Source organism: Protopterus annectens, chromosome 1.part1, assembly GCF_019279795.1.
Source record: "Protopterus annectens isolate FY-2018-M chromosome 1.part1, PAN1.0, whole genome shotgun sequence".
Taxonomy (NCBI): Eukaryota; Metazoa; Chordata; order Ceratodontiformes; family Protopteridae; genus Protopterus; species Protopterus annectens.
This window is the reverse complement of record NC_056726.1, coordinates 1,734,679,762-1,734,751,850: the sequence shown is the minus strand read 5'-3', so window position 1 is coordinate 1,734,751,850 and position 72,089 is coordinate 1,734,679,762. Positions and strand designations below refer to the sequence as shown.

The 72,089-nt window shown below is 42.7% G+C and overlaps 1 protein-coding gene across 2 annotated transcripts; it reads right to left on the bottom strand.

The window, feature by feature from the left end:
- Positions 1-43,503: 43,503 nt before the first annotated feature.
- Positions 43,504-48,305, bottom strand: HMGN2 (high mobility group nucleosomal binding domain 2). 2 transcript variants are annotated; one of them, XM_044084230.1, is made up of 6 exons: positions 48,113-48,305; positions 45,994-46,038; positions 45,624-45,653; positions 45,411-45,461; positions 44,861-44,944; positions 43,504-44,109 (listed from the first exon to the last, which is right to left on the bottom strand). In XM_044084230.1, the coding sequence occupies exons 1-6, from the start codon at positions 48,125-48,127 to the stop codon at positions 44,074-44,076; spliced, it is 261 nt and encodes an 86-aa protein (XP_043940165.1). In that variant the 5' UTR covers positions 48,128-48,305; the 3' UTR covers positions 43,504-44,073. The 2 variants fall into 2 exon arrangements, with proteins under 2 accessions (XP_043940165.1, XP_043940157.1); XM_044084222.1 differs by lacking the exon at positions 48,113-48,305 and adding an exon at positions 47,784-47,821.
- Between the last annotated feature and the right edge of the window lie 23,784 nt (positions 48,306-72,089).

The following is a 72,089-nucleotide window of genomic DNA, read 5'->3' as shown; positions in this document are numbered from 1 at the left end:
TAGTTTGAGTTTTTTTGATTATGTCCATATAGGACAAGTGTTTAAGCCTAGGATCCTCTTTGTGAGGTACTTTTGCGGCCTCTTCAGTTGTTGCAGGTGTCTAGTGAGCTACATGCCAAATGGGGCATTGTACTTGACGAGTGGCCTAATGAGGGAAGAGTAGAGGGAGACAATGACCTCTTCCTGGATGCAAAACCCTTAGTAATGAGATGTGCCACACAGGACTTTCTGACTACAGTGGCAATGTGGTGGTCAAAAGAGAGGTTGCTGCCAACCTGTGTTCCCAGATCTCTTATAAGGACTTCTGTGTTCAGTGGGCTACCATCAATGTGGTAAATCATAGAAAACGGATTTTTCCCAAGGAGGGATGACAACACATTTTTTGGCATTGAGCTTAAGACCATGGTTCTGACACCAGTCGTTGGTCTCAGTGAGGCCTTTCTGTAGAATGTCAACATTACTTGGGGAGTTAATAATAGCCACAACTTTCAAGTGTCTGAACTTTGTCAGCCAGAGTCCCTCTGTGTTGGCCTGGAATTCAGAGATGTAGATACCAAACAGGAGAGGACCCAGGACCGAACCTTGTGGGACTCCACTTGTGACTGGTCGGCAGTCTAACTTGGAGTCATTCTTCAACATATGGGTTACGGATCTGACCTCAGATTTGTCGCATTCTACAGACGTCAGATCCAACTCTAGCTCATCCCTCTACCCACAATGCCCTTGTCCCTCCTTAATACCTCAAAATGAGTTTGCTGACTTGAAACCCTTTATATATAATAGTAAAAGAGAAGAGAAATTAAACCAGAGGTCAAACATGGAACTACAGCTTCCAAAAGCCCATCAGGTCACTCCAGAATATGACAGAAAGAGGGAAGGAGGGAGGGGAGTTGAGGAAGAATGAAAATGGATAACACAGATGCATAGTTATGGTGAGTACATAACTTTAGTATCTGAAGTCCTGTCATTTCCATTCTTCCTCAATGTGTGGGAGCAAAGGGCAGGGCTCTAAACTGATGGTGACTGGCCATCAGCCAAAAGCACAGAAATCTTCAGGATCATCTGTTTATCTTGATTTGATTGTTACATGTCCTGAAGATTGACTGAGCACATCCAATAGTCCTTGCTTAAAAAGAGCACAATGGACTGAACAGTGACCATTCAGAACTTTGACTTCTTCACATATTGGTTCAGGATGCTTGGACCCAAAATTGATCTCGGGTACCCTTGTCTTTTTTGGCACTAAAAAGAATCTTGAATAAGTCCCAAATCCTCTCTGGTCCAGTGGGACTTCCTGGATGCCTCATTTGTCTAGCAGCTTTTGAATCTCCGGAGCTAACTAGGTGAGTTGTCAGGAAGCTTTCTTCTTTTGTTTGGGGGAATTTGGAAAAATTGAATGAAATAACTTCTCAATATTATTTTTAGCACCCAAGAATCTTGTTATAGAAGCCCAGGTGTCTGGGTGCAAAGACAAGTGCCCCCAGCTAACTCCAGAGGTGGGCAGCCGGGCAACCATTCAGGAGCATTGAAAAGATCTGTCCAAAAAAAAAGAATCTTGGAAACCGTTTTTGTGGGCCTCCCTGCCAATAGAATGGCATCTTCCATTTGAACCACCCTCCATGCCTCTGGAGGATTCGTCCCTGTGTGAATCCTGGAAAGGCCCCCCTATATCCCATGATGCCTGGCGCTAGATACCCAGATCTCATTTGGTAAGTCTAACTGCAGACATAATAAAGGAATCCTATCCTAGAATGCATAAATCCTACTGGAGAGACTACTAGTCAGAAAGGAATAGCCAGGGAAGACTCAGCCAGTGAAAAATCAAGAGGAACTCTTCTCGGTCCACTAGGATAGGGGGATGGAGGGTGGGATGCAAGAAAGAAGGTGAGAAGAAGACAACTAACATGGAACATTATGGTAGGTACATAACTTCTTTATGTTAAGTTGTCTACCTCGCCTTCATTCTTGCTGGTTGGGACAGCGTCCCTAGCACTTAAAAGTCCTGGGTGGCTCATCGGAACAGACTCTTCAGAACACTGGAACCAAAATCAGCTCTGCTCCAGGAGACCAAATCCAACTTGTAATGCGAAATGAAAGTATGAGGGTTGGCCCACGTAGCCGCAGCACAAATAGATTCCTTGGGCAACCTAGCCTGAAAAGCCACCGAAGTAGCTAAAGCTCTGTTGGAGTGACCTTTTGGTTTGACTGGTAATTTTTTATTCCTGAGTGTGATGAGAGAAGTCAACCACCTGGATAAGGTTACCTTGGAGACCGGAAGACCTCGTTTACCTACTGCATAGGACAGGAAAAGTTGATCTGATTTTCTAATGTATTTTGTTCTATGCAAATAAAAGCGCAGCTGCCCGTGAACATCTAACATGCAACTTATATTCCGCCCTGCTGGAGTAGTTAGGGAAAAACACAGGAAGGTCTACGGACTGATTCAAGTTACTCTCTGAAGAGACCTTAGGAAGGAAAGAAGGATTAGTCCTAAGAGCAACCCTGTCATTGTGGAACACAAGGTATGGGGGACGGATAGAAAGAGCCTGTAGTTCCAAAACTCTTCTGGCTGAAGTAATAGCTACCAGGAAAAAGGATTTTCCAAGATAAGAACTTCAGTGAACAAGAAGCTGCGGGTTCAAAAGGGGGCAAAACTAGCAAAGCTAAAATCAAATTTAGATCCCACGGTGGTGGAGGATCTCTGACTGGGGGGCGGGGGGCTCAGCAGAGTGGTTCCTTTGAGGAAGGCTTTACAGAGCTTATGGAACATGATACTGTTTTCCAATAGGCCAATGTAAAAATTTGAAATTGCCGCTAACAGAACTCTAATTGTAGCGGAAGCGGACCCCCGCATGGAAGAGCTCCGCAAGAAATTCCAAAATGGAGTGTACAGGGGCTGAAAAGAGGTCAATACTTTTTGCCTCTACCCAGGAAGAAAAACGTTTCGACTTACTAGCGTAAGCGTATGTTTTCCTGGTCATAGTCTTGTGTGACGACAAAAGGATTTCACACACAGAGGGGGAGATATCGGGGAGCCTGGCTAAGATTAGAAGTGGAGCAGCCACGCTGTGAGCTGGAGAGTGTGCAGGGATTGGTGCAGCCCGCCCGACTGATGAATCAGGTCGTCTGGAACTAGGTCCAGAGTCCAAGGCTGTTCGAGAAGATAGCGATGCAGGAACGGAAACCATATTTGTCGAGGCCAGTAAGGGGCAATGAGGATCATTTTGCAACCCAAAGCTGCAGCCTTCTGAATTAGTTTCGGTATGAGGGGGAAGGGAGGGAATGCAAAAAGAAGTCCCTGGGGCCAATCATGGACTACAGCGTCTCTGGGGGAATGCCTGGGAAGTGGAAGGAGAGAGAAGAAATTGCTGCACTTGCTGTTGAAGGGAGGGACAAGGATCCGATGCCACTTGCCCCCTCAGAGCCGACGGGGGAGTCTTGGCGCCCAAATCTCCCCAGGGAAGGTATCATGGAAGGGATCAGAGCAGACGACGGAACCGAAAGAGAGGTTATCGGCGCCGACGGTTCCACGGCTTGAACCCCAACAAACTCCGACTCCGAGCTCATAGGAAGAGTCAGAGGAGGAAAATCTACAGCTATGGACAGAGCCGACTGCTGATGAGGAGGGCTGGACAACATTTTAGCTAGGGCCTGCAATTTTAAGACCACTCTTTCCAAGTCATGGTCTGAAAGTCTAGAGGACCGAGAAGAGTGGGATGATCAGTGACTATGCTCCAATTGGAGCAGGGGCGACTTCGGAGCCGAACATATCGACTCCAAAGAAGGAGACCTGGATCTCTTTCGACTCTCAGCTGGCTCCGAAGACATTGTCGGAGCAGACTGGGAGGGAGGGACATCGGTTCCAGCCGGAGCTGAAATGGCTTGTGTGGCTTCACCCAACGACGGCTCCAAACTGGGAGCCAACAGTTTAGGTGGCCTGGAAGATTTTGCCGGCTGAGCCTTCGCCAGTGAATCTTGGGGTTTAAGCATACCCCTTAGAATCGATTTATTTTTGCCCTCCTGCAGGACTCTTGGACTGAAGGCATGACAGACCGAGCAAGAGTCCTGCAGGTGCACAGCACCTAGACAATAAACACAAGAAGTGTACCATCTGTCAGAGACATCTTCTGACAGCATGAATCACACTTCTTGAATCCAGATGGTTTTGGATCCTTGGACATCCTAAGGAGAAAACCAAGGACAAGTTTTCACACAGATGGTTAAGGTAACCAACAGTAAAAAAGTTAACACTTTACAGTTACCACAAACCACTACAAATACCAATACAACCAAAAAAATATCTAAAACTATCACTAAACACTAACAGTGATTAATTAGAAGAAAAAACATTTTGTTTTTTTTTTTAAAGGGAGATCGAGGTTAGCCTTTTAAACGGAAAGAACCTTTCTGTGGAAAAGGGAGAGAAGGGGGTAGGGGAAACTAACTAAAATGAGTTTCTTAAGGAAGGTGCAACACTTATCCAGAAGAAAAACTAGCTACAATACTAAAGCTTATACGACCTGAGCCAGTAGAACAACCTCATAGCAGAAGCGGCAAACGAGATCTGGGTATCTAGCGCCAGGCCTCATGGGGTATAGGAGGGCCACGAGCCAGTAAGCAGCTTTCGAACTTTTGATGATGGCAGAGTCGTAGCAGAGGATCGGCTCCGAACCCAACCAGCAAGAATGAAGGCAAGATAGACAACTTAACATCAAATAACTGTGCACACTGACAAATAACAAGGGGGGATAGGGAAGCAACCTGACAGAGCAACTGCTCTCTATATATAGAAAAAAAATGTCCAAAGACAGGAAAAAAAGATTGCTGGCCCGAGCTTCTCCGAAGATTGTGCGATCTGTTGCAGCTGCAAACTAGATCTGGAGTTGTTAGGAGAGCATCATGGGACTGTGCCTCAAGCTACTCAAAGATCTTGAGCTTGGAAAGCGGCCAACTCAGATGGATCGGCTCCATACCACATGTAAGAACAAACGATGAGGATTGAACAACTTCACATTGTTCCATTACTTACTCTGCAGACAAATTATATTAAAAATGTACTAATATCGTGAAGATTATTGATGGTAATGTAGATTTGTGCACCACTTTGTGAAGCGGTGCTTTATTAAGAACTTTTAGTTATGTACTCACCATAACTTCAGATGTTTGGGATCCATCTCGCCTACATTCTGAATGATGGGTTCGGAGCCGATCCCTCGGCTCCGACTCGGCACGCTTATGCCAAAGAGCGAAGTCTCTTATTGGCTGAGCTTACTATATCCCAGGATGCACCACCAACAGTCCCCCAGATCTAGTTTGTCCGCATACATGCACACATGCATACCCTGCTTATATAACATCGTCAGATGAAACAAGATAAAAACAGTGGAACTCAAAACCGTTCTATCTCTTCTGATCTGCAAGGCAGGGGGAAGGAGGGTGGGTATCAGGAATGTAGGCGAGATGGATCCCAAACATCTGAAGTTATGGTGAGTACATAACTAAAAGATGTTATGTGATCCTATCTCGCCTACATTCTGAATGATGGGACAGCGTCCCTAGCACCTGAATCCTGGGTGGCTCACTGGAAAACACTCCTGAGTACCGTGGAACCAAATGAAGCTCGTCCTTTAGATGCCACATCCAATTTGTAGTGGGAAATGAAAGTGTGCGGGTTGGACCAGGTAGCCGCAGCACAAATTTCGAAATAGCGAGCTTAGAATGAAAAGCTATAGAAGTAGCCATAGCTCTGGTAGAATGAGCTTTGATAGATGATGCGAGTTGCTTATTTGAAGAAGAATAGGCCTGAGTTATGCAATCTCTGATCCATTTTGAGATTGTAGCTTTTGTGATGGTTTGGCCCAATTTATTATCTGAGAAGGACACAAACAACTGGTCTGACTTACGAAGTTGCTGGGTCCTGTCTAAATAGAAGCGTAATTGCCTGTGAACATCCAATTTATGGAGAGTGTATTCTGCCTCATTAGAGAATTTTGGAAAGAAAACTGGTAGTTCTAGAGATTGTTGAAGACAGAAACTAGAGCAGACCTTTGGGACAAAGGATGGATTAGGCCTAAGAGATACTCTATCTTTGTGAAAAATGAGATATGGTGGTTTAATAGATAGGGCTTGAAGCTCTGAGACTCTTCTTGCTGAAGTAATAGCCACTAAGAATGCCGTTTTCCATGACAGATATTTTAATTCAAGTAGCAGCCGGTTCAAAGGGGGGAGATGTTAATGCACGAAGCACTAAATCAAGATCCCACGGGGGTGCAGGATGAAGTACTGGTGGTCTTAACAGACTCGCACCTTTAATGAATGTTTTGCATAGCCTGCTACTCATCAAAGGAGGATCCGTGGATTCATGGAATTTAGAGATAGCAGCTAGTTGAACTTTAATAGTTGAGACAGAAGATCCCTGATTAAATAGGGATGTTAAGAATTTCAAAACCTCTGGGACAGGAGCAGTGATAGGGTCTAAGCCCTTGAGTTGAGCCCAGATAGCAAACCTCTTCCACTTACTGAGGTACAATTTGTTAGTGGTGGGTTTATGGGCCGAAGACAAAATGTGAACAACTTCCGGGTCTAGTGTGTGGCTCCTGACTAAGGTCGGAAGTGGAGGAGCCAAGCTGTCAATTTCAGAGATTGAAGGGACTGATGCCAATGTCCCGACTGATGGATTAGCAAATCCGGGATCAGGTCTAAGGTCCACGGATCGTCCACCGCATGCTTTTCAGGTAAGGAAACCATATCTGACGAGGCCAGTATGGGGCAATCAGAATCATTGAAGACCTTAGCTGAGAAGCTTTTGAATGACTTTGGGAAGGAGTGGGATTGGAGGAAAAGCATAAAGCAACCCTGTTGGCCAGGGTTGAGCTAGAGCATCCATGGCGGTACTTCCTGATGTGGAATCAAGGAGAAGAACCTTTGGCACTTGGTGTTTTGTGGAGTCGCAAATAGGTCGCAGCACGCGTCCCCATCTCTTGAAAACCTGGGCTGCTACTGTGCGGTTTAGAGACCATTCGTGAGGAGAGAATTGTCCTGCTTAATTTGTCCGCCAATACATTTGACTTTCCGGGATGTGGGTCGCTACCAAGAAGCGGTTGGTAGCTACAGTCCATTCCCACACTCTCATGGCCTCTCTGCAAAGGGGATACGATCTGGTCCCTCCTTGTTTGTTCAGATACCAAACCACCGACATGTTGTCTGTGTGGATGGCGATGATACCCTGAGGAAGGAACTTGTGTAAGGCCTGTAGGGATAGAAGTACAGCCCTCATCTCCAACACGTTGATGTGGAGAAGAGCTTCGTCCGGAAGCCAGGAGCCCTGAACTAGCCTGCCCAGACAATGCCCCCCCCACCCTATCTGGGAGGCATCTGTCGTCAGGGTAACCGCTGGAGGGGGGAGAACAAAAGGTTTGCCCTGATCTAAGTTGGATGTCTGAAGCCACCAGCGCAGGTCCCTTTTGCATATTTCCGTAATCATGATGTGATGATTTAGGGGGAGATCTTGAAAGGACCATTGAGTTGATAAGAGCCACTGAAGAATCCTCATGTGTAACCTTGCTAGAGGAACTAAAAGTACCGTGGCAGACATTGAGCCTAGAACCTGTAGGACCATCCTGGCTGGGGCTTTGGATCTCGAGATCAGAGCTTGAACTTGGCCCTGTAAGGTTCGGATCCTGTCGGCAGGAAGAAAGACACGCATCGATCTTGAGTCTATCTCTGCTCCTATAAACTTTATGCGCTGAGAGGGCAGCAAGACAGACTTTGACCAATTGAATGTAATCCCCAGGGAAACACCCAGGAGACGGTGGCTTTGAGGTTGTCCATAAGTAGATGCCTGGTGGTGGCAGTCAGGAGCCAGTCGTCGAGATAGGGAAACACTTGGAATCCAAGGCTCCTCAGGTGAGCCGTCACTACTGCCAAACACTTGGTGAACACCCTGGGGGCTGTGGTGAGACCAAAGGGCAGAGCACAAAATTGGTAATGACTGGCTCCCAGGCTGAAGCGCAGATACCTCCTGGACGCCTGATGTATCGGTATGTGATAATAGGCGTCCTTGAGGTCTATGGAGCACATCCAAACATCCTTCTCCAACAACGGGAGAATGGATTGCAACGTGACCATTCGAATTTGGATTTCGTACGGATAGGTTCAGTCTGCTGAGATCCAATATTGGTCTCAGGTCCCCTGTCTTTTGGCACTAAAAGAACCTGGAGTAATTTCCTGATCCGATTTGGTCTGTGGGGACCGGTTGGATGACTCCTTTTTGTAGCAGCTTTGAAGCTTCTGCGGCTGCTATTTCCCTTTGACTGGGTGGTGGGTCCGGGATTCTCTTGGATGGAGGGGTGAGTATTTGAATGGGATGGTGTAACCTCCGGCAATTATCCGAAGCACCCATCTGTCCTGAGTGATTGACTCCCAGGCTTTTAGGTGCTTGGCAAAACGACACCCGACTGGCTCGAGCAGCACAGCCGGGCAATCCCTCATGTCGTGTGGGAGGCTGAAGAGCCACGAAAGGACTCGCGGTCTCCAGAATTGCGGGGCCCTCTGCACGCCTCTGGGACGGCGTCTCCCTGAAAAATTTCCCCGCCCTCTGCCTCTGGACGGGAATCTTCCTGCTGTTGGGAGAAAAACTTGCGAGATTTCGAACCACATTTTCCCTCCTTTGGCCTTGGGGTAAGGCCGAAGGGAGTGGAATAACGGGCCCCTACGGCAGATAACGTTTTCCCTCTTGCTCACAGCGGTAAGGGTGTCTTTCACCTTGGGTCCAAACAATGAGGACCCATCAAAGGGAGCGTCGGCGAAGGAAGACTTGAAGGCCTCCGAAACTGACACAAGCGGAGCCAGGCCTGTCTCGTGAGCCACGCCTGTGCCTGCCGCTCTACCCGCGCCTTCGGCCGCATAGGATATGAGCCTCATGGACGAGTTAGCAATTGACGTCAGGATAGCCAACTGAGAGCTAACGGACTGGGCTAGCTGCTCAGGTAGGTTACCCGAGAGGGAGTCTGACAACTCCTTGACCAGATCCCTCTGAAGCCTAGTAAAATGTGCCAAATAATTCAGAGACCTTAAGGTAAAGGCCGCTGAAGTCAGGGTGCGCTTCCCGTACCTATCCATACTCCTAGACTCCTTATTAGGAGGATGGATGGACGTTGAAGCCTCTGCCACGTCCTGCTGTGTAGCAGATGCCACCACCATGGCATCTACAGCCACGCCTTTAGTAAGGAACTCCTTCTCGGGGGGAGCAGATAAGAATTTGTTCGGACGAGAGGACTGGTTCCACAGTATCCGGGTGTTCCCACGCCGACAAACTAAATCCAGAAGCTCGTCGAGGCGGAGACACCCAGGAGGCGGAGGGCTGAGCCCCAAAGGCCTTGAGGAGCACTGATTCGTCCGCAGAGGGGGGTTTGGACATCCAGCCGCCTCGTTGTTTGAGGATCTCTAAGATGTCTGCAAAGGAGACATCATCAGAGGACGACTTAGGGGACCCCTCTGCATCATCCATATCCGTGTCCGATGTGATAGACTCGGGAGTCCACGTGCTTCCTCTTGCACGATCTCTTCCTTGGGGGTTCCTCTGGAGATGACTCGAAAACCCTCAGGAAGAGGGAACCCCAATGGGGGTAACCTCAGGCCTCGGGCTCCGCTGGCCACAGACAGCGGAACTACCAAAGACCCAGTCTCCACGCCCAGGTCAGGTGCTGGTAAAACCGGTGAGATGGTCGAAGAGGATTTGGCCAAGGCACTCCTCATGGCTCTGAAAGCCGGACCTCCGAATCCTGGGAGCGTCCAGTGTCCGGGCCATGATAGTAGACGGAAGTCCCGCAGTCAAGCACCGAGAGGGAGGCTCGGAACCGAAAGCATCGGTCCCGAAACATCACCCTCGGGTCCAGCCGAAGAAGTCCGCGTGCCAAACTCGGACCCGAGGCCCGGGTTGGAGTAAGGGTCGGAGCCGACCCTGAGATCTCCACCGGCTCCAAGAGCACCTGCTCACGGAGCGAAGCAGTCGGAGGAGGAATAGCAATAGGATGGGTCATGGCCAACGGCTCCGAAGCCAACTGGGTCGGAGCGAAACAAATTTTTGGAAGACTGGGGACTGGAAAAGTCTTTGGAGCACCCTGTCTATATCAGAATCCGACATTCTCAAGACCGAGAGGAAACAGAACGGGTTCGAGAAGACCTCTCCCTCGGCCCCAAGGGACTAGGGGACCGGCTCGAGGCGACTCGATGAGAATCGGCGCCGAGGAAACACACACCAGATTCCATCGGTGCCGAGGTAGACTTCGGCGCCGAGGAGGAAGTGTCTGAGCGGGTGACCCTTGTCGGCTCCGAGAGCAGTGGAGCCGACGAAGGTGACCCGCCTCTCGATGCCCCAGCCATCGGCTCCGAAGTCGAGTCGATGCTGGGGCATCGAGGCAGACCGTTCCGGCCTCGGCTCCGAAGTCTTTGCAGCCGAAGGAGAGGCCTGCCTAGGTCTCTTGGGAGTCGCATCCGACGGACTGGTCGGAGCCGAAGCCTTTTTCTTTTTGGCAGGAGTCGGAGCGGAAGACAAGGCTTCTTCAAAAGAGGGTTTAATCAACCCTTTAAGAATTAATTTATTTTTCCTCTCCTGGAGGACCCTAGAGGAAAAAGCGTGACATACGCTACATGACTCCTGCAAGTGCTTAGCCCCTAAACAATAAACACAAAGTAGATGGTCATCAGTAACAGACATCTTAAAAGCACACTTAGTACATTTTTTAAAGCCCGAAGGCCTAGGGGCTTGAGACATAATGTTAGCAATTCCTGACAGGAAATTTAACCACTGTAGAATCGGTTAGACAAAAAAAACCGAAGGCTTACAGAAACTGTCTAAACACAACCTTAGGTGTACAAACCGGGAACTTTAACACAGTAAAAAGTTCAGTTATAGAGTTTAACCAAAAAGGCCCTGGATTGAAAGGGGCGCCAAAACAAACTCTACCCAATCACACACAATAAGTCCAGTACTCAATCGAACACAGCAATAGCAATAGCAAAAGCAATAGCCGTTAAAACGGCTTTTGTGAAATATAAGCACAAAAACTGACAGAAAAGTAGTAATAAAAGCTACTCAGCCCAGCCAGCTCGAGACCACGTCCTTGCAGTTAAGCGGCAAACGAGATCTGGGGGACTGTTGGTGGTGCATCCTGGGATATAGTAAGCTCAGCCAATAAGAGACTTCGCTCTTTGGCATAAGCGTGCCGAGTCGGAGCCGAGGGATCGGCTCCGAACCCATCATTCAGAATGTAGGCGAGATAGGATCACATAACATCATTTATTACTCTGTAGATTTCCTAGAAAAGACCAATTTCCAGATCTGTATAGTGGCAGCACTGGTATGTTTACTTACGCTATGTGCAAATACTTTTAAGTGTAATTAATAAAATACATTACTTCCTCATTGGGAACACGTCTCTGACCAAACAAAGAACATATTGCTAAATTTCATAAGGTTGTATACATTGCAACATGCATAGTCAGTTGTATATTTTATACTGAAAAGACGAAAAAAAAATTATAAGCATGTTACAAAGAACAGAAATGCCCTTTTTAAGCATACTGTAACTTTGAAACCGCTTTAAAACTTTAACCTTTGTGTGCTCGATGGTGCGATTAGGGATGAAAGGTAAAGACAGTCTGGATGATTTGTGGGAATTAAAAGCAACAAAGTGGCACATCAAATATAATGCAACTACTATACAGGGTCAAGCACACACAACATAAGACTATGCTTACATTAAGAGGATTTAAAAACCCAGTTGGTATAGGGTTATTTAACGAGCTGAATTGATGTGTAAGAATTGCATTGGCAGATGGGTAATCGTGTGATAGTTGCATAGTACTTTTAAAATAGATTTGTGCTTTTTCACCAAAATTTTTGAAGTTTTAATTAAAAAGACAAAAGCACTAAAAACTATGTTGGGTCTGGAGATTTTTTTTCTGATCTTTTCTCACTGATAGTATATTTTAGCTTCTATTCCTTTGGTCTCCGCATTTAATTTCAAGGTTAAAAGATTAAACAAACACCAACAATATATGCAATGGCAGCAATACTGTCAGTTCACCTTTTGCGAAAATATATCCACGAGCAGATGAGCCAAAAACTCTACTGAGCAATACCTTAAAATGCCTATACTGCATATTGGGCTTTACTACTCTAGAAAAAAATAAGGCAAACAAACAAAACAGTTTCAACCTTAGTGCAAAAAATGTCATTAAAAAGAATCTTCTGGGAAAAATGTATTGTTTAAACATTTAAGAAAGATATATTAAAATGTATATAGAAAATTTAAAATTAAAAAAAAAAAAAAATGTCCATTTCCAGTAGATGGCAGCATTACCCACATAGCTAAAGTAAATAGGCTGGGAACTAAAAAGTGTTAAAGTAACCCATGCTGAGTTTTATAGTCCTCTCAGTGCAAGCTGTCAAATTTTAAAGAAATGGCTTTGTATTTGGTAGAATGATTAACTATTAATGGAATGTCAATTTTCTTGTAAAGTTTATAAATGGAAAAGTCACCTTCCTCACATCCAAGAATAGACACAGAACCTAGATCGCACAGGTGCAGCATGCTGTCAGCTATTATTCAAAACAGTAAAAAAGAGGTGAATGCAAACATGCTTCAGTCTTCCGTACGAAGACAAGCAACTGTTGAAAATACATCAGAATAATACCTTCACTAACTTCATGCATGCAAAGCAGGTCACAAAAAGATTTAGCATGCATTATAATGTTCAATAATAACTAAAGAAAATAAAGGATACTTGTTTCATAGGAGGATGACCAATGGTGACAAAAGCAAATATTTAAACTGCTACAGTTTTCCCTTGCAATTTATCCATGTTCTGCAATAGATGCGTCCAGGGTACTGAAACTGAACCAGTCACTTTCTTCATTCTGTTATTCCTCTTCCAGCAGACCATACTGATTGCTCAGCAGCAACAGAAAATGAAACCGGCTTTGTTTTACTTGGCTTCTTGAAGGGGAAGGAAGAGTAAATTGATTAAGGGAACTATCTTGTGTTTCTTATTCATGGTGATTTAACAACAGATTATGGGACAGATCTCTCCACATTCTTACTTTCCTTTTGCAAACAATTTATCTTTCATGTTTTGTAACAAATCATATGCACAAGTTATGGGTTGGAGGTTATGCAGACTGAATATAAACTACTCTGTCTATTCAATTAAAATTAGTTATAAACTGGAAAATTATAGAGTTGTAATAGAAAACTGTCAATGTAAATACTTCCATGCAATCTTACTCTTGGCATTAAACTGCACCGCATTGTGCGGAAAGTGCTGCATTTGATATGGACGTGAAGCGTTCTGTTGTTGGTTCCCCTTTTCGTTTTCTGACTGGCTCTCAAATAATAATTATTGCCAGTCGGCAAAGAGAAAGAAAGTGAGCCAATTAGGAAGCAATTCTGACCTTAAGCAGCCAACTGGAATGCTAAGTAAAAGTCAATGGCTTCAGGGCTCCTTATAACAATATCCCCTGAAGCACAAACAAGAGAAATTGGTTGTGTTTATAAAGTGGGAGAAACAATAGAAGCAAAACAAAGTAAATAACTGCAATATCAGCAGTTTGGAATTCTTTTAACTGCTGGTGTTGCAGTTATTTATTTTGGTACTGTTTTGCCTCTATTTTATTTTTCTCCCTCTCTTTAAATGCATAACTCTCAACCTCCGGGAGTATGAAATCTGGACAAAGCCAATAGCCACACATAATGCTAGGATAAGGTTTAAAAAAAAAAAAATAGGGACAATTTTTAGATATTGCTCTTATAAACTTAGAAAGTTGCTAGATGATATATCTTGTGTTACCAGGCATGTTCTGAAGGATATGATGTCTGAAACTCAAATTTGTGTGTGATTTTCCAGAAAACTACATATTTTATGAGGATCAGACCAAAAATATGAGGCAAAAAATTGGATTCTGCAAAATTCTGAGCAGTTGAGACTAGGTATGACAAGGGTGTCTTAATCCTCCATGTTAAACTGCAAGAAACCTATTTAGGAACATAGAAACAATAATTCGCAACTGTGCATGGGTGTATCAGAAATTACCCATGGTTGGTGTGGCTTGATGATACAGGTAAAATAAATAAATGTGGTAACTCAGAAATGATGAACTGAAAAAAATAATGTAAAAAATATGGACAAGATTGGAATGAAACTAGAAAATAAGGGCCTCAAAAATTCAAGGATATAATTTATATGGCAATTAAGAAAAACTGAGGTTATGTACTCACCATAACTATGCATCTGTGCTGTTGTTTCATTCTTTAACATATGGGTTATGGATTTGATCTCAGATTTGCCGCATTCTACAGACATAAGATCCAACTCAAGCTCAACGACCTCTACCCACAATGTCCTAGTCCCTCCTTAATACCTTAAATTGGTATGAAAAAACATCTGGATATTCTTTTTAGCACTCGTGCAAAACAAATTATGTACTCACCATAATGTTACAACTGTGTGGTCCTTTTTCATTCTTCCTCAACAGTTGGGTTCAGATCCAATCCTTGGATCTGACTCGGTTGCTTCTTCCAGACTATAGAATACTTGACCTCTCGAGCTACTCCCTTTACCCACAATGCCCCACCAACTTAACATGCCTCATATCTAGGAGACTCCAAAGCATATGCCATATTTCATGTCATGAATGTTTGGAAGAAGATAAAGGAAAGGGCAAAAGGAAAAGAAAGAGTTAAGTAAAACTATTGTTTTATTTTTTTTTTATAAAACATGACACATACTGCCACGTTATATAGTAAAGCATGTTTAGTTATTTTTGTGTGTTGTAAGGATGCTAAACATGTGCCCCCTCATTTCTTCTTCATTGCTTGTTTGGTTTTAAAAATGCAGGCACTGCAATGCAAAAAAGACTAGAAAGCACGGTTAAGATAAAAGGCTGTAATTGTAATCTTGGACTGTTGAGATGAAGGATGGGTTGTAAAAACATACAGATTATGATATAGGTAAAATTTGAAATGTTTTCTCTTACATCTGCATACAGAAATGGCTAGATTAAGAACCTTAGCTTGATCTAACAGCAAGTTTAAGTGGAAGCAAATAAACAGACTACTGAATGAAAGGAAAGGTTTTCCTTTAGCGATAAATGCCCACAGTCCAACAGAAGTTTGAGGCTGAAGGGTAACTGTATCTGAATTTCATGTTTCTATGGAGACAAGCTGATAAAAGGACAATAAAACCAGAATATTTTCTTTCAATTGCTTAAAAATGTTTTTAGAAATCATTCAAGTTGTTTTCTACATCTGGGAAAGAAAGAAATACAAAACCAGACAGCACTTATGTAGAAGCACCAATTAAAGCCTGTGAGTGTAGGTGTCAATCTGGCACAACTGTTCCTATTATGAGGGTTAAACGTTATTTGAAAATCGTGCCCATTCCTTAGGAACAGTGATGAATCTGAAATATGGTGTCTGAGATAAATTGAATGGTGGATGCCTTTCTTTTAGAGGCTACAGCAATCATATGCTAGCTAAGACAATAAAATGCCTTTACCTGTGGCATTCCTACTGTGTGTGGATAATAAAGGGGAGATCCTATTAGTCCAGAATAAGATAAAGCTGATTGTTGTGTGGAGCTGGGACATTTACAAAGAGGTCTTATCAAATCCCTAGCTATTTGAATTGATTTAAATCATATTTCTCTTCCAGAGAAATCTAACCAAAATTTTACCGATATTTCTCTCTCCTGCTTCCAAAACCATTTTATAAATTTGCTCTTTCCTTCATCTATTTTCTTCCAATACATGCACCCTTATACCATCCTTGCCTATAATTCCTACTTTTGCCAAAATTTTTCCCCATTCTTCTCTGTAGGAAACTTTGTAACCCACCATGCAACCACACATGCACATCCTTATCCTTTCAACCATATCATTTTTTGTAAAATGTTCTCTATTGCTTCTGCAATCTATTTTTTTCACCTTTAATAATTTCCATTTCATCTTGTAGCCTTTCATTTATCTATTCTATACATTTCTACTCCTAGGTTGCAATGGGGATGCCTCCTTTATTCTTCTATTAGCTAAGTTAATTTGCCTTCTTAATCATTTTCTGTTTCTAATGTATATCTCTCTAATGCCAATGACCATATGGAGAGCTTTGCAATAATGCACCACTGGCCACTAGTGTATATGAAGAACAGCAGCTATGGCCCTTGGATCCACTCCAGTACCACCAAATATGTCTGATGACTATAAAAGGGATGGTCTCTCGAGTCCCACCACTGGAAATCAACAGGTTAAAGAAAAGTAGTACACAAATCCAGTCATCAAATGCCACCTGGCCTCAGGAACACACAGTGAATATGCAATCTTGCCCTACGTATGGGTTTCCAACATCCACTATACCCAGAAAAGATTACATATGAACTACTTACACCAAGCAGAGTCTTTAGCCTACCACAAGATTACCTTTTCTTAACACATTCTGTGAATGTCAGTGCCCCTTTTCCCTTAGTAACTGCCTTTCATGCAAATTATTACTTTCAGAGAGACTCAAAGCCACACACATATACAGACCACTCCCAAGGAATGCAGGTAGAACTCTCCAATTCCCCTTGCTTTTTCATCCTGGCAATGTAGATCTGTTACACATTTCATTATCAGGCTAGGAGTTCAACAGTTACAGTGCCAATATCGACCAATAACCAGATACAATTATAACACATACCACTGGTACTTTGCTAAGTGGTCTGGCTTGGAAGCAAATGCAGAAGCCTTTTCAACTAACAACGCTAAGTAATACCGTCTCCTTCATAATGTATGAATAAATACACAGCCACAAAAGTATTAAAAAACAAATACATAAAGACTTCACACTGAACAATAATTGTAATTAAGGCACTATTGATACCCATTAAATCTACAAATATTTTATGCACAAACTAACAGAAAAAAGTTACAGACAGAATGCTTACAGGGAAATCTCTAATACTGGAGAAATAACCTGACTGAATCTAGCTCAAGGTATACTGAGACCTTAACTGTTTACAGAAAACAGTACACATAGGCTGCAGAGCAGCAAACTTCTACAGATCATCATCCTGAGCAGGGCAGTAGTTCACTTAATATTTTTTTATACCACAAAATCATCTGGAATTAAACACATGGGTTTTACATATTGCTGACATCTGTTCAATTATTTGCAGAGGAAGAAACAGTAGATGCACTGCTTCTGAATTTTTTCAGCAAAACCACAATATTAGCTAAAAAATATATTTCTCTTACTATTAGACATATCTTGGAAATGCAATTCCACAGTACAGAACTTAGTTTCTCTCTCAACATTACTTTTTTTTCTCCTGTTTTCTTTCAAATGTTTATGGAATTCATTTAAATCGTATTTATCACATTCTCTACCTTTTAATTGTTCATATATCCTATACTCTACCTTAAATGCAACCCACTTTGTTCAAATGCTATAAAATTCTTTCATTCAGAAATGATGAGGCAGCATTTTTTCTAGTACATACATTTTTTTCCAGCAGTATAACTAGTCATCTACTTAATATTTTATTTTTCTATTCTTTACTACCCCAATTCACTCCAAAGTACAGTATACAATATATACAATAGAGCCGATTATCCAAAAATAGAAGTTATGTTCTTACCATAACGTTCCACGTTAGTTGTCTTCTTCTCGCCTTCTTTCTTGCTGGATGGGTTCGGAGCCGACCTCGGCTCTGACTCGGCCACTCTAAAAGCTCGAGAGTTGGCTCCACCGGCTCGAGGCTGCCCCTATATCCCACAATGGTAGGCGTGAATTACCTCAGATCTCGTTTGTGAGCTAGGCCCAGCTAAAAATACAACCAGGAAAAACTGGAAAATTTCCACCTCTATAAACAAGGGGAAGAGAAAGGGTGACCTAAGCCTGATCTAGGAAATATGCACAGCAGAGCATATACCTATCGCAAAGAGGTGGTAGAAAGAGAGGTCACAATCAAACTCCTCTAGATCTGTCCAGGCCAGGGGGAAGGAGGGTGGGACGCAAGAAAGAAGGCGAGAAGAAGACAACTAACATGGAACGTTATGGTAAGAAGATAACTTCTATATGTTAAGTTGTCTATCTCGCCTTCATTCTTGCTGGATGGGACCGCGTCCCTAGCACCTTGTCCCGGGTGGCCTAACGGAACAGACTCTTGAGAACAGTGGAACCAAAGTTAGCTCTATGTCTAGAAGCTAAATCCAACTTATAATGAGAAATGAATGCGTGAGGAGTAGCCCAAGTAGCCGCTGCACAAATGGTGTCAATAGGCAGTCTGTCTTGGAAGGCTATAGAAGTAGCCAAAGCTCTGGTGGAATGGGCTTTAGGTTTGCTAGGCAGCTTTTGGTGTCTAATTTCATAAACAAGGGAAATCAGAGATGTTAGCCATCTAGATAATGATACCTTTGAAACTGAAAGTCCCTTTTTGCCTTCTGCATAAGAGACAAAAAACTGGTCAGATTTTCTGAATTGTTTGGTTCTATCCAAATAGTACCTTAATTGACGGTGAACATCTAGCCAATGCAATTTTTGTTCAGACCTATTATAATATTCTGGAAAAAACACAGGGAGGTCAACGCTTTGATTTAGGTTAGACGCCGAGGCTATCTTAGGTAAAAAGGACGGGTTCGTTCGTAAAGATACCCTGTCCTTATGGAACAACAAATAAGGAGGTCGACAGCTGAGTGCATGAAGTTCTGAAACTCTTCTGGCTGAAGTAATGGCTACCAGAAAGAGAGTCTTCCATGATAGCAATTTTAAAGAACAGGAAGCTGCAGGTTCGAAAGGGGGGAGAATCAAAGAACTGAGAACTAAATTAAGGTCCCAAGGAGGAGGAGGATTTCTTATAGGAGGTCTGAGTAGAAAAACTCCTTTCAAAAAGGCTTTGCAAAGCTTGTGGGACATTATGACAGACACTGAAATGCCCACATGAAAGTTAGATATAGCTGCCAACTGAACTTTGAGAGTAGAAGGAGAAGAACCTGCATGAAAGAGTTCAGCTAGAAAATCAAGAACCATATGGATGGGAGCAGTGAAAGGATCTAAGTCCCTTCCTTGAGCCCAATAGGCAAAACGTTTCCATTTACTCAGATAAATTTTCCGAGTGGAAGATTTGTGGGAAGCAAAATATCTCGAACAGAGTGAGATATTTGAGGAAGCCTGGCTAAGGTTGGAACTGGAGGAACCAAGCAGTGAGGTTCAGAGAGGGGAGGGAGCGATGTAACTGACCCGATTGATGGATCAAAAGATCTGGAACTAGGTCCAGATGCCAAGGTTGCTCCAATAGAAATTGATGTAGAAAGGGGAACCAAACCTGCCGAGGCCAGTAAGGAGCAATGAGGATCAATAAGGCCTTCTGAGCGATAGCTTTCTGTATCACTTGAGAGATTAGAGGGAAGGGAGGAAATGCATACAGAAGTCCCCGGGGCCAAACTTGGACTAGAGCGTCTCTGCTGGGCTGGTAACGGGAATAGTGTGAAATAATCTCTGCACTTGCTGTTTTGGGGAGTAGCAAAAAGGTCGCAGCAAGGCTGACCCCACTTGAGAAAAATTTCTCTCACAACAGAGTCTTTCAGAGACCACTCGTGAGGCATGAGGATAGCTCTGCTCAACTTGTCCGCGATTTGATTGGACTTCCCGGGGATGTGCGTTGCTATCAGAAACCGCTGAGAAGAAATCGCCCATTGCCACAGTCTGAGTGCTTCTTGACATAGGGGATAGGACCTGGTTCCGCCTTGTTTGTTGATATACCACACTACAGACATATTGTCTGTCTGGATTGCTATCGTTCCCAAGGGAAGAGAGTCTTGAAGGGCTTGCAACGCTAAAAGCACTGCTCTCATCTCTAGAACATTTATGTGCAAGTGGCATTCGTCTGGTTGCCATGTGCCCTGGACAGTTCTGCCCTGATAATGCCCCCACCCGATCAGGAGGCGTCCATTGTCAGAGTAGCAACCGGAGGGAGGAACAAAGGGTCTTCCCAAGAAGAGCTGAGGGGCAGACATCCACCACAGAAGATGATTCCTGCATGTTTGCGTAATCATAATGGTGTGGGACATCGGAAGTTGCTGGTATGACCATTGTGTGAAGAGCATCCATTGAAGGATTCTCATGTGGAATCTGGCTAATGGAAGCAGAGGTATGGCAGCCGCCATAATCCCCAATACTTTCAGAACTAACCTGGCGTTGACTCTGTTGCTGCTGAAGAGGAGCGAGACCAGTTTGTGTATGTCTGTTATTCTCTGATCTGTTAGCCTCGCTTGACATGTTGACTGTGTCTAGATTTGCGCCTATGAAGGTAATAACACGACAAGGCGACAAAACAGACTTTTCGCAATTTATTGAAATGCCTAAGTTTTGACAAATGCGAAGGTGTAGTCCCTGGCCATTAGAAGAAGATGCTTGGTGGGAGCTGTGAGGAGCCAGTCGTCTAAATATGGAAACACCTGGAATCCTTGACGTCTCAGGTGAGAAGCTACCACTGCCATGCATTTGGTAAACACCCGGGGGGCTGTGGTGAGACCAAAGGGCAGGGCTCAGAATTGAAAATGACTGGTTCCCAGCCTGAAGCGGAGGAATCTTCTGGAGCGTCGGTTCACTTTTATATGATAGTACGCATCCTGAAGGTCTATAGAGCACATCCAGTTTTCCTTTCCCAATAGGGGAAGGATGGACTGTAGCGTGACCATCCGAAATCTTGTTTTCTTGACCGACTTGTTCAAGATACTGAGATCCAAAATTGGTCTCCAGTCCCCTGTTTTCTTTGGAACTAAAAAGAACCTGGAGTAGATTCCGGATCCTTGCTGGTCTGCTGGAACTGGCTGAATTGCTCTTTTTGCCAGCAGCTTTGAAATTTCCAAAGCTGCCAGATCCCTTTGAGCGGGTGGAACATCTGGAAGGGATTTTTTTGATCGGTTTGGAATGCGAACGAAGGGAATGGAATAGCCTTCGGAAATGATGGACTGTACCCACTTGTCTTGAGTTAGGGATAGCCAGGCTTCTGGGTACAGTGACAATCTTCCCCCGAATGCCTCCGAAGGTGGACAGTCGAGCAACACCTCAGGGATGCTGAAAGGGCTTATCGGAAAAGGTTTCTCGATTGCCCTGGTTCTGCGGGCCCCCTCTGCCTCTAGGGCGACGTCTACCATTATTGTTCCCTCCTCTGCCTCTGGAGGGGAACCGACTTTGTGCGTCAGGCAAATTCCCTTGAGATTGTTTGCGGAACCACATTTTCCCACTTTTCTGGCCTTTGGGGTAAGGTCTAGAAGGAGTAGAAAAACGGACTCCGACAGCAGATAGAGTTTTGCCGTCCGTCTCGCACCTAGTCAAGGTTTCTTTCACTTGAGGACCAAAGAGAGATGATCCATCAAACAAGGAGTTAGTGAAAGACGTTTTAAAGGGGTCCGCAAAATTGCATAGTCGCATCCAGGCATGCCGGCGTAAGGCAACACCTGTCCCTGCGGCTCTACTCGCTCCATCAGCCGCATATGAAAGGAGGCGCATGTAGGAGTTAGCTATCGAATTAAGGGTAGTCAGCTGGGTGTTCATTTTGTCCTGAAAATCTGCAGCTGTAGTATCCTTCAACATCTCACTTGCTTCCTTGATCAAGTCTCTCTGGAGACGGGTGAAATGGCATAGGTAGTTCAGCGAACGCATTGCAAAGGTCGCTGACGAAAGCATCCGCTTCCCATACCTGTCCATAGACCTAGATTCTTTGTTAGGGGGATGAACAGGCACTGAAGGATCAGCTAGTTCCTTCTTGGTGGCAGCAGCTACCACCATAGCATCCACAGAAACACCTTTTGTGAGAAATTGTTTGTCAGTTGGTGCTGTTATAAATTTTGAAGGTCTCCTGGGGGTAGGGTCCACTGAATCAGGAGCCGTCCAGGCCTTCTTTGCCACCACCTGCATGAGGGGATCAAAGGGGGGGGGGGACACCCAGGAGGTGGAAGGGCGAGAGCCAAACGCCTCAAGATACACAGATTCATCCTCCGAAGGGTTAAGGGCTGGCCAATTTCCCCTCTGTTTCAGGATCTCTAGAATGTCTGCGAAGGAGACATCTTCAGAAGGGGAACGTGAGAACCCTCTAAATCTGTGTCAGAGGTGACAGACTCAGGTGAGTCTATGTGCTTCCTCTTACACTTTCTCTTCCTAGGGGGCTCCCCTGCCAATTCAGGGGAGGCCTCGGAAGAGGATGAGATCCCCACAGGGGATTCTTGAGGAGCTGGCTCTCTGCAGTCTGGGATGAGGAGTGAGTCGACATAACCAAAGGCACCGAAGAGGGAGGGGTGGACGGAGCAGACTGTGGAGTCGAACAAGGTTCCAACACACTCCGCATGACCTCGAACGCACCCCTGTCTGGCAGAGCCAGAGGTCCCCGCTCCGAGAAGCTGAGAACCTCCCTCGGCACCGACAGAGATGGCTCCGAGGCCGATGTTGGAGCCGAACTCACCAGCGCCGAAGCACCGAGAGGGAGAGGGGGGTCGGACAAGGGTCCGATGCCACTCACCCCCTCGGAGCCGACGAGGGAAGCTCGGCGCCGAGATTCTTCAAAAGAAGAAATCGGAGCCGACGACGGAGCCGAAGACAATTGTATCGGCTCCGAAGCTACCACAGTCTCGGTCCCGAGACGCCCCGGCTCCGAACTCAAAGGAGTCGGAGGAGGAATATTTATAGGAATAAGTTGAGGCATCGACTGATGAGTCGGGCTCTGGAGCATTTGGGCCAGTGCCTCGGACTTTAAAAGTCGACTCACTACCCTCTGGAGGTTGTGATCTGAGAGCCTCGATGACCTGGAGGAGTGAGATCTATGGCTCCATTCAGACAGCAAGGGAGACGCTGGAGCCGAATGAACGGAGCCAAGGGACGGTGACCTCGATCTCTTTCTAGATGTCGGCTCCGATGGTCTGATCGGAGCCGACCCAGGAATCTCTAATGCCTCAGCTCCGGCCGGAGCCGAGGGAACCACAGATACTGTAGTCAAAGACACATCGGCTCCAGCCGGAGCCGATGAAGCAGCAGGCTTCGAAGCCTTAGGCCTCGACTCTGAAGCTGGAGCCGAGGTCTTGGAAGCCTTAGAAGGTTTTCCCGATGTAGCAGAAAGGGTTCAGGCTTAAGCAAACCCCTTAATATGAGTTTGTTTCTTCTTTCCTGCAGGACTCTAGGGCTGAAGCCATGGCATACAGCACAAGAGTCCTGCAGGTGTAAAGGTCCCAGGCAGTACACACAAGAAGTGTGACCGTCTGTCAGAGACATTTTTTGACAGCACGAGTCACACTTCTTGAAGCCTGAGAACCTTTGAATCCTTGGACATATTCAAGGAACCGAAGTGTAACCACACACACACAGATTACACTGTTAGAAATCAAAGTAGAATTATTTAAAACAAAACTTCTGAAAGGTAAGTTAAGTTAAATATTCCTAACCAAAACACATACACACCCTAGGGAGGGAAGGAAGGGCCCGAAGGCCTAAGGAAAGAACTTATAAGTTCTTGAGAAAAAGGGGCTGGAAAAAAGGTAGAAGGGATAATATCCACTACACTAAGGGTAATAAAGGGAATAAACTAAGCTAGCGTAAGTTTAAAGTTATTAAACTAATCTAATTTTAACTAACCTGGAGCCGGTAGAAAAACACCACGATCGCTGTAGCGGCAAACGAGATCTGAGGTAATTCACGCCTAGCATTGTGGGATATACGGGCAGCCTCGAGCCGGTGGAACCAACTCTCGAGCTTTTAGAGTGGCCGAGTCGGAGCCGAGGTCGGCTCCGAACCCATCCAGCAAGAATGAAGACGAGATAGAAAACTTAACATCGTCAATTATCTGAAAACAGTCTTCCAAAGTTTTTGGGTAAGCAGCAGTTAGTGTTGCCACCTCACAGCAAGAGGCTCTCTGGATCAATCCTCAGCTGGAGTGCCTTCTGTGCGGGGTCTGCACGTCCTCCCTTCAGTCGTGTGGGTTTCCTCCCACATCCCGAAGCCATGCTGTAGGTGGATTGGCCACTTTAAACTGGCCTAAAGCTTGAGTGTCTGCACACCTTATGTGGAAGGTTGGGCGCCGGGCTGGCAACTCGACATCGTAAAAGCTCCACTGCCAATAAAGAGCGTGAACCGCTCTGGCAAACCCTAACCGGGAAAAGCCTAAAGACAAATATGTATTCCCTTGTGCATGTAGCCCGCTCATGTGTAAAAATATTCATTTCTGTCCACTGGAATTACTAAATGGTTGAAAAAGTAACAGAATCTTATGCAATTTCCTATCTATTTGGAGATTGTCTGTTTGGAAATTGCTTTTCCTTCCCTTCCTGTTGCATAGGCTACTAAAAGCTGGTCAGTTTTTCTGTCACCTTTGGTTCTGTCCAGGTAGTAGCGTAACTGTCTATGTACATCCAAGGTATGCAGCAGTCTTTCCCCCCTGTTCTGTGGATTGGGAAAGAAGGTAGGTAGGTGGATTGCCTGGTTTAAAGACACTCTGGATACCACCTTGGGCATAAATGTAGGATTAGTTCTCATGGACACCCTATCTTGATGGAAGATTAGGAAGGGTTGTACTGCCATTAAGGCCTGTAGTTCCGAAACCCTCCTTGCTGAAGTAATTGCCAGTAGGAAAGCAGTTTTCCATGATAGGTGTTGAAGATCTGCTGTTGCTGCTGGTTCAAATGGAGGGAGTGTCAATTTTTCTAGCACATAGTTCAAGTCCCATGCTGGTAATGGTGGTTTCCTAGGAGGTTTTACATTCTTGATCCCTCTGAGGAACTGCCTGAGTAGAGGATGCGAAAAGACAGGTGGATCGAAGCTATATTCTGCTGAAATAGCTGATGCATGTATCTTGATGGAGGAATAGGACAGGCCTGTATGTAGAAGCTCTGCCAAGTACTCCAGGATGTTAGCAATATCTATGTTCGACACATCTTTCCCTCTTTCAGTACTCCAAATGACAAATCTTTTCCATTTTCCTGCATAGTTCCTTCTTGTTGAAGGTCTGCGGGCTTCAAGGATAATGTCTTTAACCCTTTGGGATAGGTCTGGGTTAGTTGCTGCTATGTGATGTTCCAGGCAGTCAGTTGCAAGGTTTTTTTGGGTGCATGATGTTGTAGTTGTTCTGAGTTAACATCAAAGGCATCAGGGGTATTGACCACATTCTCCCCTGAGACATGCTCCTCAGCAATGGATACCAGTGTTGTCTTGGCCAATTCGGAGCTATCAGGATTATCCTTGGGCGTTCCTCTTTGATTTTCAGTAGTACCTTGTGCATCAAAGGAAGAGGTGGAAATGCATATGCTGTCAGGCCTTTCCAACTGAAGGATAGAGTCCACCTTCCATGCAAGTGGGTGGTATGTCCTTGTGCAGAATTTTTTGAGCTGGTGATTGAGTGGGGATGCGAATAGGTCTATTTGTGGCATTCCCCATTTCTATGTGATGGTCTTGAAGATGTCCGGGTGTAGCATCCATTCGTGAGCATCCGAGGTGGTGCTGCTTAACATGTCTGCTAGGGTGTTTTCTTTTCCCGGCACAAATACTGCCTGTAACTGGATGTTGTAGCTCAGAGCCATATTCCAAAGGTCCAGAGTCATTCTGCATAGGGGGTATGAATGAGTGCCTCCCTGTTTGTTGATGTACCACATGACTGTGGTGTTGTCTGTCCTTATCATTAAATGGCCTTCTTTGAGGAATGGTCTGAATTTCTGGATTGCTAGTTTTACTGCCAGCATTTCTTTTTGGTTTATGTGCAGGTGCAGCTGGTCTGGAGTCCACAATCCTTGTATGCATTTGTCCAACATGTGCGCCCCCCAGCCTAGGTCTGAGGCGTCCGTTGTGATGGTGTGGCTTGCTTGATAGTCGTGGAAGGGCAAGCCTGGGTTTGACTGGCATGCTTGAGCCCACCATAAGAACTCCTGTTTCAGGCATGGGATTAGTGGGATTTCGGTTTCTAAGCTGTGCCTGTGTTGAGACCATAAATTCTTTAGGTACCACTGTAGCTTTCTCATATGCAGTCTGGCATGTGGGACCAAGATTATGCATGATGCCATGAAGCCCAAGGCCTGCAGTACTTTTCTTGCTGTTAGTTTGTTCTGCTTTGTTAATGCCAAGAAGTAAAGAGGGAGTTGTTTTTGTTTTTCTGCAGTTAGGAATACCATTTGTTTTGCTGTGTCCAATTCCGCACCCAAGAATGTTCTTGTTTGGGATGGTATCAGTCTTGACTTTTGTAAATTGACTGTGCATCCCAGGGCTTGTAGTAAGCAAACGACTCTCTGTAAATCTGTTGTCAGCTTGCTTTTGTTGTCCGCTTGTAACAGGCAGTCGTCCAGGTATGGATAAATTTGGATTCCCTGTAGCCTGCAGTGAGCGATTACTGATGCCAGGCATTTTGTGAATACTCTGGGCGCAGTAGATAAGCCAAAGGGCAATGCTGAGAATTGATAATGCTCTGATCCTGCAAGAAATCTGAGGTATCTTCTGCAATTTGGTCGTTTGGGGACGTGCAGGTATGCCTCCTTGAGATCTAGAGTTACCAGCCAACACTCCTTGCCCAGCATGGGAAGAAGTTGCTGAAGGGTCAGCATTTTGAATTTTGGGACAATGATGTATGTGTTTAAGACGGACAGGTCGAGAATAGGTCTCCAACTTTTCTCTTTTCTTGGTACTAGGAAGAGTCTGGAGTAGAATCCTTTGCTCTGTTCTGTTATTGGTACTCTTTCCACAGCTCTTATCTTTATTAATTGCGCTATCTGCTTTAGAGCTTCTGTTTTTTGATTTGGCATTCCTCTTTTTACTGGTAAGGTGTGGAAGTGGAACCTGTAACCTTGGTCTATGGTTTGCAAAATCCACTTGTCTTTTGTGATATAGTGCCAATTTTTCGAAAATAAGGCTAACTTTCCGCCTAAAGGTGCTGTTATTTGCTCCCTGGTAGGCGGTGTCAGAGCCAAGTCACTGTGATTGTCCTGTTGCAGTGGCAGTGGTTGTGTCTGTGCCTCGGTTATTGCCTTGCCACTGTCGTCCTCTGTAGGCACCTCCTCTGGATTGATTTCTGCCTCTAGAGCGTCTATTCCTGCCTCTTTGAGATTTTGAGGAATCTGGAAAGGACCAATTTTTGGCAGGCCAGTTCCTGCTAAACCTTGGGGGCTGAACCTGTAAGAAATCCTTAACTGTTTGTACAGATTTTGCCTTCTCTTCCATTTTCTTCATTACTTGCTGAGCAGGTGTACCAAATAGACTGGCTTTATCCATAGGAGCATCTAACAGCTTTGCTTTAACATGATCCCGCAAGACCTGTTCTTTCAACCATGCATGCCTTCTTATCACTGTGCCAGTCATGGCTGATCTAAATGAAGCCTCCAGTGCATCATAGCCACATTTTAAAGAATGGTTACTAACCTGCTGAATGTTATTCACCATTTCTAAAACATATTTCTTATCTAAGGAATCATCAGTGGACAGCTTCTTAGTTAACTGATCAAGCATAAACTCTTGGTATTGGATCATATGAAACTGACAGTTTAAAGCTCTAGCTGAGAGAGTAGCAGAGGTGTAAACTTTTTCCCCATCTCTCTAAGGACCTGGATTCCCTTTCAGAAGGAATAGGGTTTTTTGCTGAGGTCGAGGCTACTGCCTTAGGCCCCTGGGATATAGTCTCAGGATCTGCAAGTGGGGACTTGTATAGGTGGTGATGAGTGTCTGGCACCCTGTAAAATCTATCTGGTTTGGCAGGGGCTGGAGGTAAAGTATCAGGAGCAGTGCAAACATCATTAAATGCATCATCCACAACAGGCAGTACTGGAGGTATAGCTAAGGGCCTATGTTGTGGTAAGTGCAGAAATGTCCTAAGCCTTTTCTTGAATCTGAGAAATCTTGTCCCTGCCATTGGAATTGTTCTCTCATGGCATGTAAGGTTTCCCCAAAGGAAAATTCCTCTGGTGGAGAGGCAGATGGAATGGATTCTTCAGCATCGGAATCTTCATAAGTAGAAAAAGGAGCCTCTGGCTGATCTGTAATGTCCGAGTCATCCGAAGAATCATCAGAGGACACTGGCTCGGGGGGCTCTGTTCTAGGTCTCTTTTCTGGGGGCTGAGAGGCCCTGTCTGGGTGAGATTGGGATCCCCTAATTAAGGATATTAAATCCTCTGCCAGAGTAAGCATTTGTGAACTAGAAGTGGGCCTGTGTGAGGGGGGCTTAACAGGCACTGATTTAACAGTTTTGGCTGCTTTAGCCCTGGCAAAGGCCTTAATAGACATGGCTGCAGGAGGCCTAGCAGCACCACGTGCTGGGGTAGAGACATCCAAAGGAATGGTGTCTGATGAATCACTAGGAACCACAGTAGTAGGCAGAACTTCTGAGGCCGATTCAACTAAGGTAGCAGGAGCCTCAGTAGTAGTCGTGGATTCGGCTGAAGATTGACCGGTTTTCTCGGTTTCGGCCGAAACCGAGACACTCGCGGCTTGCTTAACCGTGGTTTCAGCCGAAACCGCGGACCGCGAGTGTCGGTCTTTTTCTTTGCGTTTTTTTACAATTTGGGTAGTCGGAGGATCCGACGGCATAATGTACGCAAAATCTGAGCCGAAAAACTGTTCAGCAAACTCCGACCGACGCCTAAGCATTCGTCGGTTGAAGGAAGCACAGGCCGAACAAGCTGCTACGTCGTGGTCTGGGCCTAAGCAAGGCAGGCAGTAAGAGTGGAAATCTTTATGAGGTATTTGTTTCCCACAAGTTAAACAGTTATTGACTTTTTCTGACATCGGCTGAGGCAAGAAAGAGTCCCCAACGGGGTACTTAGCTTTTTAGAAGGCTTCGAAGTAGTATTCGGTAGTAGTAATCTCTGGATCTGACCGACCGGCACTTGCGAACAGCTTCTGCTTCGGGCGCCGCGCGGCAAGAAAGACGGAGGAAAATGGCATCGGCTGATGCCTTTATACCCGAAGACCAGCAGAGATGACGTCGGGTGAAGTGCGACATCAGCCGAAGCCGGACCCAGACTTTGGAATCCGGCCGACCGAAGGGCTGCCTGACGACAGGACAACCCATTTGTTATGACTGCAGATGCATCCTTGAAGGACATCTGACTACTGTAATCTGAAAAAGTGATCAGTTCTGCCCCTCTTTCAACTTTGAAACATTTAGTATACAAAATAAAATCTCTCATTTTTGTATGCAGACTCCCATGTCTCCCTATATTTAAACCAGCTGACTTCATAATTTCTATTTCTTAATATAGAGTATAATACTTGGACACTGAAAAAGTGCAACTAAGACAATTATTTACTTGTAAAAATATATATACACAGATGTGTTCTTTATATGTGCTCCACTACATCAATGCAAGAAACGTAGCAAGTGCTCAAATAATGAGCTACATATCCAAGTGACATTTTCTACAAGCATATATTGCTCAAGGTTTAAATTTGACCTCATTAGCTTGTCAATATAATTTTGTTGGTGGTAATATAAAATGCTTTCTTTACAGAAAAAAAAAATTCTAATGGTGACACAACTCAATACATAAACATGCTTAATATGTGCTTCATTCTCCTGGAGATGGTGGCATGCACTCACCAATAACCGAGTTTGGACACAACCAGATGCTGATTATAGTCAAAAAATGCCAGACTGCCTTTATGAAATGACTGTACAATCACATGTAAGACATGGCAAACACCTTTGAACAGGGCACTCTGGCACCCCCACACTCATTTTTGGAGGAGCACTTCCTGATTCTGCTCCAGGCACAGACACAATCCTGAAGATTGGTGAAACGGAAAAAAAAAACATGCAGAGAAAAGTAAAAGGCAAAAGTTGAGAGGCAGAAAAAATGAAAAACAGAAGAATTAAAGATTCAAAGTAGACAAACAAATGAACAGGTATGAAGGGTAGGACAAATGATAGTAAGAACATTTATCAACAAAGCCATTTTGTCATACCCTTGAAACTTTTCAATGAAAATTTTTTTAAGAACATGAAAAAAACATATTGTAACTCAATCTCTATGATAAAAAGCATTTCACAGGGAAAAAAGGATTCATGACCAATTTTTCATAGAGATGGAAAGAAACTTTGAAAGAACAGTTGGATTGAACATTACAAACATTTGACAAAAGGGGGTTTATGAACTGGTGGCTGGGATTGTAATATTATGCTAAAAATGATAATTACACACATACCAAGCATGACAAATGTGGAGATTATGGGGTGTTGTAAAATACTGGAGACAACCCAAATCATTTTTTCCCTGAAAAGGACATTTGATAAGTAACTAACAAAAGAAAATGTCTCCCCAGATTTCTAGAATATAAGCGTATAAATCGTGCTTCTTGTTCTACCAGAAAACCAAAGCAGGGGGCTTGGAGGAAGTGGTTGTGACAATACAGATGGAATGTTATGGTTAAGTATGCAACGTCTATCTGATACTGCCATTTTTTCATTCGTGCTCGCATATGGGACAACCCACAGCTACCTTCATCCCAGGTGGACTCATGTAATATTCCTCAGAACCATCGAACAGGAGGCTCCTCCCCCAGAGACCAAATCCAATTTGTAACTAGTGATAAAGGTATGGTGATTTGTCCAAATGGCTGCTGCACAAATTTCATTGATAGAAGCATTACTCTGAAAAGTTGCTCAAGTTGACATTGCTCTGGTTGTATGAGCCCGAACTGGTTTAGAAAGAGCTACACCTGGATAAATGCAACAAAATCAAATAACCATTTTGCCAGAGTAACCTTGAATACTAGTTTTCCTGTCTGGGAACGGAAAAAGATCTGCCCGTCTAAATTCTTTTGTTCTGTGTAGATAAAAGCATATATATTAACAGCCAATAAATGTAGTACATATTCTCCTTTACTAGTAAAGTTAGGAAAGAAAATGGGCAAATTAATGGCGTGACTGATTAGTCTCAGAAACTACTTTAGGTATTAAAAAAAGGGGTCAGTACCATACCTCTAAGAGTAAGAAATCTGGACAAAACCATAAAAAAGAGGTACAAATAAGGACAATTTTGAAATATTGCTCTTACAAACTTAGAAAGTTGATACAACAGGTTTTGCATTAGCATAAATTTTCTGAAGGGTATGAAGTGTAAAACTCAAATGTCTCATTATTTTCCAACTTCAATCTTTAATGATTTGCCATAAATTTGCCAGAAAGCCGCAACTTTATAAAAAAAAAAACGGACCAGGCATACAAGACAAAAATCTGGACATTCTGCGAAAATCTGTGCAGGTGAGAGGTATTGACGGTCAGTACACAAGGATTTCCTATCTATATGAAAACTCAGTTATGGAGGTATAGAGGTATGTGAGGCAGGTTCAAATGGGGGTGAACAAAACTTAGTACTAAACTCCCAAAAAGGGGAAAGCATCTATGTGGTGGCCCTAAGAAGGTTTTGTAAAGCTTGCATGAGATTAAAAACAGACTAATCTTCTCAAACATGAAAAACACAGCTGCCAACTGTTCTTTGATGGTTGGGACCGCAACTCCACTTTCAAAATGATGAGCTAAGAACTCTAGAACAGAGGAGCAGTGTAAAGGTCTAAATTGCATTGTTGCAACTAGATTATAAATCTCCATTTGCTCTTATGCAGCTTGTGAGTGGATTGTTTATGGGGTGATGCACTGGAGAGATCTGGACAGATTGGGATAACTCATTCCTGTCAGGTGTAACAGGTCTAGACTAGCTTCCAGAATCAATGCTCTTTCCCCAAAGGTGAAGCCAAAGAAAGGGGAAGCAGATTTGAAGCCAGAAGGGAGCAATAAGCATTGTTGCTCTCTTCAAACTGCTTTTGCTTTCTGGAATAAGTTGGGATTCAAGGGGAGTGGGGGGATGTGTCAGGACAGTGGGAAGCCAATCATGTGTGACATCTCTCAGGTACTCTCCGGTTTGGGGAGGGGGATCAGGTCAAAGTAGCTGCTGCATTTGTTGATCGGGGGATGCAGAGATCACAAGCAAAGTTGACCCTATTTACAGAAAATTTTCTCCACTAATACCCAATTGAGAGACCACTCAAGGCATGAGACTAGATCTGCTCAACCTGTCTGCAATTACATTAGACTTTCCCAGAAAGTGAACTGCTGTAAGTGGTCAGATGGATATGATCTGGCTCCTCATGTACCAGACCACAGACATTGTCAGACTGAATCTCCACCAGTGTGTGTAAATTGGCTTAGTTGGAAGACCAGATGCCTTGAACAGTCTTCCCCAGATAACACCCAGTATGAATCCACCACGATAGAGCTTGTCATACAAGTGACAGTAATTATTGCGCAAGACATTGGTTGGTTGATAAATCTACCACTGTGCTGCCACTGCAATATTTTCAAGTGGAATCTTGCCAGAAGTATCAAGACTACAGCAGATGCCATTGATCTCAAGATATGACGGGCAGCTATCCTCCTGTTTCGAAGTTAACATCTGTGTCTGCCATCTAATCATCAGTACTCTGGCAGCCCTGCAATCTGTGTGCCCAAAATTGCTCCTATGAATTCTAGAATTTGAACAGGTTCCAAGTGAGATTTTTTGTAACTTAGGCTTACATCTGTACAGACTTGGATAACCGAATCCCTTGCTTGAATAAGTAAATACCTGGTGGGGTTGGGAAAGCAGACAAGTCAAGTAGGGAAATACCTGGAATCCTCGTCTCAGGTGAGCGACAACCACCGCCAAGCACTTAAAACACCCTGGGGCTGTGGTGAGACGAAAGGGCATTGCTCTGAACTGGAAACGACAGGCTTCCAGCCCAAAGCAAAAACCTGCTGGAAGTGACTTGCTCCCAGCCTAAAGTGCAAAAACATTCTGGACTGCCTATTCCATTTTTATTTAGTAGTACACATCCTGAAGGTCTATGGAACAGATCCAATCATCCTGTTCCCAAGAAAGGAAGTATGAACTGTATCATTTGGAACTGGCAACATTGAACTGACTTTCTTTGGAATCAAGAACGTTGAGTACATTCCAAATCCTCTCGTCTAGGGGGAATAGTCGACCCGATTGCCACCAGAGGTGTGCAATCGGGCCTCTGTTAAGGAGTACGAGTCTTCTTTTGGCTTTTCCCGGTTAGGGGTCGCCACAGCAGATCTGTCCACTCATGATTGGCAGTGCCCGGCACCCAACCTTCCACAGAAGGCACACACACTCCTAGGGCCAATTTAGTGTCCAATCCACCTACTGCACATCTTTAGGAGGAAAGCGGAGTACCCGGAGGAAACCCACGCGACTACAGGGAGGACATGCAGACTCCGCCCAGAAAGCACCCTAGCTGAGAATCGAACCTCTTCCTGTGAGGCACTGTTTAGGAGTATGAGTAAGGTCTCCCAAAGACTGGGACACTAGATCCTTGGTTCTGTGGGTCTCCTCTGCCACACTGGTGGAGTCTTCGTGAGTAGTTTCCCCCTTAGCCTCTAGGATCCCTTAGACCCTTGAGACTTTTTTTGAGCCAACCCTCAGGATATAAACTTTGGGGGGGGGGGGGACACAAAAAAACCCTCATAACCTGAATACCATGTCTTTAACCTTGGGTCTAAAAAGGGACATTCCATCAAATGGAGTACTGACAATACACTACTTCAAAGGCTCCACAAAGTCAGAGGTGCATCCAGGCATGCCTCATCAGAACCTGCCAACCTACTCGTTCCTTCAGCTGTATGAGCGAGGAGTCATGGAAGAATTAACTATAGGCAGAGTTCTCAGCCAGTAAGTTATTCTCCCAAGCTCCCTTAGCTACAGCTCAAATATCTGACAACTCCTTGAGCAGACCCCTTTGTAATATAGTACAGTAGGAAAGATAATTTAGCAATGGCAAAGCAAAGGTCGCTAAGACTCACTTCCCATATCTACCCACGGCTCTGGAATCTTTACTTGGAAGATGGATAGGGGAACTCTTCCCATAGTCCCTTATTTGTAGCTGCCACCACCATAACATCTACTGAAACCCCTTTTGCACAAAATACAATTGGGAGCTATAATCTTATTTTGTCTCGGGGGGGGGGGGGCTAACTCAAGGGAGTCTGCCATACAACCACAGAAAGAAACTCTTTACTCACCAGTGAGAGTGGGGAGTACTGAGCTGCCTGTTTGTCCTCAGAGGAGTGGTTAAACACAGTAACTGGTAATTCATTGGCCATTTTGGGTCATTTCCTGCCTTTTCCAGCCCCCTGCTTATAAAGCACGCTTTGGCGGGCTTTTCTGGCAATAGAGAACTCAGCATAGCTCCTCGTGGTCCCCTGCAGAGTTCCTAGAGCAGCAGAGAGCAGAAAAAGCGACTTTCCTGATTCTAAGTATTTTTTAAACATTTTTATTGCTTTTTTCGACCTTTTGTGCATTTCGACCACTGTTTCTACCTATATTATTGTGATATTACATGTTTTCTCTTTTTCTGAGCTTAATTTGTTGACTGCACTTCTTAGCTTAAGTTTTGCTTATAAGTTAACCTACAGGCTAATACACTCAATTGTACTAGCCTTTGATAGCATTTAGTCGAAAAACCAAGCATTTACTGTATTTTCTGTGCGTAAAAAAAACTTGAAAAAAACAAAAAAATACTTCTGCTTTCCTAGCTAGTTGTCCCAGTGATCAGATTTTGCGGATCCCTGGGCTTTGTATTTGGTTCCTGTGTTCCTCCATTTTCTTGTGTGGCCAGAGGGAAGTTTCTTTACTCACCAGTGAGAGTGGGGAGTACTGAGCTGCCTGTTTGTCCTCAGAGGAGTGGTTAAAGACAGTAACTGGTAATTCATTGGCCATTTTGGGTCATTTCCTGCCTTTTCCAGCCCCCTGCTATAAAGCACGCTTTAGCATGGAGTTGCCACAAGAGCAGCGGCAGTTAATCAAGGTTTAACTATTCGGGCTACCTGAAGTCCACTCTTCAAATTTTCCCTTAAAAAAGCCTTCCTTGAACTGTACTGCTGATCAAACAAACGTATTCTATATCTAAAAAGTTCAGCTCTACTTGATTCCTAAGTAACTATTCTCTATCTGTAAAGCCTAGCACTTGCTCCTAAAGTACTTTTTACTTTGATATAGCACTTTTATTGTACATAGTACCCCACCAGCCTAAAACCCCTTTCTTGATCACCCACACCCCCCCGGAGTCTTTTTAAAAGTTTTTGTCTATTCCTTCTAGCATGTCGAGGGATCAGTTGCTAGTGTCCTCTCCTGCTCAGCTGGTGAATCTGGGAATATGGGGGCAATGTTACAATTGCCTCATGTACACAGACAACCCTCTCCTTCTCCCACAAAACACAAATACATGCGAGAGATGCAACTATACACCTAAACTGGAGGCTGAGCTCTCTCAACATAGGACTGGCAAGACCAGACAGGAGAAGGTAAACACACACACCACAAACCCAGTCTCACATAGTACCATCACAACTTCAAATCATACACAAACACACAAAGACATACTCTGAGGTTCTGATCAAAAATATACCAAAACAGCAGAGGCCACCAAAGCAGACACCCAAACAACTGCCACCTCAGGACACAACACATGCACCACAGTGTGCCAAACAGTCACAGCCCATTAAGGCCAAACACAATGCCAGACACACTAGTCATTGGTGACTCGTCAGACACACAGACGTCCCGCTCACCAGATTGAGTAAGGTCACAGTAAGCTGCCTGTCGGGCGCTAGAATCCGCCACAACGCAAGCACTCAGGTCTCTCAACATCAGGTACAAGTACGACTCGGTCATTGGCCACGCTGGTGTGAACGACCTGAGACGTACCTCACTGGACTACATGAGAAGAGGCAGAGGAGCTCTCTGATTATGTAGCCCAGGCAGGTATGACCCTGACCTTGAGCAGCAGTATCCTACCTTCACCAAGAATTATGCCACAATACAGAGATAAGATGATCAGCTTTAATAATTGGCTTAAACTCTGGTGTCATTCAAAGGGGATCCAAAGTCTGTCTGCCTGGGATGACATCATGCTGGACAAGCCACGCTGCTTCGCAAGGGACGGTTTGCACCTGTCACCCCTGGGCTTCCGGATATTGGCAAAAGTTCTTGCCACCCCCATAGTGCCTTTTTTAGGCAAGGCTCAAATTCTAAACCTACCACCCTAGAACACAAAAAAGGAAAAAAACTAAGGGTAATGCTGCTCAATGCCAGAAGTCTCAACCTCAAAATGCACGCACTCGAGGCCCTTCTCAGTATGGAGAACATCGATGTCTGTGCTGTGACTGAAACCTGGTTCAAGGCTCCTGAGAGCACCCCGGCACTATCAGGTTTCACCTCATATCATGCGTTCCGGCCCCAAAATCCGGACACCACCAAGAAAGGAGGGGGGTGTCCATATTCATCAAGGACACCCACACCTCCAAGGTTGGTGGCAACGCACGATGCATCGGAGACCATCCAGGTGCAATTAACCATAGGCAATACTGCTCTGCAATTTGTAGCATGTTACAGGCCACCCTCTCAAACTCAGGAACCTCACATAGCTTTCCTGAAAACACTGGAGGGGATAAATGTATCTCCAAACACCATCATACTAGGTGACTTCAACTACCCGAATATAGACTGGGATCACTACTCAAGCCCCAACACTCTAGCCCAAAGGTTCCTAGAGTTCATAAACTCAAATGCCATGGAACAACTAGTCACCATCCCCACAAGAGGTGAAAACATACTTGATCTCATCATCACGAGCATGGGGTCACAATGTTAAACACCGGAAGTATACCCCTCACTGGTGAGATCAGACCATAAACTAATCTCACTGAAGTCCACATCCCGCCCCCACCTGAGATAAAAAAGACCACAGTGAAGAACTTCTCAAAAGCAGACTTCACACTTCTAAAGACTAGTGTGGTCTCTTTTAAGGCCCCCGAGCCCGCGGAAACCATTACTCAAGCCGCTGAATCACTTACAAATGCCTTCTACCAGCACCTACAGGACTGCATGGATCAGGCAATCCCAAATAAAACAAAGACTCTTTGTACCAAAGGCAAGCGTCCAGTCTGGTGGACCCCAGCCATAAACAAGCTCTACAACAAAAGGAGGAAGCTACTACAAGATGGAGCAAAATCCCTAAAAGGTAAGACACCTTTGATCATTTTAAGTAAAAAACTACGATCTCTCATAAAATCATCCAAGGCAAATTTTGAGAAAAATCGTCAAGGACTCGAAAGACAATCATAAGGCCTTCTTTAGCTATGTCAGAAACCTGGGAGGAAACTCCCAGATATGCTCAGAATTAGTTCAAAATGATGTAAAAAAAAAAATCACTGAACCTACAGAAATTGCCAACATACTGGCCGACAGGTTCAGTGCAAACTTCTCCCTCCCTCCCCCCCAAAATGAGAGATATCTATACTAGAGGATTGTAGCCCCCCCAAACATCTCTAACGCTCAGGTGAGAACTGCTCTCTCCAAGGTGAAAAACACAGCATCCATGGGACCAGATGGTGTCCCCGGTTGTGTGCTCCACGAACTCAATGAGGAATTAAACCCACAGTTAGGACAGCTGTTTAATCTTAGCCTCACCTCAGAATATGTACCCAAGGAGTGGCGTACGACAACTGTGGTCCCACTTCACAAAGGTGGTGCCTCCACCGACCCTAGAAATTACCGTCCCATCAGTTTGACAAGCCTGATCTGCAAAGCTATGGAGGGGATCATAATGGAATTCATAAAGACATAGGGGACTTGCAGACTTTGGATCCAACCCAGTTTGGCTTTGTCAAGGGCAGATCATGCCTTTTAAACTTGGTTGACTTTTTCGAAACAGTCATCAAGGCCACACAGCCTACCTCGCCCCACTCAGGTATCATTGAAAAACTCATAAGCTTAAATGTAAACCCATACGTCACAAGATGGGTAGCAAACTGGCTAAGTGACAGAACCCACAGGGTCAGAGTTGCTGACGCCATGTCAGACTCAAAGCCAGTCACAAGTGGTGTCTCACAGGGCTCAGTCCTGGGCCCACTCTTGTTCGGCATCTACTTTTCAGAAGTACAAGCAAACACAGGAGGGTTATGGCTGACAAAATTTGCAGATGACTGCAAACTGGGTGCAATAGTCGAGAACACATCTGACACAGATATCCTTCAGAAGGGTCTCATAGAAATGGATAACTGGTGCCAGAGCCATGGACTAAAGTTAAACGTCAAAAAATGCATAGTTATACCCTTCGGGAAAAATAAGGTTACCCCTAGCTACCATATAGGTGGCAGTCCACTGAGCACAGAAGAGGTTATCAGGGATCTGGGGACCCAGGTTGACAGTAACCTTTCGTTTGACAATCACATTGCCAAAGTAGCTAGGCAGACCTTCTACAATGCCCATCTGATCATGAAGGGATTCACATCTAGATCAAGGGAGGTCATCGTCCCCCTGTACTCATCACTCAGAGCAATGATTGAGTACAATGCCCCATTCGGAATGCATCTGACCAGACACCTGCAGCAACTGGAAAGGCCCCAAAAGTTCCTCACCAAAAGGATAAAGGGTCTCAAAAATGTCTTATGCTGCCTGACTGAAGGAACTCCAGCTCTATTCAGTTGCTTACCGTCTGCTCAGAGGTGTGCCTGACATACAAGGCCATGTCCAACCCAGAATTGATGAACATGCTTCACCTCAAAAAATCTAGATCCCTCAGAACTACAAGGGCGGGGGACTTGAACCTTGACACGGTTATTAATAGGATGTGCTGGAGGAACAGATTCATCACCCAAAGACACCCTATGCTGTGGAACAAAATCCCGATACATGTGAGGCAGAGCACCTCGCTGGCCTTGTTCAAGAGAAATCTTGACCAATGGATGGGAGATCGCAGATATACCCCAAGGATTACCTCAGTGTCACTGCTTGACAGAGGCACAGCAAAATAATAGACATAGTTTTATTCAAACTAAAGGGGTGGCGAAAGCCAAATAACTATGGGCTAGGCTTATAAATGCCCTTGGGCAGATAGCCTAGTATGAACCTATCAGCGGGCAAAGTGACCGAGAAGGTAAGATTGTCAGGAACCAAGGTCAACAAGATAAACTTCTGAAGGACTGTACTGCCAGCCACCTCTTAAAATTTCCACGATGTCTCCAAAGGCATCTTCAGGAGGTAACCATAGGGATCCCTCTCCCAGCGATCAGTGTCTTCTGTGGCAGACTCCTCAGTGGAGTCCAGGCATTTCCTCTTCTGAGAGGACCTCAATGGGACACCAAAATACAACAAAACTGTAAATAAAATTAGTGTAATGAAATCTATGCATTTGTAAACGGAGATCTTGTCCAAGGATCCCTACTCATTGATAGGCGCACAAGAGGCCCCAGTTTAATATCGCAACCGAGGACACTACGAGAACAGCACGCCCATTCTGCCTCACTGTAACATTACCAATTTACTTGTATGGGAACTGAACACTCAAGCTTTCTGCACCAAAGGAGTATGCCACCAACGCAGCTGAATACACCTTCACTATGACAAACTTCTGGACAATATGCCCGGATATTCAAATATCCCTGTCTACTTGAGTTGTGCATTTTAACTGCCAGATTAGTTTTTTTTTATTGGTATAAAAATATCAAATGCTTTCAGGAACATCTAATATTTTAGATTCCAAAACCAATACTGTATTGTGCATTTGCCAGAGAGAAAAATGTAGTTATTGCTTTAAATGAAACTTGTACAAAGACTTTTAGAAGTTAGTCATAGGTTCATAGATTAGTACTAGGCTAACTGCCCTTGCGAGCCATTTTAAGCCTAGCCAGTTATCCCTTGTGAGACTCAAACACTGCACCTTGTGTTTGTAAGGCAAACACCTTAACCATTAGGCCACCCTCCCAACCCTAAACAGTCTTTGCAGATCTTGAACCCAGGACCCTGTACACTATAGTCACAGTAGTTAACCACTAACCCATCACAGCAGTACATGGGCATTCAGAATCGTATAGCTGGAACACCTGATGTTCTTAAGGGGTAATTTGCATATATGTATCCCACATTACCTCCGAGGTTTTAAGGAATCGCACGCGTTTCTATGACCTTGCTACTCTTAAATCTCCTGACACAAAAGCGGTCAATCTTGTTAAAATTCTTGATTTTACCATTTTGGATCCTCAGTGGCTTTTTTTCTACATGGCTCTTTATACCAAGTACACTGCACCATTTCTACAAACTGTCAGTTTGCTCCTACACACAAATGCAGGTGTTAGACAAGCCAGACTGTTTAAAAACAGATCAAATGATAGCAGTAGTCAGCTATTTTTTTTTAAAAAGTGTTAATCCACTTTTATCACAAATCAGTGTACATATCTGATTATGGTTAAACTGGAGCTTTCCAGAAAAATCAAACGTGAAGCAAGAATAGTCTTACTAAAATATCTTTCCTGAGCTACATACAAGTTTCAAAATTTACATAATCTGGTCAGTAATTTACATCAGGATTTGCATTCAAATTGTTTTGTCATTGTAATACATTAAGAAATAGTCTAGGTTTTCAAGTAAAGGGGGAGGCAAGGATTTTTCATCAAGCATTCCCTTAGTTAAAGGGGACGAAGCATCAACGAGCTCTACTTCGCATCAATACACAACCGAATGGGTACTGGTCAAACCTTGAATGAATTTGCATGTACATGGCTAGCATCAGTAGATTTACATAGAAAAAGAAAAATTAAAAGTCAAGCAAGGCAGGCTTTAAGGAAATCCTACTGAAAAGTAGAGAGAAATAAATAGAAAATAAGATTTAGACCACAGTGAAGCTTAACTTCTTTACTGTTTCCATTTCTTCTTGTCCTCTGCAGCATGTCTTCTCAACACATCCATAAGCCTTATCTTAGACCTTCATCCTTAGCATCTTTTTCCCCAATATACTCTGCAACCCTCCTCAGCACGTCCAAATTTGCCTGTCTCAACCTTCCAACCTGGGCTGACCCTCTAACATACTTATTCCTAATCCTGTCATTCGTCGCACCCAGTGCAAATCTTAAACATCTGCAAATCTGCCAAGTCAAGCTCTGACTTCTGCCTTTTTGTCAATGCTCCAACCCATATAACATAGCTGGTCTCACTACCCTCTTTGTAGACCTTCCCCTTCACTCCTACTAGTTTGTCACAAATCATTCGACACTCCACCCATTCCATCCTGCCTGCACTCTTCACCTCTCTTCCACACTCACCATTACTCCGACTGTTAATCCCAAGTATTTAAACTCATCCACCTTCGCCACCTCTACTCCCTGCATCCTCACCATTCCTCTATCCTCCCTCTGATTCACACACATATTCTGTCTGTCCAGCTGACCTTCATTCCTCCTCTCTAGAGCACATCTCCACCTCTCCAGGGTCTCCACCTGTTCTACTCACTACAGATGTCATCTGCAAACATCATAGTCCACGGGGACTCGAGTCTGATCTTGTCAACCTGTCCATCACCATTGCAAATAAAAAAGGACTCTGACCGGATCCTTGCTATAATCCCACCTACACCTTAAACACATCCGTCACTCACCGCTGTCACACTACCCTCGTACATATCCCGTGCCACTCTTACATACTTCTGTGTCCCGACTTCCTCATACAATACCCCAACTCCTCTCTAGGCACCATGTCATATGCTTTCTCTAAATCCAAAGACACAAAGCAACTCCTTCTGACATTCTTTGTACTTCCAACAATCTGAGCAAACATTGCATCTGTAATGTCCTTTCCTGGCATGAAACAATACTGCTAACTAAATCACCTCCCTTCTTAACCTAGCTTCCACTACTTTCCCATAACTTCATGCAGACACTAATCAATTTAATAGTGAAATTGATAAGACATCAAATTGAGTTCAAGATGCATATTGTTCCAACAGAAAACCTTGAAAGACTTCCTAGATTACAAGTACGAAGATGCCTTGAATGACAGAAGAGATGGTCACAGATAGGGGAGAATAGATTTAAAAACTCTATAGTACACTTGAAAGATATACAAAAGGTATAAGCTAGTAATGCAAATGAATGTACCAGTGGCATACATTAAAAAATGAACATCAACACATTAGCCATAGCTATATGGGTTAGACCCAGCCAAGACTGCAACAGTGGCCAGCTTCCAAAACTTAAAGGAAACCTCCACCTTAAAACTTTTCTGTTCTGTTTTCTGAGCTATTTTAATGCTTCCAACACAAAGTGCTTTTTACAACTTTGCAATGAGTTTCCCATAAAATGGCAGACTGCCTTGGTAATGTGATATTGCGTTCGTTCCCTTCTTCCCAGAACACATTTCAAGTCCTGTTTACGAGTCTTGCTAGACATAAGAGGTGGTGGTTCTCTCATCATTAAGACAGAATGGCAAGACTGGGAAGCAGAGATCCAACATTACTTATGTTTCCCAGACTGAGCCTCAGCTTGTAGTACACACTCCATATTGATTCGGTAGCCAATTTAAACTTGATACATATGCCGCTCCAACCACTACTTGGCACTGCACTCTACAGTCAAAGCCCCTTCAACAGTTGTGTTCAGTCACTCAACCAAATGGTTACCCAGCAGACTACATGCTAGATTAAAAAGCACACTAATTGATTTCCACTTCACTCATGCCCTCCCTTCTGGAAGCACACTACTTTCATCAGTCTTTCATCCAGCAATAACTGCTTGTTGGCAACCAACCTCTAGCATGAAAAGATTTCAGTACTGGGTGTGCCCATCCAGATGGAACCACCAAGCCCAGTTCCCACTGTATCCTTGTAAGCTTGCTTTAACAAGTTAGGTAGCAGTTTAAAAACTCGAGCCGGACAGGCAAAGGAATAATTAAAAAGGCTTCTCCACTCACATCCTGAAGGAAGGTCAGGGTAGCTTCCACTCAGAATACCCACAAAGCAGAAATGCACAAAAATAAAGCTACATTAAAAAAAACTACCAAAATAATTCTTAGCAATGTGTCTGGAGCACACAGATGTAGTCATCAGGGATGGGACTACCGTCGCAAAACTTCTACCAATGCATGTATGAAGCACCCCTGGTCAACACACACCTACTCCTCAGGGCTGCTGCAGTGGCAAAGCTGCCAAATGATTACTAACAGATTCAAGAGAAAATAAACCACTGAGTCTCAGTGCTGGATTCCTTATGTAACACTCAAGACACTGAAAGCCCAGGATGTGCTACACTGCAGTTTACAATCACTGTTCTGTTACATCATAAACGACCAAGCTTGCATGTTAATATGCTTCAAGATCTGTAGTACTTTCAACACAAAACTACAGCTTATCCGCAAAAAAAAAAAAAAATTTGCAACATAGTATTCTATACCAAGATGCAACATACTATCACTGGAAAGGCGTGTTAACCTAATTTTCAGAATTACCTCAGTAATCCCTAATGTGTTTAAACCGCTGAACCGAAAGAATTTCACTTCATGTCAGTTATTTCAGCAGCTTTAAACTTTGGTCCCACATTGTTAACTCACCAAATACATTGATCATGTAAACAGCAACCAAGTCTGACAATTTAAACCAGTGTAAAATGTCAAGTGAATTAAGCATATTTCCAAGCAGAACAGTATCCAGCTTTTATTAATACAAGCTTCAAAAAAACAGTACTGACATTGTTACAAGTTGGAACATGGCAGAATATTTTCTGAAACAAGTTTAAACCAATACAAAAAGTCCAGAAGTCCATGATTTATAGTGAGGATTGACAATTCACATTACAACAGTTGTTTAACAACGCTTCCCTGTCAACCCTAACTCTGATGGGGGAAAACATTTTAAAAAAACTGCAGCATACCAATATAAAATGGGACCCCAATCTTTTGCACATCAAGCCCACCCCCAATTAGCTGCCTATTCAATCCATCAAAACCACAATAAGCAGGAAACTGTTCACTTGGTTAAATTATACTGCAGTTTTAAAAACAAAACTGGATGGAAAACCTGAACTGGTTTGGAGGACTTGTCCCATTAGAACAAGCAGACATTCTTGAAATCCCCTTGCAACACTGCCCCTAACATACGCAACTAAAAACAAATGCATTTATAAAACTCGATAAAAAATAGTATTTCAAACTGTACAGTCACCAGAAGTACACAGTTATTAAAATTTTAAACAGCATTTTCACTTCGAATCTCCAGTTCCCTCAGCTTTCTGTGCCTAAGAGAAAAAAAAAAAGAATGTAAATATTTCAACTGCACACAAGATAGACATTTGCCTCTCCCATTCAACACCCAGAACAGAGAATGAAAGCTATTAAGTCTGGCTACACTAGCCTAGTAAACTACTCAATGAGCAAATACCTCACAAGCACTCCAATGTGCAAGCATGGCTACATGCAACTTACTGCTAGTTGCAAACTAGCACGCACAACATACTTGTAATGCTTTTAAATATTCAAAAAGCATTTACATTCATCTTACCCCCCCCCCCCCACAATTTTACTGAAGGGGAAAAAATTCCAGTGGGCTACAGCAGGTATTCGGTTTAGCTCTCACAACTTTAAAGTTGGTTTTCTCAAGGCACACGATTATTCCCAAGACATGTCAACTGTTATACAGAAAGCATGTCATTTGCTCTAAAAGAGCCACCAAACTTTCTATCAAGGAAGGGCATCTAAAAATTACACTCAGATGAAGATACAAGACTACTTACTTACCTCCTTTGAGAAGCAAAATCCCTCTCGCTATGCAGCCTACAGCTGCATTAAGTGAGGGATAAAACAACAAAAAAAAAAAGATTAAAGTGCTGCCAAGTCCATGTGATGTGGCTTGAAGATCGGATTTCAGCATCACCAATATTAAGATGGCACTAAAAGCAACATCTAGATTCTGCACCCATCTCAAGGATTTAACTTTTGTACTAACCCATTTCCATTTTAAAAACCTAACAAAACTACTTTGCTCAATACCTGGTCTGATTTAGCTTCTCCATTCTCTGCAGGGTTATTCCCAGCTTCTTTACCTTTCTTACCCTTGGCCCCTTTATCGCTTTTCTGTAAAAAGAAAGAAAAAGACATTTAGTGCACACAAATTTAGACAACAAAAACCTTTCAACTTATGCCTTAACTTGCAAATTACTTAAGTTTTAACAAGGCCCAGGTGCCAGCAGTTAGGAAGCAAAAACTTGTCCCTCTCACATACAGGCAATTAAATACCACAGCGAAACATATCTAGGTTATCCCTTGCAAAGTATAGTATAACCTAACAAAACAGACAAGCTGCAGTGGGAGAAAAATTCGATAACCAAATCACTAGTGAAATCTGCAGCAGTGTCAGAAAAAGCAAAACTACACAAATACCCCTTGTGATGAGTAAAGTGCACAAAAGTGCAACCCGGTACTGCTAAGGGCTGCCAACCTATGCTAGTAAGTGACCACCACCCTACATCCCCAAACACTGTACAATTTAACTACTGTATCACTCTGCATATTTGACCTAGTCACATAACGTAAATCTTACCTTTGGAGCTGCCTTCTTGGGTTTAGGCTCTGGTTTGGGTGGAGCAGGTTTCTACAAACGAATGAAAGTAGAATGAAAATCATGCGTTCAGCTTGTTTTTTCTTAAAGTTGGACTGGCAGTAGCAAGTACATGCTGTCTCAAATGTGCTAGGATTTGAAAGAACTGCATGAAGTGATCCCGCCCCCTGGTAGTTCTATTAAAAGGGTACTTACAGCAGACAACCTTGCAGACCTCCTCTGTGGCTGTTTATGAGGGAAGAAAAAAAAAGCAAAACAGTTAGTAGCTTATAAAAATTACCACTTTAAGCTTTAGTGGTTTGCTGCTCATGATGTACAGCCTACACAAAATTCTTATATTTCAGTTCCCCAACTTCCCACTAAACAGTAGTGTGAAAAAATTACCTCAGCTACTTAACACTAATTAGTTCTTTTCCCAGCAGAACAAACCAGAAGCGTTGATACTAGACATAGCAGCTATAAGGCACTGGACAGCTCACAGTTCTCAACTCCAGACTGGCCAATTACACATTTAGTCAAAATACATGGTCAATAAACCTAAGAGACCTAAAGGGTCTGTGCATACCTCTTCCTTTGCCTTGCTCTTATCTCCCTTTGCATCTCCTTCAGCCTGCAAAACAAATCAAAGTTATAAACTGAATAGTTTGAAAAACTAATGCACTATACAATTATAGCTACAGTCAAGCATTTACCGAAAATCGTGTTAAATTAACACCTTATATGGCAGGTTAGTAATTCTAGATGAAAAATTTCAGAAAAGCACAGATGCACCTTACAGTATACACCAGAAATATCGTTCACAGCACATGTTTATAAACAAATATAAATGACAAATAAGACAGTCTGCGAGCCTCTGAGAATGATCAGAATATTGTTATAAGACAAAACTAGTAGATTTGGGGTATATTTAAAAACACAATCAGGTGAAGCCTGCTCGAGAGCAATGCCTTATTTCAGAAGCAACTCGGTAGCACAAACAAGCGGCAGTGTTTGTACCCTAGACTTCTCTACCCTGGTGTCTAAAAAAAAAAAAAAAAACACCTCTAAAAATCTTGCAATCTAAAACTGCTGTTAATTTCTAACTAGAATGCAACTAGTGTGTACTAAACTGGAACTTTATCAACAAATTGAGCTTTTCTCTCCGGCCCTTCGCTGAAAATGAGTACTACTCAGTCGGACTTTCCCAGTGAACAAAGACAAAAGCGGCTCTTTATTGGGCTAATCCCACTAGCCTAATGACTTTTTTCAAGGGATACCAGGTGGTAATCATACCAAGAGTTTTCATTTTCCACAAATATGGGACCTCTTACATCCACCCAAAACATTTCACGTCTCATCAGAAGGAGCACAATGCGGCACCCCCTTCTTGCTACACTTTGTCAGCAATCTCCCTAAGGGGGACAGAATTCACATATTTTGGTAATCACCGCAGCATACAAAAGGCTCTAAGTTTACAGAGCAATTGCCAACAGCCCTCCAACGAGAAAAACTATCAACACGTGAAAATGGCTCAGAAGTTAAAAGCCACTTATCAGTTTTGTTTTTGTAAGGTGTTGTTCCAGCCCTCTCCGCTACGAAAGCTCAGGCCACGAGCAATTTGAAACAGAAGTGCATAGTACTCTTAACAGTACTTTCAACACCCCCTGCTATTGTAACCAAACCTTTCATCGTAGTAGTAAGCCACTTCAATACACAGAACAGCACCACCACCATATACAGTTGGCAAAAATAAAACCGAGTTAGGGGTTAAAATACCAGTTTCTTCTAAGGTAGAATGGTATCGCTCCTTTTAAAACCAAATTAAAGTTAATATTTTACCGCGCGGGAAACGTTCTCCAAATCAACGGAAACTAGTGACGGCAATGTACCGCCCATTCTACAACAGATCCGAGGAGGCGGCTCAATACCATTTCGCGCCTTTTTTCAAATTCAAATCGTCGAGCGTGGGCGCGCTCTCAGAAATCAGACGTAAATAACGACTTCCCCGACATTTCATTAAATCACGTGGCGTTTTTCTTCAAAATGAAAAATTAAATGTGAATTATAATGATAGATTGCAGCAAACGTTTTCCAAAGCTGTCCTGAAGCATCCCAAGCGCAGGATTCAGAAACATACATATTTTGCTTATCGACTTGTAATAATTAAAGGGGAAAAAACCTAGTCTCAAAACTGCACTACAACGGCCACCAACAAACATGGCTCCTTTATCCATCTTGGCAACAACAAAGAACTAACTAGCGCCATAAATTCTAGTCCAAGCATACACAATATTTCTAGCCATACAACGTACGTTACGTATACACTTCAATGCTAATACTAAGCAAAAAAATAAAAAAAAATGTAAATCTTACAACCTCGTACAAAACGGGAAAGGCATCACGTGAAATTTAGACTGGTTTACAGCAAAACAATTACTTTTGAAGCAGAAATATAAAACGCTGTAACATCAGCCCATACTCCGATTCACAGTAATTTGAAAACCTAGAAAATTGCAACCAAAATTTCTACGAAGCTAACAAAATAAAGGAAAACGGCCTTGTTCGACTTGGGCCAGAGGAAAAACAGCCGCCATTTTTTGTCCTCAAACACAAGATGCTAATATCGCTTTAAAATATCATTACGAAAAAAAAAAACGGTTAGATACAAACTATGAACATAATTTTATTTCTGTTTTATGACATACCTTTCTTTTGGGCATGGTTTCTTATGTGACGAAGGGAGACACAAACAAGAAAAACGATAACTATAGTACACTGCACTAGTGAAAACAACCTTCGTCCAGGGAGTTCGCCCGAAAATTACTTGAATTTGGATGTTTATAAAGTTTTTATAGAAATGAAGATTCAAACCGGTTTGAACCAGCTTTTACATCCTCCGTTCTATTATTGGACCATTCGCCGTCACGTGATGGATGGGTATCATCGGTTCCCTTAAAGTGGTAGTAACAGTAGGAGGAGTTGAAAGCCACTCTGTCTTAAAGGCGCGTTTTTTATATAGTAGTATACTAAGAGGTATTACAGCTTTCTAATGATACTGGACAGAAGGGATAATCAGTACATTCTCACTTGAATGCAACATTAAACGCGTTTTGAATTTTTTTATATAGTCTTAAAACGTGCATGTAGCTCACGTATAGTTGCTTACTATATGAGAAGGATCTTTTGTTGAAAAAAATGTTTTTACTGAGTTTCTGATACTGTCGACAAAAAAAAACTTTGCAATTTGTGTCCAACTCTTAAGACTTCTAAAATCCTTTACAGACGTTACCAGAATCTCCTTATAGTAGTAGAATTCATAAGCGCCTAAAAATGGAAACAAAGGCGTAGTGTCATTGTCTCCCGCGCATTTACAACATATAATGTAAGTACTTGGGGGGCGCTTAAATCCAAAATTACCTTTTTGTGCGTGTGTGTGTAAATTTCTAACCAATTTCTTAGTATGCAACCGGAATTCAGTTTTCCCACCAATGGGAGAAACGAGCAACAAATTGTTCCATCCAAATATATCCTTACGCAACCATCTTCCTTCTTAGTAGCGTTTTTGTGTAGGACTTGTCTGGCATAAATTGGTGCGAGAATACTGCTGTTAGGGTCAGACCACACAATTTCTGGACAAATACGTACCATACTTACCAGCAGAACAACTCTGCACAGAACCAAAAACAGAGACTTTAAATAGCGCTGTTGTAAACTTAAAGTTGCTAGAATACAATGGTTTTGTACTACTATGCGTTTTTAAGGCTATGAAGACTGAAACTCAACTGGCTGCCATTACTTAGTGACCAAGCCTCAGATTTGCCAGAAAAATAAATTTTTATGAGAAACGGAACAAAAATATGAACCGGAAATCTAGACAGTTGAGAGTTGTGATCATACCTTAATGTTTCTCTTATCACACTTGAATATACTTCGTCTTTGTCCTAGCAAAGACAAGATAGATTATTATAACATATTATTAACATCTAAATATTCCTAGTTTATTTCATTGACATTTACTTACCGGGAAAATCTGACTGCATACATACATCTCAACCTCCACTTTGCGAGGGACAGTCCCTTTTTGGGCAGTTGCGTCCTACAAAGAAAATGTAAAAATGGCAAATGTCCTGAGATATTAGGACAAAATTATTTCCTATAGTTTATGTAATAGTTGCATAAAAGTTATTCTGTATCTGAAACACTTAGATGTTATATGAAACAGAATAAGCAACTAAAATGCTACAAGAATAAGCTTTTATTTAGGCAAAGAAGTGAAGTTCTGTCCTTTGTACTGGGCGTGGGTATGTTTCAGCCTGCCAAATCTGACCAAAAATGTCCCACTTTGGGCGTTTGAAAAGCTCGCAACCCTATCTTCTTAGCGCAAGAAATCCAGGACAAAACTTAAAATAATGGGGAAAACCCCAAACATAGGCACATATTATAGATATTGTTCTTATAAACTTAGAAAGTTGCTAGAATAAAATGATTTGTGTTAGCATGCATTTTCTTAAGGTTAACCCAGAGACTATCAATGCTATGGAATAGACTTCCCATGCATCTCAAGCAGAGCACATCACTGACCCTCTTCTAGAGAACTCTTGATGACTGGATGGGAAATAGAAAATTCACCCCGGGGATCACTCCAGTGGCTCTACTGGACAGAGGCACTGGGAACTAAGGTTGGGTGGCACAATGCCGGGGTAATCCTATGAGCTAGGCTTGTAAAGGTTCCAGAGTCATTAGCCTAGTTAATAGGTTCATACTAGGCTATCTGCCCGAGGGCATTTACAAGCCTAGCCCATCGTTTTGTGGCTTACGCCACCCCTTTAGTATGGGGAACTATACCCATTATTTTGCTGTGCCTCTGTCAAGCAGTGACACTGAGGTTATCCCTGGGGTATATCTGATCTCCCATCCATTGGTCAAGATTTCTCTTGAACAAGGCCAGCGAGGTGCTCTGCCTCACATGTACCGGGATTTTGTTCCACAGCATAGGGAGTCTTTGGGTGATGAATCTATCCCTCCAGCACGTCCTATTAATAGCCGTGTCAAGGTTTAAGTCTCCCGCCCTTGTGGCTCTGATGGATCTAGATTTTTTGAGCTGAAGCATATTCATCAAATCTGGGTTTGAGATGGGCTTGTATGTTAGGCAAAGGTCACCTCTGAGCAAGCGTGAAGCGACTGAACAGAGGTGGAGTTCTTTCAGTGGGGGAGCATAGGACAGATTTTTGAGACCCTTTATCCTTTTGGTGAGGAACTTTGTGGCCTCTCCAGCTGCTGCAAGTGTCGGGTCAGATACATTCCGAATGGGGCATTGTACTCAATCATTGGTCTGATGAGTGATGAGTAAAGGGAGACTATGACCTCCCTTGATCTAGATGAGAATCCCTTCATGATAAGGTGGGCAATGTAGAAGGTCTTCCTAACTACTTTAGCTACATGGGTGTCGAATGACAGACTACTATCAACCTGGGTCCCCAGGTCCCTGATAACTTCTTCTGTGCTCAGTGGATTGCCACCTATTTGGTAGCTAGGGGTAACCTTGTTTTTCCCGAAGGGTATGACTATGCATTTTTGGCATTTAACTTTAGGCCGTGGCTCTGGCAACAGTTATCCATTTCTGTGAGACCCTTCTGAAGGATATCTGTATCAGATGTGTTTTCTACTATGGCCCAGTTTGCAGTCATCTGCAAACTTTGTCAGCCATAACCCTCCTGTGTTTGCTTGTACTTGGAAAAGTAGATGCCAAACAAGAGTGGGCCCAGGACTGAGCCCTGTGGGACACCACTTGTGACAGGCTTTGAGTCTGACATGGCGCCAGCAACTCTGACCCTGTGGGTTCTGTCACTCAGCCAGTTTGCAACCCATCTTGTGATGTATGGGTTGACATTTAAGCTGATGAGTTTTTCAATGATACCCGAGTGGGGTATTGTATCGAAGGCCTTAGCCAGATCGAGGTAGGCTGTATGGACTGCCTTTCCCTCATCAATGGCTTTGGTGACTGTTTCAAAAAGTCAACCAAGTTTAAAAGGCATGATCTGCCTTTGACAAAGCCAAACTGGGTTGGATCCAAAGTCTGCAAATTCCCTATGTCTTTATTTATGAGGTCCATTATGATCCTCTCCATGGCTTTGCAGATAAGGCTTGTCAAGCTAATGGGCGGTAATTTCCAGGGTCGGTGGAGGCACCGCCTTTGTGAAGTGGTACCATAGTTGCAGTGCGCCACTCCTGGGTGCGTATCCAGAGGTAAGACTTTGATTAAACAGCTGTCCTAGCTGTGGGTTTAATTCCTCATTGAGTTCATGGAGCACACAGCCGGGGACACCATCAGGTCCCATGGATGCTGTGTTTTTGCTTTGGAGAGAGCATTTCTCACTTGGGCTGGAGATGTTTGGGGGCTGCAATCGTTTGGTATAGATATCTCTCCTTTTGGGGAGGGGAGAAGTTTGCACTGAACCTGTCAGCCAGTATGTTGGCAATGTCTGTAGGATCAGTAATCTTCACATCATTTTGAACTAGCTCTGAGCATATCTGGGAGTTTCCTCCCAGGTTTCTAACATAGCTAAAGAAGGCCTTATGATTGTCTTTTGAGTCTTTAGCTATTTTTCTCTCGAAATTTGCTTTGGATGATTTTATGAGAGCTCTTAGTTTTTTACTTATAGTGATCAAGGGTGTCTTACCTTTTAAGGATTTTGCTCTATCTTGTAGTAGCTTCCTCCTTTTGTTGTAGAGTTTGTTTATGGCTGGGGTCCACCAGACTGGACGCTTGCCTTTGGTACAAAGAGTCTTTGTTTTGCTTGGGATTGCCTTATCCATGCAGTCCTGCAAGTGCTGGTAGAAGGCATTTGTAAGTGATTCAGCGGCTTGAGTGCTGTTTTCTGCCGGCTCGGGGGCCTTAAAGGAGACCACACTAGTCTTTAGAAGTGTGAAGTCGGCTTTTGAGAAGTTCTTTACTGTGGTCTTTTTTATTTCAGGAGGGGGTGGGATGAGGACCTCCAGCGAGATTAGTTTGTGGTCTGATCTCACCAGTGAGGGGTACACCTCCGGTGTTGAACATTGTGCTCCCATGTTCGTGATGATGAGATCAAGTATGTTATCTCCTCTTGTGGGGATGGTGACTAGTTGTTCCATGGCATTTGAGTTTATGAATTCCAGGAACTTTTGGGCTAGGGTGTTTGGGCTTGAGTAGTGTTCCCAGTCTATATTAGGGTAATTGAAGTCACCTAGTATGATGGTGTTTGGTGATACATTTATCCCCTCTAGTGTTTTCAGGAAGGCCATGTGAGGTTCCTGAGTTTGTGAGGGTGGCCTGTAACATGCTACAATTTGCAGAGCAGTCTTGCCTATGGTTAATTGCACCTGGATGGTCTCCGATGCATCGTGCGTTGCCACCAGTCTTGAGGTGTGGGTGTCCTTGATGAATATGGATACCCCCCTCCTTTCTTGTTATTGTCCGGATTTTGGGGCCGCACGCATGATATGAGGTAAAACCTGATAGCTGGGGTGCTCCCAGGAGCGTTGAACCAGGTTTCTGTCACAGCACAGACATCGATGTTCTCCATACTGAGAAGGGCCTCGAGTGCGTGCATTTTGAGATTTAGACTTCTGGCATTGAGCAGCATTACCCTTAGTTTTTTTCCTTTTTTGTGTTCTAGGGTGGTAGGTTTAGAATTTGAGCCTTGCCTAAGAAAGGCACTATGGGGGTGGCAAGAGCCTTTGCCAATATCCGGAATCCCAGGGTGGCACGTGCAAGCCGTCCCTTTCGAAGCAGCGTGGCTTGTCCAGCATGTCATCCCAGGCAGACAGACACTGGATCCCCTTTGAATGACACCAGTGTTTAAGCCAATTGTTAAAGCTGATCATCTTATCTCTGTATTGTGGCATCCTTCTTGGTGAAGGTAGGATACTGCTCAAGGTCAGGGTCATACCTGCCTGGGCTACATAATCAGAGAGCTCCTCAATGTCTCTTTTCATGTAGTCCAAGGAGGTACGTCTCAGGTCGTTTACACCAGCGTGGACAATGACTGAGTCATATTTGTACCTGCTGTTGAGAGACCTGAGTGCTTGCGTTATGTGGCGGATTCTAGCGCCCGACAGGCAGCTTACTGTGACCTTCTCCTTACTCAGTCTGGTGAGCGGGACGTCAGTGTGTCTGACTATGGAGTCACCAATGACTAGTGTGTCTGGCATTGTGTTTGGCCTTAAGGGCTGTGACTGTTTGACACTCTGACTGTGAGGTCTATGTGTTGCAGGTGTTGTGTTCTGAGGTGGTGGTTGTTTGGGTGTCTGCTTTGGTGGCCTCTGCTGTTTTGGTAGATTTTTGATCAGAGCCTCCGAGTATGTCTTTGTGTGTTTATGTGTATGATTTGAGGTTGTAATGGTACTATGTGAGACTGGGTCTATAGTGTGTGTGGTAACCTTCTCCTCCTGACTGGTCTTGCCAGTCCTATGTTGAGAGAGCTCAGCCTCCAGTTTGGCCGTATAGTTGCATCTCTCATGTATTTGTGTTTTGTGGAAGGAGGAGAGGGTTGTCTGTGTACATGAGGCAATTGTAACATTGCCTCAATATTCTAGGTTAACCAACTGAGCAGGAGAGGACACTAACAACTGCTCCCTCGACATGCTAGAAGGAATAGACAAAAAAACTTTAAAAAAGATTCCGGGGGACGTGGGTGACCGAGAAATGGGGGGTTTCCTTTTTGGGGTACTATGACAAGAGTGCCGTATCAAGGTAATAAGTACTGTAGGAGCAAGTGCTACGTTTAACAGATAGAGAATAGTCTACTTGGAGTCAAGTAGAGATGATCTCTCTAACTATAGGATAAGCTGATTAGATCAGTAGTATAGTTCGAGGAAGGTAGTTTTAAGGGAAAATTTGAAGAGTGGACTTTAGGTAGCCCGAATAGTTTAAACCTGTTTAACCGGCGCTGCCCTAGTGTGCAACGGTAGCAACTCCGCGCTAAATCGGGCTAAATCACGCTAATGCGCGCTAAAGCGTGCTTTATAGCAGGGGGCTGGAAAAGACAGGAAATGACCCAAAATGGCCAATAAACTACAAGTTACTGCCTTAAACCACTCCTCTGAGGACAAATGAAGGAGTTATGGAAATGACCCCTAGTGGCCAATAAAACTACAGTTTCAAGTCAGTAACCACCTCTCTGGGGGCAGGGAAGCTGCTCAATGTTAGTCACTGCCACTGATGAACACAGAGACCCTCCTTCAGCCCAAGCAAAATGGCCTCACAGAAACTTTCAAACAGTTCAGGAACAGCAAGCCTGTAACTGAACTTTTTAACTCAGAAAAGTGGGAAAAAGCAAGATTTTTTTTGTTTTTGTTTTACAGAGATAGCAGAGGTTCACAAGTAATATCAAGTTATAACAGTGCAGTAAATGACCCCACACAAGAGTGCTAGGTCAAGGACAGAAAATATGCAAGTTTTAAGAAAAAAACGATTTAAAATTAAGTGCAAACAGGAAATTCAGCAAACAGCTTTTGGTTGTGCTCTAAATACAGCTACTAATACAGAAATCAAGTTTAACAAGCCAGAAAATGCTCAAGCTAGGCAGCTATGCAGAAAAACTTAGCAAATAAACAGAGAAAAATACTTAAAATCTCAAAAGTGGCTCCCTTCTTCTCTCAGCGTTTTTTCCTCTTGGAGGGTGCTTCACCAACAGCCAACAAGCCTGAAAAGACGCTCAAACCACGAGGCAACTAGGTTTCAAGAGAGGAAGATGAAGGAGTTATGGAAATGACCCCTAGTGGCCAATAAAACTACAGTTTCAAGTCAGTAACCACCTCTCCGGGGGGCAGGGAAGCTGCTCAATGTTAGTCACTGCCACTGATGAACACAGAGACCCTCCTTCAGCCCAAGCAAAAATGGCCTCACAGAAACTTTCAAACAGTTCAGGAACAGCAAGCCTGTAACTGAACTTTTTTAACTCTCAGAAAAGTGGGAAAAAAGCAAGATTTTTTTTTTTTGTTTTTTGTTTTTTACAGAGATAGCAGAGGTTCACAAGTAATATCAAGTTATAACAGTGCAGTAAATGACCCCACACAAGAGTGCTAGGTCAAGGACAGAAAATATGCAAGTTTTAAGAAAAAAACGATTTAAAATTAAGTGCAAACAGGAAATTCAGCAAACAGCTTTTGGTTGTGCTCTAAATACAGCTACTAATACAGAAATCAAGTTTAACAAGCCAGAAAATGCTCAAGCTAGGCAGCTATGCAGAAAAACTTAGCAAATAAACAGAGAAAAAATACTTAAAATCTCAAAAGTGGCTCCCTTCTTCTCTCAGCGTCTATGAACCTATTAAGTGTGAAATTCAAGCGCATGTCATTATTTGGTGACTTCAATCCTTTGTGATTTGCCAGAAAACTAGATTTTAGGAGGAAGAGACCAAAAATATGAGTCGAAAATCTGGAGAGTTAAGAGGTTGTTGTTTTTATTTTGGCTTTTCCCGGTTAGGGTCGCCACAGCAGAATTCCGCTCCGCTAATGATTGGCAGTTGATTTTTATGGTGCTGAGGTGCCAGCCCAAAGCCCAACGTCTGAAACTGATATGATTTTCTACTGATACTTATGATAGTCTACCAGCCTTGAATTTCACTAATGGTAATTGTTAGATAGAATCTAACTTTTTATATTAATTATATTCTACATACTTAATATGTATTGTGGCTGTTTAAACCCTCAATATTACTCTTGTACTCTAACATGTTCATTTATAAGTTGTATTGTTTTTCCTGTGTATACACTTGTATGCTAATATGTTTTACTTTTGTATTTATAGGTTCATAGGTGTGTACTAGGCTAATGACCCTGGGGCCTTTACAAGCCTAGCAATAGGATTACCCTGGCATAGTGCCACCCGACCTTAGTTCCCAGTGCCTCTGTTGAGTAGAGCCACTGGAGTTATCCCCGGGGTGAATAATAAAGTGCCTCTCTTGGTACTCGAACCAAGAATGTCTGCATGCAAAGCTGGGACTCTAACCACTACACTGTTTATTTGTGGAGTTTTCCTCCTCAGGTCTGCACTGAAAAAGGGCTCTGCTGTCCAGTCGGAGTAACCCAGTTAACAAATGTCAAATAAAAAGAACTCAAATGTTTGTCATTTTTTGGCTTCAGTCCTCGATGATTGTTCCAATAATTTGATAGAAAATCATACCTCTCAACCTCTTAGAGCAAGAAATCTGGACAAAGCCATAAATAATGGGGGGACAAAGGCCCAAAAATAAGGACAATTTTTAAACGTTGCTCTTAAAAACTTAGGAATTGATAGAATGACAGGTTTTACATTAACATGATTTTTTTGAAGGGTATTAAGTCGGAAACTCCTATGTCTGTCATTTTCTGACTTTAGTCTTTAATGACTTGCTAATAATTTGCTGGAAAACCACACAAGAAAAATGGACTAAAACTATGAGGTAAAAATCTGGACATTCTGTGAAAATCTGTACAGTTGGGAAGTATGTAGAAAACTAAAAATTTAATGAGTAACAGGTCAAAACTAGGAGGCAAAAATCTGGATAGTTGAGAGGCATGAGCGAAGGCCCAGGGAGAAAAGCTCCTCAAGTAAAAGAATATGCATGGGTGAGAAGTGACATAATAATATACTGCAAGTACAAATAAAATACCCATAAAGCTTGTAGAATAATACACATATACCATTATTAAAACAAAGTAAAATACAGTATTATTAGTACTGGAACAAGTGTGAGAGTTTAATAATCACTCAAAACACGTCAGAGCAGAAAATTCAAACAGTGGACAGAGTGGAAGACAGGAGGGTGAGAAAGTATTTGTTAGAGGTAATAAGCAGAGTAGATATGAGAGGGAGGAGAGAGAGTAAAAGCAAGACTACCTGTATAAGAAATAAAGCTAAGGAAAATACGATATACATAATTATGAGAAGAGAAGCATCTGAAATTTTAGCCAGCAGAGCAGCAAGTGCAAAGCCAGAAGTCGGAGAGGAATTCTTTTAGTTGCTGCTCAAATAAATTATTATGTATTGCCGTTATTGGTGCAGGGATTGTATTCCAGAGTTTTGCTACACAGTGTGATTACAGACTGACCTGCAGTTTTTGTCAGGCTTATAAGAATCATGTAGATTTTTGTCAAAAGATCAAAGATGACAATTTGGGAGGTGGTGGTATTGCTGAATTGCACTTATAGATGGGCAGGAAGTGGGATCAAAGAACTGAGGTTTTTAAGTGAAGCTGTGTATAAATTTAGTTGGCAAGATAAATTCTAGCCAACTTAGAGTTTTCAGTGCAGAACAGTGATGTGTTCAGTGACTTTTATGAGCTTCAAATTTAGTTACCTTGTAACACTGTTCTAGTTTTGATTTTAGGGTAGCCTGGAGGTTAGTCAAGATGGCCGAACCATACAGCAGAGAGGAGAGTAGGTATGTAGTGGCAAGAGTGGCTCTGGTGGGTGAATTTTTTTTTTTTGCTGTCTATAGCATTTCTTGAGTTTTTTTTAAATATTGCACTGCATGTGGAAGACATACCCCAGATTCACTAACCTTCCATGCAGGACTTGCTTAGTCCTGCACGGAAGTGCCCATTTAGCAGCAGTACGGCAGTGTGCCATGCATAGTAATGTAGGCACGCTGGCCGAAGTGCAGGGGGCATGTCTGAGAGCAGAGCTCTCAGAATATACACGCCGCTGCTATGAAGGACTGCAGAAAGGTAGTAAACAATGAGCGGGACCACCCATAGATGTACGCATACCCCCAGCAACATCCTCCCACATGCATAAGAGCAATAGTGAATAAAAAAAATAAAAGATATGTATTGTTAATGAAATGGACAAGGTTTAACGGCAGGTGCGCGGGGTTGCCCATTGCTTAGCTATGGTTAATGTTGCTTAAGTAGCAAAAGGAGGATAAAAAGCAGGATATGTGCAAATGAAGCAATACAGCAATATTGTAGTGGGCAGAGTGTTCGCCTCATGAGCAGTCAATCCCGGTTTGAGTCTCACTGCAGTACATTCCATTTCCATGTCAAATCACGGTTATGATCAATATATTTAGTTGTATAACCTAATAAATAACATATATGTGTGAACTGGAGTAGTAAGCTGTGTAATGAATGATAACCCCATACACTTGCCAAGTTCACCACCTCCCCAAGAACCAGTAGAATAATACTGTCTAAAATATAGCAATAGTAAGGATAAATAAGCACTAGTAAGCAGGTTCAAGTTTGTTTGCACAATGGTGAGCAGTGCTTACACAGAGCAAGCAATAGTGAGGCTAACCATGTGTAAGCGGATGTCACCGGACGTTAGCAGTGCTTACAGTCAAGCAAACCCACTGACAACTGCGTAAAAGTGCTTGAACCACTCCATATCCAACGGGCCTCGTTCTGGCCAGCAACAAATTAACAGCCCCTGCAAGGCTCAAACCCAGGAGCCTGCACACCATAGCCAATGTGGATTTACCACTAAGCCACCGCAGATGTACATAACCCTGATGTTTCCACAAACACAGCATCCAGCAATACCATTCAACATTACAGGACATGTAGCTAAATGTGTAGATTTCTGTGTGTGTATATATATATATATATATATATATATATATATATATATATATATATATATATATATTTATATGTATGAAACTAAATAGAAATATACCTCTCTCTCTGTATTACATATATATATCTCCACATATAGATATATACATATGCAGACATCCATACATCTATGTCATATATATATATATATATAAACATACATGTATATGGACAGATGTATATCTATAGATATGATGCAGCACATAATGACATACATGACCACAGGCACCGCCAATGGGAGTGAGGGGTCTCAATCAACATACGTGTTACACGTACCGATATCCCCCCCCGCCACAGTCAAACAGGTGAAACATACAAACAATCACACCAAAAAAGTAAACAAACCACTGCTTCCCAAACTACAGGCAGGATACTACCAGTGGGAGAAACATTGTCGACCCGCTAAGTCTAATCTAGAAAAGACAAGAACATCCCTTGCAGGACAACCCAAAAATTTAGGACATATTTGGGTTCCTGTCATTACACAGGTTGACAATGGCAGGGCACAGTATGTTCTCTGACTACAAGGTTGGGAAAGCCTGATGATCCATGGGTCGAGACAACGTATGTGAGGGGTCCCGAGAAGTGCAGAGTGGGCAGTGTGTAGTGGTGTGGTTAGACCGGACCTGCACCCAGAGAAAGGATGATTGCTGCGGAAAAGGAGCGAGGGGGGGGGCGATGGGTCGAGGCGTGCTGGTGTTGGATGGAGCAGTTCTAATCGGACCGCTTCGTGGACGTAAGCAATAGTGTGAATTGGGCAGAGCATTTGCCTAATGAGCAGGCATTCCCGGTTCGCGTCCCACTGCAGCACAGTCTATTTTACATGGCAAAGCACGTTTCTAACCAATAGTTTTGTTGCAAAACCCACTAAATTACACATGTATGAACTAGAGTACTGCAGGAAATGCACATGTGATGTAGCAGTGTCATAATGAACAAGGCACTAGTAAGCAGGTATAAGCACAAATAAGCAGTAGTAAGTATATGTAAGCATTAGTAAGCGTGTTTAAGTGCATCTGCACAGGGGTAAGCACTGCCTACACAGATTAAGCAATAAAGAAGCTAACTGAGTAGAAGAAAGTGTGACTGGAAGTTAGCAGTGCTTAACTCTGCATAAACACATGCACACCCACTTACAACTGCTCATGTTTTGCCCAGCAACAAAATAAACAGCCTCTTCAAGGCTCGAACCTAGGACCCTGCACACCATACACAAAGTGATTTACCACTAAACTATGACAGATGTACATAAAGCTGATGTTTTCAGAAACATATCATCCAGCCCAGTCATGCAACAGTACAGAGAATGTATACCAACATCTAGATGTACGTGTGTGTGTAAATACATTAATATCTAAACAGATAGCTACGCCAACATGGTGCTAGCACAATGGGAAGGAAAGTTTGTGTTTGATTGTCAGTTTACTTCTAAGGTACTGTTCTACAGAAAGTTTGTTGATTACGTGGCCTTACTATGGCGGGGGGGACTGAGAATGAACAAGGAGATTTTATTGACCATTTGAATAGTACTACTAGTTTCTTAACGTTCACTAGTACTGTGTCCTCCTCTGAGATGATTTTTCTTGATGTACGTATAACTAAAGATGAGATGGCTAATTTGTCTACCACTCTCTACCATACAAGTACAGAATTTTGTCTGACATGATGCAGGAAGTACAGAATATTTTATAGTGTTTGCATTCAAGTTATGCCCACCTTACTGACGTGGTTAGTCACAAGGCATCTACATCACTTTTACTAACAGTATTCTATTCATCTAATAATGCTGATGCAGTGCATTTAAAAAAAAACTTTTCCTTTAGATACAATACGGCCTTGCTATCCAGCTGGCCAGTCATAATGTCTTTCTGTGAAGTTACTTCTTAAAGGTCTCATATCAGTTCGAATACAATAGCAGATTCAGACTTTAAATTCACCTCTTTGTTCACTGTTTCACTTTCTCACCAGCTGTGTTCTTATCTTACAGGGACAAATTACTACATCAGGAAAGGAAGATCCAAGGACAAGTTATCTTATCAGGAAGAAGCGGAAGATTTACACATTTTAATTTCCTGACCCAGCAGATAATCACTTATGAAAAGCATAACATTAAGCTTGCTGAGCTGGCAGCTGCCAGGGTCAGGGGTCAAAGCACACTGCAGTTTCAGAAGCTACTTGCATTTACACATGAATTTATCCCTTCTGTTATATGATTAATAGAATAAAATGCATTATAAACTACCTTGCTTTTAAACTAGCATTTCACATATATTTAAATACATATTTTTCTAACATTTTCCCCTATTAATACTTTTTATTCTATTTTGAAGTATGCATAGTGTCATTTCATCTCCTAGCCTTTCCCACTCAGGATTTTCAGCTAGGTGAGTCATTTAATCTATACTTCAGAAAAAGTGTCATCTGAAATCAATCTTTCAATTTCAATATCTTGGTAGAAAGTTTCAGTAACAGATACATCAACAAAATCTTTGATTAATCTTTTCATGCAGGGAATTCCACAGCAAACACATGCTCCTATTAGGAGTATACCCACACAAATAGCAATTAGAATGTTCATTAGGATGGAACCCCACCCCCCAAACAGATTCTGGAAGAAGTCCGTCAGTGGGTTTGGGCCTGATTCAGTCATGGCTGATACTTGCTGAATTACCTCTAGGTGATTATTTATCTCATGGCGATTGTCAGGGATGAAAGCACAGCATTCTTCTTTGATAAGCGCGCACGTACCACCTCTTGCCGCTAGGGTGAAGTCAAGAGCCATCCGATTTTGTAGCACAACAGTTCTCATTGCATTCAGTTCATCAGTCACCAATTCTAGGGCGGAAAAAGTTGCATTACTCATTACTTCGAGAAGTTTTGACAACTTCCTCAGCTCCCAGATAGATATGACTGCTCCATAGGCTGGTAGTATTCCTGCCCAGGATATAACACCGTCACTCAAGTCCATATGAGTCAATTCAATTTTGTCTTTTACTGAATTATGGTCTTTCCAACCAGCTTCGATCTTCCCAACTGGATTCACAGGTTTCTTAACTGGACCTTCAGATTTTCGAGCTGTTTCCCTTACGTTTTGTATCTTACCCAAAGGTAATTCTGCAGTAGGTCTTATTGCTGGAACCAGATAACCCAAAAAACAACTGCCGGACCAATTCTCAGGTAACCATTTATATGCCTTTTTTCCCACAAATAAAATAACGGTTTTCTTCTTTAGTACTAATACACATCAGCCCTGCATGAAACATTTTCTGATCTATATCTGACAATTGTTTAAACAAAACAGGGTTTTGTCATACTTTATTCAATGCTGTTTTCATTGTGCTCAAATATGAATCATAGTTAGTATTACAAACAGTACCTCCACTTTTAACTTCAATGTAACACTTGTAGGATATCGTAATATTACAATTACTCCATCCTACTTGGAGGGTATCGTTTTTAAAAAAGCACACAATTCCCTTTTGTGTAACAGGTAAAAATAATGCTATTTTGTCTTGTGATCTCACAGTTCCTTTGTCGAAAAGTAAATTCTCCCAAGTCTCATTTATCCCCAAAGGGACAGCGGACATTATCAGTCCTCCATATGCTGTTGGTATAGCTGTACAAACCCAGCAATTTGAAATGTTCATAGTCTCTGCATACACACGTTTCATGGCCAGGTATGTGTTAAAATTTGGATGCCAGTCTATAGATGTTTCATCACGCCTTCCCACTTTCACTTGTGTGGTTGAGTGTAGGATGAACCACAGCAAGAGAAAAATTGTCACAATTACAGTTAATAAATGTACACACAACAAAATGATTATGCAACATCTCTGGGGTTGATCTAAACTTCTATTCACTTTGCTTTTGGCCATCTCGGTCTGGTTGTGTATCAGTCTCAAAGTTTTTATCAAGTTGAAAGTTCTTTACCGGTTTACAATGCGTCAAATGAACCCAGGACGTCCTCTCAGCTACTCTGACTGCAGTGGGCATTGCCAACAGAACCTGGTATGGACCTTCCCACTTTGGACTCGCCCAGTTTTTCCTTTTTGTCACTTTCAGCCAGACCCACGACCCTGGGGGCCAAGACTGCTTCCACCGGTCTGGTCTGTTCCTTATCTGAAAAAGAGTTAAACTGCAAAACAGATTTATTCCTTAACAATTTTTTCATATAGTCTGCTAACAAACTGTCAGCCTCCTGCTCTGCAGGCATGAGAGCTTTCCACTGAGGCACATAATATGCTCTTCCAAAAACCATTTCAAAGGGAGTCAAACCCTTTACATTTGGAACCGTTCTCATACCCAGCAGTGCTAAAGGCAGACAGTATATCCAATTCTTTTGGGTCTCCTCTACTAGCTTCCTAAGCTTACTTTTTAGGGTACCATTGTACCTTTCCACCAGTCCTGCTGACTGTGGGTGGTAGGCACAATGGTTCTTTAAGGAGATACCAAAAAATCTCCCAAGCTGGTGAATCGTCTGATTCACAAAATGTGTGCCATTGTCACTATAAATCCTCTCCGGAATGCCAAATCTAGGGATTACTTCTTGTATCAGGGCTTTTGCCACTGTTGCTGCATCTGGGTTTTTGGTTGGAAAAGCTTCTACCCATTTAGAAAACATGTCTACAATAACTAAACAAAACGTCTTCCCTTCACATTTATTCAATTCTATGAAATCCATACAAATAGTATGGAACGGGTATGGTAGTATAGGAAAACTTCCTTGCTTGGTTTTAAATGCTCCTTGTGCATGGTGCTTGTTACAAGTATGACAAGCTGCACAAAATGTTTTTGTGTAGTTTATGTATCCATATGTTTGGAATATTCGATTTACTAACTGTACCATCCCCCCTGTTGAGACATGGCACTGCCCATGGCTCAACAAAGCTGCATATCTAAATAAATTAGACGGCAATATCGGTTTTCTTTCTTTGGAAATGTACAGTCCATTCTCAAAAATTGCACCTCGTTTTACCCATTTTTGTTTTTCTGCTTTTGTAGTAAGCGTCTGCATTGTTGTTAACATGTCTAAATCTAAAATCTCAGAGGGTTGTAATTCCTCATTTAAAAGTAAAGTTTGAGTCTGAGTCCGCTTGCTTTGCAGCTGCATCAGCTCGTGCATTACCTTTTGAAATCTTATCCTGTTGTTTTGTATGAGCTACACATTTACAAATAGCTACTTTGGTAGGTAACTGAATAGATTCTAATAGCTCCAAAATAAATTGCACATGATTAATAGGTTTTCCACTGGATGTAATCATTCCTCTATTTTTCCATTGTTGTGCAAATACATGTACTGTAGAAAAAGCATACTGACTTTCAGTATATATGTTTACACACTTGTTTTTTGCTGAAGTACATGCTCTCGTCAAAGCTATCAACTCTGCTGCTTGTGCAGATAAGTTGTGTGGTAAGGATTGAGCTTCTAAAATTTCAGTGTCTGTAACTACTGCATATCCCACCAGATTCTTCCCTGTAGGACCCCTTCTGCATGAGCCGTCCACGTAATATGTCACCTCAGCATTATCCAAGGGCATATCTGTAAGATCTTGTCTAGGTAAAGCTAACTGTTCAATTTCCTGCAGGCAGCTGTGTGGTGTGCCCTCCGCAGGAATTGGAAGTAATGTTGATGGATTCAATGTCGTACATCGTTCAATTGTCATATGAGGTTGGCTCAGCAGTATAGTCATACATGAAAGATGTCTAGCAGGAGAAAGGTATGCCATTTTCTCTTGTAGTAAAATTATTGCAACTGCATGAGGCACTCTCAATGTGAGAGGGTGAAATAACACCACTGAGTTGCGGCTGCAACTACTGCTTGTACACAGTGAGGCAAAGATCGCGCCACTGGGTCTAACTGTGATGAATAGTAAGCTATGGGGCGTTGCTTGTCCCCATGTTGTTGCGTCAATACTGACGTCATGTACCCTTGCTTACAATCTACGGTCTGAAAAAAACGTTTGTGATAATTTGGAAGTCCTAAAACTAATGAAGAAGCTATCAACTGCTTCAACCTGCAGAAAGCCGTTTCTGCTTCTGTTGTCCATTGTAAAATATCTTGTGCTGCCATTGGTGTCTTACATATCAAATCAGTCAGTGGAGCAGATTCTAAAGCATAATTTGGTATCCAGCTCCGACAAAAATTAGTTGTACCCAAGAAAGACATAATTTCTTTCTTGGTTGTTGGTTTGGGTGCTTGCAAAATTGCTGTTTTTCTTTCTTCATCTAGTATTCTACCTTCATTGGATATTACATATCCCAAGTATCTAACTTGTTTTCTCCAAAGTTGCAACTTACTTTTGTTTACTTTGTGTCCTTGTATTGCTAAAAATTTCAATAATGCTACAGTATCCTCCCTGCACTGCTGCTGGGTGGGGGCTGCTAGCAAGATGTCATCTACATAAAGTAGAATTTGACTACCTCCCGGTGGGGTAAACCCTGCCAGGTTGCTAGCCATTTCTTGTGCAAATATTGTTGGGCTCTCACAATATCCCTGTGGTAGTCAGTATATGTATACCTTTTACCCTGAAATGTAAATGCAAACCAATATTGACTATCAGGATGTATAGGTATTGAAAAGAAAGCATTGCTAATATCTACCACAGAGAAATACTTCTGTTGCGGTTCTAAATCATTTAACAAGGTATGTGGGTCTGGCACCGTAGGTGCTCTAGGTATTACTGCATTATTTACAGCTTGTAAATCTTGTACCATCCGCCATTCCCAGTTTGCTTTTTTAACAGGAAATAGGGGTGTATTACATGGTGAATCAGGAGATTCTACCAGTACTCCTTCTTTGAGTAATGCTGCTATTATAGGCTTAATTCCGGTTTCTGCATCCTTTCTCAAAGGGTATTGTCTTTTCTGTGGTCTAAAAGCTGACTTTGGGGTAATTGTAACTGGTCCTGCTGTTCGAATAAGTCCTACATCTGACTTGCCTGTTGACCACAGAGTTGTTGGAATTTCACACAAGGCCTTTCCCTCTTCTAATAAAAATGCTAATCAGCTGTCCTCGCTAGATTGCAAGTGTACAGCTGGATGTGTCTGTGTCAACCAATTCAGTTTTTGTTTTTGTATCTCTTGTCCTGACAGTTCTAAATCAGTCTGTTTCTCCCATCTTGTTACTTTTTCTCCTAAGTCTGCCCATTTAACACTTTTGTTCTTTGTCAGGCTGACATGTGGCAACCGATTTGATCTATACAATGCAAGGAATTCTTGAGGTAATGAACAGCTAACTACACTGTTCCCCTCTGTATCCCAGTACAAAGTATAAAACCAATCTAGTTGCACGATTTCTAAACAGTTCTTGCTCATACTCTCTATCAGGTCCTGGTGTAGTACAGTAGTATAGAGTACAGTGTAACAAATGCTGTTGATCAGTGTCAAGGGAGGGGGCTTTACTGATGGCTACGTTCATCAGTTCCTCGGTCACTGCCCCTGGACCAGTCGTGACTAGGTCCTGGCTTTACCAATAAAAGGTTTCACCCTCCGATCGCACTACAAAGGTATCCATTTGTCTCTGTGCCTCCATACCTTGTACAGTTGGAACTACTGCTATGCCAAATATCTGCATAAGGTCCCTGCCCAATAGGTTTACTGGACACTTTGCAGAAACAACTACTTTACTTCTCTGTGTCATACCTGAAACAGGGTCAGTTATTGCTATATCATGGGAGAGTGGCTCCCTGTATAGCTGTCCGTTTGCTGCTTTTACTAATATATAATCAGGTGATTCGAATGTTCTGGTAACTTGGAGGGTGTATCAAAGTCCGTGATGCTCCTGAGTCACACAGGAATTTGACTTCCCTTCCCTCCACCAGAAGTGTCACTTCTGGTTTTGCATCTGCTAGGTAGAGCTCCAGGCTCAACAATGCTAAATCTAAAATTTCATTTCCATTTTCGTCTAAGTCAATTTGTACTTCCTCTACTCCTTCTACTACATTGGCATTTGTCTTTTCTATTCTAGCTGTTACTGGTGATTCCTGACTTTCATATGATGTATCCTCACTATCATATAGTCAGTCCTCATCCCCTTTATCTTCCATCGTTGCTTTCTTATTTTGTTTACAGTCCCTAGCTAGATGCCCTTTCTTTCCGCACTTGAAGCATTCACCTCTCTTTTTCCTCTCTTCAAAATCTTCTGATCGTTTATCAGACTGCTTGTTTCCCTGGGCATTCTTCTTGCCCTTTTTACCTGACTGCAATACAAATACTTCAGCTCCATCCTCAGCAGTGAAGACTTGCGCCTTCTTTTTCTTTTTACTATTAAAATGTCTCTCAGCATGCCTAGCGTATTCGAGTAAGGCTTGTAGGCTTCCCTGTTCGATGATCTATCATGTGCTTCGTAATGAAGCTACTAATAGGTGCAATGCAACCTTTCAAAAATGCATTTTTTAATTGTTGTTCATACGGGGAATCAGTTGTTTGGTTCTCAGGAACCGACATACCGCTATGATTATTAAAGCATTCTAATAATCTAGCATAACATCCATTTATTGTCTCATTTTCCTGTTGTATGCATTGATTAATGCAAGTCCAGTCTGCTCTAGGTTTCCATTTCTCAGAGATTCTGTCTGTCAGACCTTTCACTCTCTTGTCTAACTCTGCGTCACTATGTGGGAGTGGCCTAAGTTCTGCATTACGAGGATTCCAGGTGCCACAAATCATGTGCCAATCTGGACCTATAATTTGTCTTACTACGTTTTCTACTTCTTTCCCATTCAAGTGGTAACTTAACCTCATGCCTTGTAAACCTTTTAAAAATTTCGTAAAATTAACTTTCGGATGGGGGATTCCCTCAGTAGCCTTCCAGATATCTTCCAGTGTCCATGGTCTATATACTAAGAGTGTTGGATCCTGTCCTGCCTGAGGATTTGGAACTTCTATAAGTGGGCATATTTCTTCCTCACTCTCATCCTGTAGATTTCTCTCTATCTGGTATAATTCTGTGTCCCTGTGTGTTTTACGTGTTCGGGACCTAGTCTCAATAGGATCTCTAACAAATGGTTGTGGTCTTACTGAAACTTCAGGATAGCGCAGAGGCGGACCAGCCTGTCCACTCGCTTCATATCCTGAAAAGGGTAAGGGAGGGGGCAAGGGAGGAGGAGGAGGCGCTGTAGCTATTACCAAGTTATTATCCTCTTTGTCTAAAAATAATGTTTTTGAATTTTTAAGCTTCTGTTCCCTACGATTTGCTTCCTCAATCCACCTGTGTGCTTGAGGTATGCCTAGTTGGCGTTGCTTTTTTGCCTGACCTCCTGCATCAGATTTAAGCTGTTTAAGGAGTTTAACTAGTGTAAGTTTATCTAGTTTACCATCAAATTCATATTTGTTAACCCATTTCGTATAATACCTAACATTATCAGCACGCTGTAATTGCATGTATTTTGCGTCTTCGGTTAGGGGCGGATCTCGCGAGGTTTTAGTGCACTGATTACACATGTCAAAGAAAATGTTACGTAACCCTTTTTTATCACGTGATGTCAATTTCTTAGTTCCTGTTTACAGTTTATCTAGAATAACTGTCTACCTTATTCTGTTACCCTGATCTATGACAAAATATACAGTACTTCCTTTTGTCCCTGATCTGCAAAACAAATCTTGACAATAATATACTGAAACCTAGTCCCTGATCTAAAACAGAAAAAAAGGCAAATTCTTCCTACCCGAGCCTCCTGGTCTTGAAAATGGTCAAATTCCGCTCTTTGGCCACAGATCAGAAAGTGGCCAGCCTCTTTACACACGACAATTCAGACAGAGGTCTTTTCACTCAAGAAGAACCATTTTGGTAACTTCTCCTGCGCAGTATTCGACCACCGATACACTCTGATCTGCAGCTTACCAAGGGAATTCCGTCTCAAAAGGACCAAACTGTTAAATAAAAAATCAGAATTCAATACACAGGAGGTTCAGATTCAAAAGTTTACTAGTGTACACCAGGAGGCAAAACATACAAGTACAGAATTTTGTCTGACATGATGCAGGAAGTACAGAATATTTTATAGTGTTTGCATTCAAGTTATGCCCACCTTACTGACGTGGTTAGTCACAAGGCATCTACATCACTTTTACTAACAGTATTCTATTCATCTAATAATGCTGATGCAGTACATTTAAAAGAAACTTTTGCTTTAGATACAATACGGCCTTGCTATCCAGCTGGCCAGTCATAATGGCTTTCTGTAAAGTTACTTCTTAAAGGTCTCATATCAGTTCGAATACAATAGCAGATTCAGACTTTAAATTCACCTCTTTGTTCACTGTTTCACTTTCTCACCAGCTGTGTTCTTATCTTACAGGGACAAATTACTACATCAGGAAAGGAAGATCCAAGGATAAGTTATCTTATCAGGAAGAAGCGGAAGATTTACACATTTTAATTTCCTGACCCAGCAGATAATCACTTATGAAAAGCATAACATTAAGCTTGCTGAGCTGGCAGCTGCCAGGGTCAGGGGTCAAAGCACACTGCAGTTTCAGAAGCTACTTGCATTTACACATGAATTTATCCCTTCTGTTATATGATTAATAGAATAAAATGCATTATAAACTACCTTGCTTTTAAACTAGCATTTCACATATATTTAAATACATATTTTTCTAACGAGTCAGGCCCATCACATTTTTTTTATGTTTAAAGGAGTACTGCACCCACAGACTCAAAAAACATGTTTAAAACATCATGGCATGATGTTTCCTACACTTTAACAGCACTCTGGGATTATTTACAGGATTTTAAATATTTTTATATGCAATTCCAGACTCTGACCACCTGGAGGCTGGCATATTGACGTGGTTTGGATAAATCAGGTTGCCATCCAGTATCCCAGAAATCATTGTTTGGCTCAAAAATGTTACATCATGCAGGCCTCAGTTTGCCTAAAGTTCCTGTCATTTCATAGATGTTGCATGCGTACAAGGTACTGAGTAAAATAGAACAGTGTAAGTAACATTCCCTGCTGCTGGATGACTACTTAAAACAGAAACAGTGAAAATGCCACAGAACACACAAAGTGCTGTTTACTGCTGCCTTTTTTTCTAATTTAGTTTAAATGGCACTAATTTGTGAGACAATGAATTCCAGTCCATTTACTTCTCCTCTCCCCCATAACACTTAGCTTCCCTAGCTGTCAAGGTCCTGAGGGTAATTTGATCTGGTAATTCCACTGTTTGGCAGATCTCAGCAGGGTGCTTGACTCATGTAATTTAATCTTTGCTCTAGCATTTCCTTTGTTAGAGGGGACATTTTTTGCTGCACTATAGCCATGGCCTTACTTGACTGCAATCACATCCAGTAAGGTCTTGCACCAAGGAGCTAAAGAATAAAACATTTATACTATTAACCAGTTTAGATTTTTATTAATTTAAGTGTTAAGGTATCACTTCATGCTTCCACCTTGTTAAAAATTGAGATTTACACATACAAAGTGTGTTGGTATGCAGTGTTTGCCTTCATATGTTTTTACTCCACTGGTTGGTTTGCAAAAAAAAACCCTTTGCAGTGTCCCTGGATTTGTCTTTGTACATACAAACTACATTGCTATAGTGTCCCCTTCCTTTTTCTTGTGTCCAGAAGTCACTTATAACAAAGTAAATGTTTTATTGATTTTTTTTTAAATAAAGGACATCAAGGTTAACTTACCTTGAATCAGATAATGGATGCCACTGCAAAGAATCACTGTTGAAATATTTGTGCATGGACAAAATCCCTTACTAAATCTATTTGCCAGCCTCCAGTTCAATTGGTGCTATGGCTTTAATATACTGGTGTGTTTGCTCATGCCTTCCAAATATCTCCACCATTACATACCAGTTTTGCAGTGCAGTAACCACCCAACATGCCCATACACCTTTAGCCATCAATATGCAGCTACTCCTGTTCATGTGAGTATGTGAATTTATTTTCAGACTTAAGGTGTGGAAGCTGCACTGAATAATTCTAGGTGCTTGTTCAGGTTTCACATGGTGCTTGCTCAGAGACAGTTAATAAGGGTCCCAGAGGTGATTTGGTGAATTTTACAGAGGAAAGGGAACAGTCACATCGCCACAGTAGTCAGGAAGTCCTTTTACGTGGCACACCTCATCATAAAAGGGTTCTCATCCAGGAAAAAAGAGGTCATCGTTCCCCTCTATAATGGATCTAATGAGTGTCGAGTAGAGTACAACGCCCCTTTTGGAATGTACCTCACAAGACTTCTGCAGCAGCTAGAAAGGCCACAGAAGTACCTCACAAAGAGGATTACTGGCCTCAAACAAATGTCCTACACCGACTGCCTCAAAAAACTCCAGCTTTACTCTGTAGCATATCACCTACTCAGAGGTGATCTCTGCCTAACATATAAATCTATGTCAAACCCACAGCTGTTGGACATGCTACATCTAAAGAAATCCCAATCACTCCAAGCTACATGCTCTAGGGACCTAAACCTTGTCACCACAATAAACAGGACATGCTGGAGGGATAGATTCCTGTCCCAGAGACTTCCCATACTCTGGAACAGGCTACCCATCTATGTGAAGCAAAGTTCTTCATTAGCACTCCAAGAAAAATCTTTATGAGTGGATGGGAAATAGGAAATACACCCCGGGGATCACTTCTGTGTCTCTGCTCGACAGTGGCACAGGAAAATTCCTTTCTTGGGTGGTGTAAGCCAGGGAACCTTGTTGGCTAGGCTTACGTAGGCCCTTGGGCCGATAGCCTAGTACCTACCTATGAACCTATAACGGATTTGCAAGTTTCTCTCCGATAGAAAGCCTGGTATAAATAAACAAGGTTTCTTTAAGATCGGTTCTTAGATCCAGGGATTTGCATACATAATTTATAATGGTTGTGGATTGGTTAATGTGCATTTTAAATTTCTAAGTAAAAACCTGAATATTTCAGTCTGAAGAAGAACTGAGTTTGAAAATGCTTACTGTGTTTTTTTTGCTGCAAATAAAAGTTTTCTGTTTGCTATTTTGGAATTATTGGAAAGTTCCAGCTTCATCTTGGTGAGAGGTCACTTTTTACTTTTGTATATATATTTAGAAATATTTACACATATATGAATATATATATATATATATATATATATATATATATATATATATATACACACACACA

Coding starts and splice junctions, on each gene's coding strand:
- HMGN2 (XM_044084222.1), bottom strand. CDS start 47,806: ATGCCTTTCCCGTTTTGTACGAG. Junction 46,039..47,783: donor CCTTTCCCGTTTTGTACGAG/GTTGTAAGATTT, acceptor TTTGTTTTGCAG/GCTGAAGGAGATGCAAAGGG. Junction 45,654..45,993: donor AGAGCAAGGCAAAGGAAGAG/GTATGCACAGAC, acceptor CCTCATAAACAG/CCACAGAGGAGGTCTGCAAG.